Source organism: Misgurnus anguillicaudatus, chromosome 19 (genome assembly GCF_027580225.2).
Source record: "Misgurnus anguillicaudatus chromosome 19, ASM2758022v2, whole genome shotgun sequence".
NCBI classification, from domain to species: Eukaryota; Metazoa; Chordata; class Actinopteri; order Cypriniformes; family Cobitidae; genus Misgurnus; species Misgurnus anguillicaudatus.
Window position 1 is genome coordinate 46,944,747 of NC_073355.2, and position 72,089 is coordinate 47,016,835.

Below are 72,089 nucleotides of genomic sequence, written 5' to 3' on the forward strand. Positions count from 1 at the left end.
TTTATAAAAACTAACCAGGACACATTCTGGTGAGATTCCCCCTAAAATGCTGTCTATGTAGGCACCTCACACGGGCTGATATTTCCACATGTTTGATTGACATCTAAAGTTGTTATATAGGATGACAGAATAGTTTTTGCACCCGGTATGATGCAGTTTGTTGTTAATCTCCCGTGGTTCAGGTAAATAAACCCATTTAATTGAATGAGTCTTTCACGTATCCATTAAACCAGCAGTAGTAGAAGCTACTGAATGACGTCAAAGATTGAAGTCAAAGCACGCAGAGAGAAAGACGCCACCGTTCCAATTATCTGTGAGGTGTGAGGCAGTGAAGGGGTCGTTCTTGAACCCTCACACGTCTCAGATAACAGAGGTGTGATGTTCAACTTTACAAGGTGCAGAACGAGTCTTCAAAACAGATGCAGAAGTGAGATGGTAAATGTTGGTTTTCACAAACACACACGGGGTACCGGGGAAGATCTTTTACACCCCTGTAGGGGGTAATAAAGCGAGTTAAAGCATCACACTTCTGTAAACTTAATCTACACCACTTTAATTACTATTTGGCGCCTCTCTCGCTCTCTCATTTTCTCTGCATTTCTCCGTCCCCGGCCAATTCTCCACTCAGCTCTTGCTGACAGTCAAGAAAACGAGATTTGCTCAGTTGGGGTTCCTGTTTGACTGATCGGCATGGAGCAAATTAACAACAAGCAACACACACACACACTTCCCCCATCTCTGTTTGTATTACCTTTTCTTCAGAAGTACTGGAGCCAAAAGACATTCCTGATAATTAACCAGCAGTTTAACCAGCAACAACATAGGCCCTGTTTATTCCTTGCATTAAGATGCTTTTTGGTCGATTGGATCACATTTGGATGAGGAGGCACATTCACTTTTAAACCTGGAATTGTAATCTCTCTTGCGACTGTTTTTGTCCCTATTACTTTGAGGGGATCGTCCTTGAAACACGAGCGAGAGAAATTATGGGTTTAAATTGACGCAAACTAATATTATGCTTGTGTTGTTCAGGCTTTCCACGGGTCCTTGAAGTCCTTGAAAGTTTGTGAATCTTGGAGAAAAAAAATGTAAAGACCCTGGGAAGTTTTTGAAAATATACATACATAGAATACAGGTCATTGAAAGTGCTTGAATCTATTTTATGCAAGAAGTTTTCTGAAAAAAAAAGTGTAAGATAATATCATACAAATTCTAGACTTTTTAAGCACACGTGCTAAACTGTTCGCTTTAAATGCTTATATCTTCTGTATGCGAATGTTGATTCATACCAAAATGCTTTTTTGCATATTTGTTTTTGACACATGAAAACGTCTCGGGTTACATATGTAACTGTTGTTTCCTGAGAAGGGAACGAGACGCTGCGTCTCTCTTGTCATACTTCCTGCGTCCCTGTAACGGCGTCTTTGGCAATATTTCAGATAGCGATATACTTCCTGGCTCCCGCGTCACAGTCTTTGTCGTTAAGCCTCGTCATTGGTTGAATTTAATATACAGATTCAGATGCCCTGGAGGCGTCCCCAAAATGTCACCGCAGTGACGCAGCGCGAGTTCCCTCGAAAGGGAACTGTAACAATGTATCTTAAAAGGAAACACGATGTAACCTCGCTCTCACTTGAATTGTGTCCCCACATTTAGTCCTTGAATTTAGGGTATTGGACCTGGAAAGTCCTTTGAAAGGTCCTTGAATCTGCTTAAGTTTTATCATGAAAGCCTAAAGATGGCAGACATCAGGACCGATGTAAAAACATTGTGCTTAGTACATTACATTACATCAATAGGCGGAGAGTAGGCAGTGTTTTGTGGGTGCTCGACCATATGAGTGTCGACACCACAAAGCAATCCAACTGCGTTTTCAACTCCCTCTAAATGTAGTCAAAAATAGACAAACTGAAAACATTTTAAATCCCGTTTACATCTGTATAGCGTCATCCACTTGTGATCCGATTGACCAAAACTCATATTAACGCAAACTTTCAGAGTTCGATTATCAGTGTAAAACAATATATTTACCTATACAGCAACATTTTTTTAATATTTGCTTTATACACTTTGTAGAAAGTAAAGCTTAATTAAATATATTTTTGAATTTAAAAACATATATTTAGTTTTAATCTCCACATTAACATATATTTCAAAAAATATTATATATTTGCAGTTGAAAATATATTTAATTTTTTCCATACCTGTTATGTTTACAGGTTTGTAAGATACTACGTTTTTCTTCCAATGTGACGTAAATATAAATGCTTTAAAATATATTTATAAAATACACAAAAAATAAATAGGTGAATAATACATTTTTGTATTTCAAAATATATTTCAGTACATATATTTTTTGCCCTTTTTTGTATATTTGAAAATATACACTTTAAAATCTGTTACTTAAATCTAACTCAATAAAATTAATGCAACAGAATTTTTGTAAGTTTATTGAACTAACTGATATTTTTGAGTAAGGACAACTTAATGATATGGATTTCAATGAATGCAAAAATATTAAGTAGCATTTTAATAAAAAGCAAATTAATTAAGTACAACTAATGTAAAAAATCAGCATATTACACAGACTTAATTAAAATAGGTAATATTTAAATGAAAAATACTAGTTAATGTCTTCTGATTTATTAATTCATTTTATTATTATTATTATATTATTTATGGTTTGTTGTTGTTTTTTATTCCGTGCGATGAGGGCGGGTAACGTTTATTCAATAAACGCACCCACTCAGTTTCATTTGGGCAGCTTTAAAGCGCATCATACTTCATTACACTGAAAAAAATGATTCATTGAATTTAATCAATTTTTTTAACGTAAGTGGTTGCAATCAATTTATTTAAGCTACATTTAAAAAAAGTTTTATATTTTATTTTACGTTAATAATTGTAACCACTTACCTTAAAAAAATTGATTAAATTCAATGAATCATTTTTTTCAGTGTATGCAGTTCATGCACAAGCACCAGTTTTCTGAACGATGGGAACTACAAAACCAGGGCCGGCGTCATGGGGGGGCATTCGCGGGCAGTGCCCGCCCAAACAGGTTGTTGTGCCCCCCCTACAAAGTTATTTATTAATTTAATATATATCAAGAATAATTAAAATAAATTAAACATTGAATGTTTCATGACTTGTAATGTAATCAAATGAGGAAAATATAGTTGATATATGTTTTCTTTTATTAAAACAGACCAGTTTCTCTTATTGGATGTATTGCCGCATCTCACCCGTCTTACGTCTTTAGCATATTTGTGACTTGATACTAGCAACATGTTTTTTCGCGGCATTTTATGGATTGTGTAAAATATGGATATTAGAACATTTAGAACGAACCAGCACCGCCTGCTCCATCTGACTTCATGCAAACACAGACTGGCTCAAACTCAGAGATTAGAGGTCGAGGTGGAATTTACAAATCTACAGGACACTGTTTTAAGGAAGTTTAATGTTCGTACACGCCATCTTCAGCTATTTTAAAGGTAAGTTAACGTTGTTTTAAATTACGTAAGCTTAAATGTGAAGTGTGGCTATAGACCATTAACAGCATTACGACGTGATTATGGTAAAGCGGCTTTTTTAAAGCTAGGGCGCGGTGTGCGCTGCGCTATGAAACCCATTCATTTCAATGGCTTGCGGCGCACGAGGACGGTTTGTTGTTGCGTCGAGCAAAGCGCGAGCAAAGCGCGAGCACAGCGGAGCTCAGCTTGCGCTCGCGCCGCAGTCAAAGTTATGCCGCGGCGCATAGTTTGTGGTCTTTTGCACTTTACACGGGAAATGAGCTGACAGTGTGTACCAGTTGTATGTGTGCTTGCTGTGTTTAATGTCTTGTTTTTGCAAGTTATTGTTGCTATTGCGTGCCCCTCCGTTGGAAGCCAAGTGCCCCCCTGTTAGTTATGGTCTGGCGCCGGCTCTGTACAAAACTCAAAACAAGAAACAGAAACTCTTCCACATCTCATACACTGAAAAAAATGATTCATTGAATTTAATAAATTTTTTTAAGGTACGTGGTTGCAATCAATTTATTTAAGCTACATTTAAACAAAAGTTTTATATTTCATTTTATGTTACTAATCTTTTTTGTTTAAATGTAGCTTAAATAAATTGATTGCAACCACTTACCTTAAAAAAATTGATTAAATTCAATGAATCATTTTTTTCAGTGTAGATAAATGAACATTAAACACTAACAAGTCTATCTTTTAAGTTAAAAACACACAAAATAGAGTTTAAATTCAAATTTTACTCTTCAAATGCAGTCCCATGCAAAGCATGCTGGGAACTACAAGTCCACTGCCTAGTTAGTTATGTTTAATAATAAAATCACGTAGTTTTAACACAAAATTATGAAGTTAATTTCCTTCTTACAAATTTAAGTGGATTATACATGATAAAATGAAGTTGAATTTACTCAATGATGTGTTCATTTAGAATTACTTATGTTATTTTAACTCGTATTTTGATAAAAAAAATACGAATTCAAAAATTTTCACACAGTTTACTCATTTTATTTTTGTTAAATCTACTAAGGCACAGAAACACTTTTAACAGCCATATGGGTCCATTTGAATCTTATGTATACATTTATGCATTTAGCAGACACTTTTATCCAAAGCGTCTTACATGCATTTTATCAGTCTGGGCACACACTATCAAATTCTGGATTATTTTTAAGTCAGCGTTGGGTCCAAAAGGGACGAACCCAACATGATGAATTGTAATTTAACCTATGCTGCACTGTAAACCCGAACAGTACAATGAACTCATTTAAAATGAGTGAACTGAACTCAAAACTCTGAAAAAGTTTATTGAGCTTAAAATTTTTATGTGTTTTCAACAAGTTCGCCATTTTAAGTTCCACAAACTCAAATAAAATGTGTCAAAGAACTCAAAAAATGTATTTATTACTTCCAAACGGAGTCATTTCAATACCACAGCCTCATTGTAACAACACTGCAAATAATTACAAACTTTTGGTGATTGTGATGAGTTCAATTTGCCAGGTTAGCTAAGAAAGAGTCTGGCACTGCAAATTTACTTAAGTTTAAAGTTAAATCAACACGATTGGTTGAGGAGGTTCCAGTTCCCAGCATGCTTTGCATGAGCCTGCAATACGAGAGCATTTTTTGAAATTAAGTGCTATTTTGTGTGTTTTTTAGTAAAGAGAAAGACTCAATAGTGTTAAACATTTATTTATGTTGGAGATTTAGAAGAGTTTGCTATTTTTTAGTTTTGTGGTTACCATTGTTCAGAAGTGTAGTGCCTGTGCTTAGGCTGTAGGTTGGATACATGTTGGTTTATCATATAAACTATGACTGTGTGAAAGTCTGCACTGAGTTCAGTCTCAACACACTTTCACTGGTTTTACATTTTCATGAGTCACATGATCTGTTTCTGTGACTTGTGAACAAAATTTAATGGTAAAAAAAGATGTTTTAAGTACGGTATACAAAAAATATATATGGTAAACAGTCCTTAAAATAAACAGTTTTATGTATATTGTACTTGAAGAATTAATAAAATGAAGCGTAACTTTTAAATTTGGGTTAACTGAAATTTTTTAAGTTATCTTTACTTAAAATTTTTGATGTTGGTTTACTTAAAAAAATTAATGTAATCAGTTTCAACAAAATTTTTGAGTACTCTGAACTTGTCGGGTTTTACAGTGTGGGTTGTTTGAACCCAAAATGCTGAGTTTTTTAATTCAAATCTTAACATTTTCTGGGTTAATTTAACCCAACAGTTGAGTTTGAAAATAACCCAGCAACATGTGTTCAAACCGTTTACCAGTGATCTAGATAAATATCTTACACTTCAATGTTATCTTTTCCCCAAAAAAATGGGTTACTTTCAACCCAACATTGAGTCAAAAAGGGACAAACCCCACCATAGGGGTTAAGTGAACCCAGAAAATGTTTTTTGACCCAACAATGGATAAAAAAATCCCAGCATTTAGGTTGAATCAACCCGGCAAAGGTTACAACCAAACAGATTGGGTTCATCCACTTTTGGCCCAACTCTGGGTTGAATAATAACCCAGCTCTTTAGAGTACACTTAGGATACTTTTTATCTTAACTTTCATTGTATGGAGAAAAATAAACAGTACGACATAAGGGTGAGTAGATGTGATGAGATTTGAGTTTCTTTAAGATGTGTATCAGGAGCGCCGCTGTCATTTCCTCTCACTCCAGGACTCGTTAGCACTTCATGAATGAATGTAAACGTCATTGGAAACATCCTTTCAGTCTGGAGATGTAGCGCTATTGTGCAGCACATAATCCTGCAGGTATGACACACATACAGACAGACAGAAAGGCAGACATACAGGCAGACAGACAGGCCACAAAGGCAACACAAAGCTCTTCGCCTGCAGAGAGACACTGAGGTCTACCTGCTGCTGCTCGGGAGGGGAGACCGAAAGAAAGAGAGCGAGAGAGACAAAACTGGAGCCAGATTAATGAGCTGTGAAATTCAGCTATACAGAGACACTTTCATTTAATGACAGCCCAAAATAACAGCACATTTATATACTGCCATAAAACAATAACAACAACAACTGTATTCGAGAACAGCGCGATAACACGAAGGGTTAAAGATAACAGCAGGCATCTCTATTTCAAATCGAATTAATTTTAAAGTGAATGGGCCTTATTTTCATGACAAAACATTTGTGTCATTTACAGATAATCTGCTTACAAAGAGATTGTAACAAGTGCAAAGAAGTAAACATGCAACGTTACTTCGTAATTAAACAATCAACAAAGTTTAATCAACAATAAAAAATAAAAATGCATGGTAAATAAGGAAAAATAAAAATGCAAAGTTAAGTGATTTTTTTTATAATTAACTGAGTTAGCAGCAATAATTAAACAAGAATGTAAATAGAATAAATTTAAATATTTTTATTTAAAATAACTTAAAAATATAAAATGTTTACATTTTATAGAAATGTTAACTAATATTTTAAATTAATATTCATATTTTTAAGGCAACCAACAAATCTTTTATTACTGTCTAACATTCTAATGCTGAAAATATTACAGTTTAGAGACTTTAGGTTTTTTTAATGTAAGTCTGCTTTATTGGAATTAAACAAAAAATTAAACATTTGCTGCTATGCTGTGTAGTTATCACTGTAAAAAAAATGTAGCATGAAGTTTAACTTAATTGTGCAAGTCAATTTAACTAATTTTTTTTTACATTTTGATCTGTGATAAGTTGACATAATTTAGAAAAACAAGTTAAAATTGTTTAAATAATTTAAGTTAATGTAACATAGAGATATATGTTGATGTGATGTCATTTTTAAAGTAAGATGTATATAGTGTATAATTAAATAAAGTACAAGTGTAAGATATTGAATTATATAAAGTAATATACAGTAAGTTGTACAAGTAGCTGCATATACATTTAAACAACTGCTCTTTATTTTCATTATGTAAGGTTCATTTTATGAAATTAATGCAGAGTCTCTGTGCATGTTAGATTCATGTTCATTGTATTATTGTACAATGAACTGTAAACACAAATTAGTAAGCAGAATTTAAATAATTAAGACAAATGCTTGTTCATGAAATAAAAAAAAAACAATTTCTTTTAGAGGTTAAATATTTTGATTACACTGTAAAAGGTGAATAGTTCAGAGTTCTCAAAAAATTTGAGTTGGTTTACTTAAAAGTAAATAATATTTATAAATAACAATTAATGCAAACTTAACTCTTTCCCCGCCGAGATAACTCGTCAATTAAGAGAAAACGCTTCCCTGCCAATGACGAGAATTTCCGGCTTTCCGCAATACCGTTATTATCCACCAGGTTTTTTTTTAAAGCAGAGGGTCTGTTCTTTCATTTGATATATTGTTTGTTTATATATTGAAAATCATGAAAAATGCTGGCGCTGGCTGGCAACTTTTTTTCAAATAGCTGGCGGCGAAAGAGTTAAAGTACACTAATATTTAAGTATACTTAAAACTTCTGTTATAGTGTTTACCAATTATTTTTTGTTCACAAGTCACAGAAACACGCAATGTGACTCATGTATATGTAAGCACTTCAAAAAATGACTGACTTTCTTAGTATTTTTGTCTTGTTTTCAGTAAAAATATAAAAAAAAAATTAACTTAAGATGTATTTTCTCAGTGAGCAAAATGACCTAGAAAAATAAGTTTTTAGACAAAATATAAAATTTGTGCTTAAAACGAGCAAAAAAAAAATAAATAAAATCTGCAAATGGAATAAGAAAAATTATCTTGAATTAAGTGTTTGTGAAAAAAGTAAACTTATTTCAAAGAAAAAATGTCTTATTCCATTGTTTTAAGTACTAATTTACTTTTTTTATATTTATTATTTTTTTTAAATAAAAAAGATTTTTTTGTGTAAAAACTAGACTTATTTTCTTAGGTCATTTTTTTGCTCATCAATTTGCTTAATTTAAGAATGAGATATTTTTACTGAAAACAAGACAAAAATACTATAGAGAGTCTCTTTTTTTTTTGCAGTGAGTGTGAAGAAACTGAGCTCAGTGCTGGCATTGACTTTCACTCAGTTATTGTTTATATGATAAAGCAACACATATCTGACCCACAGCCTTAGCACAGGCCCTTCACTTCTGAACAATGATAACCACAAAAAAAGCAAATTCTTTTAAATCTCCAACATAAATAAATGTTTAATACTATTGAGTATTTTTCTTTACTGAAAACCACATCAAATATCACTTAATTTAATGTTCTGGTAATGCAGGCTGATGCAAAGCATGCTGGGTACTGGAAATCCTCCTCAACCAATCATGTTGATATAACTGAAACTTTAAACTTTTTTAGCTGAACTGGCACATTCAATACCATTGTTGAATGAACTTTATCACTGGTTTAAGAACAGTTCACTCATTTTAAATTAGGACATTGCACTGTTTACAGTGTGTCTATGCTAATCTCATTTTCTTCCTATAGTTTTCCTTCCTTTTAAATTTCCTTGTAAGCTGGAAAGGCATGTCTGGTTATGATGTTTAACTTGTTATTTTATCAAATTAATGTCTTGTAGTGTTAACACAATTACAATCTTGAGGACAATAACGTTTGCTTCAATGTCATGTATTATATCTGTAATTCTATTTAATTTCATAAAGCGCTATACTGTAAATACATTTGATTTGAATATTAATAAAATATCAAGTTAGGGCAAATACTGCAGTCTCTTTCTCTCTTGTGTTTGATGATACTGTGTCGTTGCTTGTGTCAGGTTGCTAGATGGTTTTTTATCGTCTGAAGTCAAAAGAGCCCATCAGTAATAATGTAACAGACCACTATACAGTCGTTGAATTAAATATGTATGTATGTTTACTGTACAGAGTCCAGCTATAGACATCATGTAGAAATCAATCATCACGCACATACACACACTGTCACAGGTATTAAGTGGAGCACTTGAGTCTGCTCACAGTATGACATCATCATCCAGCGCAACGAATCAATGTGTTTCTGCTTCAGATCACCTCAGGTGTCAGCGTTTGTGTGTGTGCGTGTGTGTGCTGGTGTGAAAAGTGAGAGTGTGTGTGTCAGACACATCGACTCCACTGCTGTGATGGATGGTCTGTGTTTAAGACAGATGACAGTGTGTGTGTGTGTGTGTGTCCATGTGTTTGATGCTGTGTGTGTTGATCCAAAGCTCTTCTTCTGTCTCTGTAACACAGGCCAAACTAACGTTTGTTTACTCTGCCACATAAAACAGTGTGCGTGTGTGTGTGTGTGTGTGTGTGTGTTGTGTAAAGGTATGTGTGGATCACATTTCTAAACATCCCTTTGAAATGTCCAAGATCATTAAAGCCGTAGAGATGTTCAGTAACACACATTCAGCTCTGGTGGTGGCATTTCAATTAAATAAAACACACAAGAGTTGCTCCAAACCCTAAATATCTGCCCTGCATATACAGATATCATCTAAAGCAGCGTCTTATCTGAATTAAACCTCATAAGAGACTGATGTGACGCTGTAGATAGACAGCATCTCTATGCCCATTACAGAATGACCTCAAGATAACTGATCACTATTTGGGTGATTCTCACGAAACCATTGAAACAGCACGGCACTAATGAGTTTAGCTTTAAAATGTGTAATATAGTAACATGAAAAAGCATCAGAATTAACACAATACTGTGTTCTACCTTGCACAATGTGTGATTTCAACATAAGAATTTATAATTGTACATTTTATCTCATTTTCTGCTGAAATTCTCATTACCGCAATGTGTCCGGCTGTGTTTGAACATGTGTTATGTTGTAATTTAATCAAATTAACACAAAAATATTAAGAAAAAAAATAAATGGATGTTTTGCTAGACTACTTTAGATGATAGAAAAAATATTTACTGAATATTCATGTATAATAACAATGAAGAAAAATTAGGAAAATGATGTGTCCATGCCTGATGTTCTCATCCTCCGCAACACTTTTTGAGAACAGTTTAAGCACACATACAGAATTTTAATAAAGTTTGATTTTGAGTGACCAAGCACATGGACCAGTTACTTCAAGATGGCTACCGGGTAAGATCATTTTTTTACAGTTAATTTGAAATATTGTCTTGTCAGAATGCTTACACGACATTTTGATTATCATTACCGCAACAGATGCTTATTAAATGTTAATTTAATTAATAGAAGCATAATACTTTGATTTTAAATGCATGTGCAGAATCTCCAAATGATGTTCTTTCAGGTTTGTCATGTCATTTTGAAAATATTTCAGTGTTGATGTTTTCTGACTGTTGCGGTAATGAGATTTTTTTAGGACTAATTTTTAAAATTACGTTACAAAAAGTGTTAAATGATAAGTAAAAGTTTTTAAATTAATGTTCCCATTTACTCCAGACTTTGTTTTTCAATGTCTGGTGGGGAAAAAAGTAAATTTAAGCAATTTTTACATTTTCATGCTTGACATTTTTAAAACCAAGTTTTCGTGAGAATCACCCATTTAACATCAAACAAAACAAGTCTTTTTATAACAGATGCCAAGCATCCTCACAAAGCCAGTAATACCAGCAATTTGTGACCTTGTGTGGACATTTTGTCTGTCCTTTTGTTGTTCCCCATGAGAAAAACAGCTCATAAATGATGTTTACTTGAAAATGTGTTATGTTTAGGGGTTGGGTTTAGGGATATACAGTTTATATAAAAGTCATTACATCCATGCAAAGTCCCCATAAAACATGAAAACACAAGGTTTGTGTTTGTGTGTCACATTCTGCTCATGCATACCAGTGAAGTGTGAATGTTGTTGTGTCTCTGTGGTGTTTACATGAGCGGATTCGGCTTGAATTCCGGCTCCATCGCCGTAAATTTCCCAGTTCAGTGCTAGAAACGCTGTCTGTTCACATGTGATGGTGTTTGTGAAATCTTGCTGTGACGATGCATTGAAATGCTCAGGTTTTGAAAATAAACAAATGACAATTTGCTAAGACAAATAAAGAAAACTTTTCCATTTGAAGAAATAGTTAAAGATGTTTAGCTGAGCATCTGACCTGCACACTGCAAGAAATGACTTTCTTTGTCTTTTTGTGTTTTTGTCTTGTTTTCAGTAAAAATATCAAAAAAATTCTTAAGTTAAGATGCATTTTCTTGATGAACAAAATGACCTAGGAAAATAAGTCAAAAAATATAAACTTTAAGTAAATGAGTGCTTAAAACAAGCAAAAAAAATCTGCCAGTGGAATAAGAAAAGTTTTCTTGAATTAATTTGACTTTTTTCATAAACACTTAAATCAAGAATTTTTTTCTTATTCCATTGGCAGATTTTTTTGCTTGTTTTAAGCACTAATTTACTTAAAGTTTATATTTTTGGTGTAAAAACTAGACTTATTTTCCTAGGTCGTTTTGCTCATCAAGAAAATACATCTTGATTTAAGCATTTTTTGATATTTTTACTGAAAACAAGACAAAAATATTAAGTAAGAAAGTTATTTTTGCAGTGCAAATGAAAATATAAAATGAAAAGGGACTTTGGACATCAAATATTCACATGGTCTTTATTTATTTATTTATTTATTATATACAATTATCAATAAAAAGCAATAGCCGCAAGTTAAAGAAATTTACAAATGTGTCTGTTTATAGAAAACAAGTCAAAAGAAGAGAAGCCAGAACTGTCTTGAAATAAAAAAAATAAAAATGGTGTAAAGAAATGATTGGAGATGATCCCACGGACTCCTGAATTTGTCTTGTTTGTGGTTGAGGTCATAAGTTAATTTCTTCAAAGGAAGAAATGCTGACAGCTGAGAAATCCACATGGAAATAGTTGGGACCTGAGATGTAGACCATTTTAAAGGGGACATTTCACAAGACTTTTTTTAAGATGTCAAATACATCTTTGGTGTCCCCAGAGTACATACGTGAAGTTTTAGCTCAAAGTACCACACAGATAATTTATTATAACATGTTAAAATGAACACTTTGTAGGTATGAGCAAAAAAATGTGTATGCTGTTTTTGCATGTGTGTCCTTTAAAATGCAAATGAGCTGATCTTTGCACTAAATGGCAGTGCTGTGGTTGGATAGTGCAGATTAAGGGGCGGTATTATCCCCTTCTGACATCACAAGGGGAGCCAGATTTCAATGGGCAATTTTTTTTTACCAAAACTAAGTTACTGGGTTGATCTTTTACACATTTTCTAGAACTGGGGAACCAATTATTGCACTTAAACATGTAAAAAGTCAGTTTTTGATGATATTTCCTCTTTAATAATATACATTTCTTAGGCAGGAATATAAGGGTTGTAAACAGATGTTTGAAGTCTGAGTCAAGCAGGTCTTTAGGAATGTCATTCAGCAAATAAATAAATAAAATAAAATAAAACATTATCTCCTGGATTGCAGAATGAACCAAAATGGTTGGATGTGAACACAGGACCAAAATACAAGTTTTGCATTTAAAACAGAGATCTGAACAACCTGGGAACATTTTATGCAGACGAACAAGTGTAAAATAAATTCTGTGAAAGATTTTTACATTTTGTTCATGTAAATCGAGGTGCATTTTAGAACAGGTCCTGGTTAAATCTTCAGAGTAAAACAAAACTCCTAGGTCCCGTCCCCACAGTGGTTTCAAAGAATCGTAAACTGAGGAATCAGATTAAGCTAGTAAGCTATCAAATTTGGAAATAAGCCCTTCGAAAGAATTAACTGACAATATGGTTTCTTTCAATTCTGATCATTTGTTTCACTTTAAGAGACTCACCGAATTTGAAGATATTTAAAAAAGTCTTGGGAGGGAAGATCAAACTCTCTTCTAATTTGTTCAAATGATCTCAAAGTTTCAGTGATAAACATTTCTGAGAAATCAGACCATTACTGCTCTTTCAGTAAAATATTTATTTATGGACTTTCAAATGTATGCATTTTATCTAAAAATGCACATTTAATTTTTATGTTTTCAGCCCTAAAAGAAACTTGATGGTGTACTACCATATATATATAAAATGCACAAACAACTTTTTACCTGACTGATGGAAACTGAAATATCTCTCTCTCTCTTTCTCTCTCTCTCTCTTTCTCTCTCTCTCTCTCTCAGTTTCTCACTGGCGTCTGTAGGTCAGATGTTAGATTTAGGTTAAGAAGGGCAACTCAGGTTAACACATCCACTGAAGACTGACACACACACACACACACACACACACTTTAAACAGTGTGTGTGTGTAACGCCTCTCGTGTGTCATGTAAACCAAGTCTGAAGGATTTGAGAAACACAAACTCTCATTCAACATCAGCATGATCTTTACTTTGGATCTCCAATGATTTATCAAAGCAAGAGCGCCATCTACTGGCAGTAAGTTTTAACACAACCCCATGATTTAAACCCACCAAGTGTTTGCTGTGATGATGTCAGTAATAATAATGTTCATCAGACTGAAGGTTTGTCATCTGAAACTCCTGTCTGTAAGTATGAGACTTCATCAGGTTACAATCATGTGCTTTATAAAGAGATGAGCTGAGATTTTAATGACTGTTTATCTGATTCATGATGTGATTGAATGATTTACACCTGTAGAGTTTCATTAAAGTGAGTGACCTGCAAAAATGACCTTTTTACTTATTATTTTTGTCTTGTTTTATATAAAAATTCTTAAATTAAGATGTGAGTTTTGATAAGCAAAATGACCTAAGAAAATAAATCTAGTTTTAGACAAAAAAATATACAATTTAAGTGAATGTGTTTAAAACAAGCATAATATCTGCCAATGGGGTGAGAAAATATTTAAATGTTTTCTTGAATTAAGTGTAACAAAAAGTAAACAAAGTATGTCACATTTTTTCTCACCCCAGTAATTTTTTGCAATGTGACTTCACCTTTACACCACAGCATGTTGCTTTAAACACTTAAAAATTAAATTAGTTGATATTAAATAAATAGGTTATATTATATGCAGAAAGAGTTGAAAAGATAATTAAATTGATTATGATTTCCATTCATTCCTTTGACTTCATTGTTTGTTTTACTCAGATTCCCTAAACCTTCAAACAACAACATTTGGATGGTTTTGGGCGTTTTTCATATTGTGATGAGCAGTAATATGTCCCTCCAATTTCGCTGTCATGATATTTTCCTATAGGACACACATTTTATTTCCAAATTGTAATAACATGAAGATGATATCATGGTGGTATCATATATTATTATTTAAAGTATTAATATAAATATCAGTACATTCTGGTATTAGAAAAAATAAGTATGATATAAAATCAATAAAATGACCTTACTTAAGTCAAACAAATGTCAGAAATTTTTTAAGGGCAGTACCCAACTCCTTAAGTGGCGCTGTCCCGCTCACGGGACACATAAGTATACGTCAATATTTTCCATATAAATTTTATGTATATCACAACAAACTATATATTGTTGGAAAGGTCTTAGCCGCTAGAACACATATATCAACAGTGTTTTATAAAATAAATTATGTAGGGAGAGTCATTGATTTAATTTTAAAGAGAGTGCGCCTCAAAACATTACCCCATAAAAGTAGCGGTATTTAGCCATTTCTTTCTTTTGAGGACACAGGTGCATTCAGAAATCAATTACATTTCACAAAATGGGACCATTATTCATAAGCATATCAACATTAAATATATTTTTGTGAATAGGGTCTGAGGTAATTTCAGTATCTGGGAAAATCTTATCAGAGCTTAATTATTTCTGTGTTTTTGTAGCTTTGATTGTGTTTACAGTGCGCAATATAAAATGTGTTCATGTTTCAATTTGCATGTTGTAACTCATCAAAATTGAAGTAATTTTTTTATCTTTTTAACACTAAATCTATTAACACAGATATTTTACTTTTCAAAATGAGTATTGGTCAATCAAGTAACTAGTTTATTTTTAACAAGGATGGAGGCATTTTGGTATCAGGATTGAAAGTAGAGGATTGTGATTTTAATTTAGCAAATGCATGAAATATAGCTGCATTAAATATCTGCTAATAGCATGAAGGCACTGAGCAAATTCTAGTGATTTACCAATTTTATTTTAAATAAACCAATAACATTAAAGAGATAATATAGGTTACAGGACTGAACATTAACACCAGTCATAACATCATAAAATATACAGAAAAGAAAAAAGAAATTTAACTTTTGGTCTCCCTTCAGAAGATCCAGATGATGTCACTTCCTCTTGAAAATGTCACTTGTGGAATATTCATTGATATTCATGGGGGGGGGGTGATGGGTAACATGACTGACTAAAATGTGCATTTTATTTTGAATAGTATGACTTTTTCAATGGTAAAAATACGTATAGCAAAGATGAATGGGTCCACACAAAAATGCAAAAAATAAAGATATCTGAGGAATTGTATGCTTTATATTTAAAGGTAAAGTACAGAGATAGAGAGCAGGGACGGATAAAAATGATTTATTAGGGTTCTATGTAAGGGATAATGTAGAGGCAGCCGGTAGTTATCGGGAAATAAGCCCCGACAGTGTGATCAGGACCCGACGCGAGGGTCTTGTATCACACTGAAGGGGCTTATTTTCCCGATAACTACCGGCTGCCTCTACATTATCCCGCTTATTACACGGCTACTTGCCACATAAGAAAAAAAACGGACATGAATATGAAACATTTTATTGGCATATTTGTTTTAAATTAGCATTTTTATCCTTCCGCGAAACTTTGCACAGATGCATAAAATGATCGTAATACCTTATTAAGATCCGCTGCTTCATACTTGTCTGTCTCCATTTTTTTCTCTTTTAGCCAGTCTTTGAGAAGTTTTAATCCCCATTCTGTATTTTTTTGTGTGTTGGCTTCGTAGCTGTCATGCTCTATTTTGTCAAGTTCAGTCTCAGTAAGCTCTCTGTGTTTTGTCGTTGTTCGTTCTTCTATCCACTGTTTAAATGTTTTGTTTTTTCCGTACATGTTAAAATTAATCCTTAATTGTGGTTGTCCAGTGTTTGTCACAAGATGGCACCAAACAGTAATCTTTATTGGTCTTTATTGGCGCGGAGCGATTTTAATCGTACAAGTAGTACCGGCTATGCGTTATTACTTTGGAGCGGTTATTATTTGAAAAGAACGAACCTGCAAATGTCTCAACTGACCAATCAGAATCAAGCATTCCAGAGAGCCGTGTAATAAGTGGTTTTAATTAATGTTTTAATTATATAGTTTAAATTTGGTGTTGGATTCATATGTTTTCATCATGTATGATATTACACTAATCTGTGACGCTAAACATAATGTAAAAGTCTTTACTATTCTCTTTGCTGTCTAGGAGCAATGAATGAAATATTAAAGAGATGATGTGATTTTTTTGGGGGGTTTTCTGAACACACACACAGCCGTTGTCCTAACCGTGACCCTGTGTTAACAGACAAACAGATACAACTGTCAGATACCCTGCGTCTGCTCAGAAGATACACATGACAATGTCTGCAGAGAGAGAGAGAGAGAGAGAGAGAGAGAGAGAGAGACTATAAAGAGAGAGAGAAATATGATTGAATATGGCCGGTTTTACACACCTGTGCTATGTAAATACAAAAAGGGTTTGGTGTTATTGTCATCACTAAATAGTTTTGTTAACTGGGAAGTCATTTATTTTTAAGGTGTGGATGGCTTGTTTTGATAATTGATAGGTTTCTTTTTTCTGCCCTTCACAACTATTGTATAGGGCCAATAGTCGATGTGTCTTCTTTCAGTATAAACCTTTTATTGCCTGAGAAACTTTTGCTTGTCGTGATTCCAGCTTTACTTGGCAGTTACCCGGACAGGGCTTATCCTAGTCCCAGACTAAAATGCATGTTTGAGCTTCCTTCATTTAAAAACACTTTGCATTAAAATATATCAGTGCCATTGTTATGTCTCAAGATGCACACATGTAATGTTTCTTCTTAACGTAATGCAACTTCTTAAATGTCCTTATATAACCAAGGCTAGACCTGGATTAATCTAAACCCTGTCCGGGAAACTGCGCCTACATTTTGTAAATGTGATTTAAGGCTGTCAGTACTGCTGTATTATACTGCACTTGATGCTTTAAGCATTGAACTCATTCAAACTTTCCCTTTCTCTTTGCGTTGGCTCACTCTCGTGTGTGGAGAGACTGCATATATCTTATGGGAGTTGCAAGCCTCAGTGACTTGGACCTTATGTTCGTCCTTATTGACTGTAAATTTCACACACGCGATATATAGAAAGGACACCTTAATGTCTGAAGGAGACCTGAAAAATGGCCAAACAAGGTCAAAAGATTGTAGTTTCAACCTAAATAGAGAAATGAAAGTATATTATTAGTCTTTAGACAGTTGATAAACTTGATAAACTCGTGTGTCTGGATCTGTGTGTGTTGCCTCCTGTAACGCCTGTGATAAACTTTAAATCTGTCTTTTGGGAGTGTGCACAATAGTGCACAATGTGGTATTAAGGCACTTATGAAAATTAACCATGGTTTTACTACAGTTAAAACAAAAAAAACCATGGTAAGTGTAGTAAAACCATGTTTTGCTAATAGTAATCAATACATAAAACAGGTTTACTACACTTTTACCACAAAAAAACATGGTTAATTTTCATAAGGGGAGATGATCTGTCAAATGTGTTTATGATCTTGGCGATGTATGCTTTATACTTCTGCTATACATTTTTACAATTTTTTTTTACTTGCTGTAAAATGTAAAAATATGCAGCTAATAGAGGTGAAGTACTAACTTTCATTCAGATAAACGTAGGCAGTGAGGTTAATTCATTAATATTATTCAGATTTTTTTTAAAAGCCAAATACCACCAAATAACAAAATAACAAAAAAATTAAAATTGCATTGCATTGATTACATTGAAAAAGCAATATTTTGTTATGTCATTGCATATATATATTTATACAACAGTTCTTTCTGGTTCTCGAATCTGATTGGCTAAGACCTATGCGATATTGTGCTAATATCGGCACTGTAACCGCTTCACCTTTCGTATCATTCCGCCACCTAGTGAATGGAGGTCCTAAGCAGGCTCATCTCTGAATGGAAAAACACAGACGCGCTGTTTGAATCACTCTCCGTGTGTGTGTGTCTCATTAGTTTACTAGCTCATAAATCAGTCTGTGAATCCCCAATCAGAAGTATTATTCCATCAAAGATCAGCGCTCTTGGATGTTACGTTAAAGTTAATGGGAGAAATGTCTTGTCACATCGTGTGGATGATTAACACTTGGAAAGAGGAATATAAACACTCGTTTTTTCTGGAGCTATATCTTTTATCAGAACGCGAAAACACCGTGAAACTGCAGGTAAGCACAGCAGCTTTTAAATGTGGACATTGATCATTTACTTTATCGTGACGTGACTATTAAAACATGTTATGAGATATCGCCACTGGTATATTTATAAGCAGCATGCAAAAACATATCTCTGACACTTATAAAAAACCGTTTTGTATAGTACTGACAAGAACAAAGTGTAATAATAATAATCGAGTGCTCGTATCACGTTAAGAATAAATGAGAAAGCAATAGTAACGTTATACAAATAGTTTTATTAACTTTTACCTCGCGCCAAAACAATAACAACACAAAAGACACTAAATATGAATTAAAAAACAAGTAATAGTTTGATCATGACACCAAATACTGCTGATTTGATCTCATTTTGACGATCATAAACAAACAAGGCCAACATGAGAGCCAGGGAATCCCTGTCAGAGATGTAGCCCAGAGAGGGCGGTGGTCAGCGGGGCGAGTGAACACTGATGTCCGCTCATGCTTTGGTTCTCATTCGTACCGAATCTCACTAAGCAAACGTTCAAACAGGCGCTATCTTTACTAATCGACTGCAGATTTAAATATAATACAGATACATTCTCGACTGAACTAATCTTAAAACTACACTTTGTGACCAAGAAACGGTAATATAAAGTAGCGGCTTTTCCGTCCATTGAGTTGTCATGAGCTTCAAAGCAGCCGAAAGTTTTACCTGTCATTCTGGCCGCCCTCAAATCCGTGGCGGAAGAAGTAGTTCTCAAACAAAGAGGCTTTTAAAATAACTCCGTTGTTGTTTTCTAGTTTTCGTTTTTCAAACGTGTGCCGTCGAACTGTTGTATAAAAGCAATATCGCTCTCGGAGTCGTGTGATATAGCTCTATATCATCACGGCTGTGATTAGGCCAGAGGCACGAGGCCTACGGCCTCGTGCCTCTGGCCTAATCACAGCCGTGATGATATAGAGCTATATCACACTCCTACTCGAGCGATATTGCTTAAATATATATATATATATATATATATATATATATATATATATATATATATTGCATTTTTAGCAAGTTTCACATAGAATTTTAAGCAACTTATGCAATTGCTTAAATTTGCAAGTAAAACTTACTTAAAAAAGGATGCAAAAATTAATTAAGTAAATCCAGCGTATAATTTTTTTTGCAGTGTACCTGATTTATACATATATATTTTTCTTAAAATTATACATGCATGTGTGTGTATTTATACATAATTAAACACAAAACACACACACATATATGAAATACAACTTTATTCTAGGGCTGCAACTAACGACTATTTTAATAGTCGACTAGTCACCGACTATTGAAACGATTAGTCGACTAATCGAATAATAATTATTTTTTTCTAAAATTTAGCATGAGATTGCTTTAATTCTGTGGAAAATGATAGTAAACAAGAAAGAAGGGGGTAGTTCAATGAACGTTTTTTACATTTAATGAAAAGAAGTTTTACATTTTTAATAATTGCAGCTACTATGATTTTACCAAAACGAAGTTATGTATTTCAGCTATTTTAATATATATTTATTAGGGCTGTCAATAAATTATTTTTATCTGTTCTAAATTTACCTAAATGTAACACTTTTCAAGTTTTTAATGCTCTAATCAGCATGGATTTGGTCAATATATATGCTATATGAAAATGTATGTCTACAACAGCCTGTTTACGTTTTCAAAAATTAGTCATTTATATTTTAACATTCTCTATTAAAAAACTTCAAAACCATTGGAACAATTGTTGGAATCTGATAAAGCATGACATAACTACACCTGTTTACGCAGAGCAAAAAAAACATCAATATATGTTACATATATGTTTTTCTTTTATTGTTTAATTTTGACATTGAGACAGACCGCTTTAAGATCCTGTAGGCTAATGCAAGGGTTTAAAATAATGACACAACAGATACTTTTCCTTAACAGTTAACCAAACATTCACTTCAGATATAACAGATTATAGGTCATAGCTGCGTGAATTCTTGTCAAAACAGATATTTTTAAAACTGTAATTTTGTGTAAGATGTCTGTATATATCTGGGTCGCGCACTCGCATGTTTGTGTGCATGCGCTTCAGGCGTCTACGTCAGACATCGCTTTTGAGCCTTGTCACTCTTAATAACTCTTTTAACATCAATCAGGTCCCGAACTTTATCTCTCACAATAATTATTTTAACATCAAGCAAGTCCTGCAGTCTATTTTCTATCATTTCTGAATGCTTTAAAAACGAAACTAAAAAGTGAAAGAAGACGCATCTTTGCTTTATATGGATTTGGGACGGTACACCTCTCAGGAAACGTGCAGATAAAGATAATTTTAGATGTTTAATGACCATTTAGAGCATTGGATTCGCTAGACGAGAGCTTAATGTTATTTTTATGAAAAGCTCCGAACATCTAGACAGCGCCGGTTACTTGCTGCTTCTCAATTCATCCAGCTGTGGGTCAAACAGAAATTGCGTGTTGCGTTAATCGCGCGTTAATAAAATTAGTGCCGTTAAAATGAATTTGTGTTAACGCGTTTATTTTGACAGCCCTAATATTTATGTGTGTAGCGCCCCCTGCCCTACTTAGTTGTGTCAAGACTAAGATCTTTAGGGTGGAGCGACGGGTTCTTTAACTGGGGTCTCTCGACTATATGACTCTCACTACTCTGATACCTTAGCTCTTAAAAACACAATAAACAGAAACCTTTTAGAAAAAAAAAACCCAATGTCAAGTATTTATTTTTTGTAATATGGAATAGATTTAGATATGAATTATAGACTATATATATTTAATATTAAGTTGGAAATATGTATAACAATATATAGGTATGAATAACAATATATAGGTATGAATAACAATATATAGGTATGAATCACAATAATCAATATATATAATATAATAACCAAATGAGCACTTATTCAATTCAATTACACTCACTTACTGAGAAAACTCAATATAAACAGTTCAAATGTATCACACTGTAATACACAGTAATACCCAGCAATGAATAATTTCTCAAATGAAATATCTACACACTTACACTTTTAAGAATCGTTGTAACTGTGCAACTGTAAACTCTAAACAACAATTAAAGTACACAAAGTTTAAATGTGAACACAAAATATTCGTGGGCCCACTCACACACGTAAACAATCACACACACAACCCCACCCGATGCAGGCCTGTGTTGTTGCTTGTGTGCGTTGTGGCCTTTGAAACGTTAAAATGGCCTCTTCACTCAAATGAGCCAAAACAAATTTAATAACAGCAGGTACCTGTGCTCCAGTGATCACTCAAACCACAACCGGAGACATCGCACGATCCTCAGTGAATCTCGGTCCTTTCCTCGCGACCCAAGGCAAACTGAACAGTCTCGGTGATGCGAGTTGTCCACGGAGTTCGTTTCACTCACGCGATCACTTGTTTACACGACAGTAACTGATCTCTCTAAGTGTCCCAAGCACAGTAATAGATAGAACAACACACTGCAATACACTGAAAGCAGTATAATATTCACTGCAGTCCATAACACCGCGAACAGGAGAGTCTGTATTTAAATGCTAAACGGCTCATCAACTGCTGATAAGACGAGTAAAGTGGTTTATTAACCCATCTGCTGGGTTAACATGAAGGCATAAACAAACAAAACACTTTCACATAAAACAAAACCCATATAACACGCGTTTAGCGGTTATCGCAACTCTTTCCTCTCTAGCGCGAGCGTATCTGCCACCGCTCTCTCTCGAACGCAGTTCGTCTCTCCTCTCTCATTTTGATTGACTCAATTAACCACCAATCACATTACACTCTCATATGCATGGGTGGGTTTAAAATAATAAGCATCCAATCACAAAAAATACCATCAAACTAGACAGTAACCCGCACATGTTTTCCAAGTGCATTTAAACCAAACTTTAGCATTTACACAGGGTTTCTTAAAGGGATACACACACATTTTCAGCTCACTTTAAAATGTGAATCTTTGTAAACAAAACACAGTTTAATGAATAGTTTTCTTAAACCTTATTATAAAACAAGCATGATATATATGAATTAGGACAGTTATTTAAAATGAACTTCTAAATAAGAGTAACTATAGCTTTTAAATAAACACATTACTAGTATTATAAACATGACTAGTAAGAGGGTTACACACTCCCCCTTCTAAATCCTCATGCCCTCATGAGGCTGAATTTTTCTACATCTGAACTACTGTTCTGACAGCAGGGCAAGGGTTTGAAAGGACACACTGGGGACACTGGGCCAGGGGATGGCACCATACAGTGTTGCAAACTTTCTTCTTTACCTTAACGGCATCTTCAATGTGTATGACCATTCCTCGATGAATAACTATTAATGGTTTATCTGAGGGTCGGCCTAATTCATCATAGGTCAGTTTAATCAAAGGCTTTACTTCTCTTTGAGATTTACGGCACACTAAAGGTTCTGCCTCATGGTGTGAGACATTCACAAGACTATTGTCTCCCCCTTCTAAGTCATGACCCTCTGCAATTTGCACAAACTGATCAGGAAGTATTTCTGGGTCATTTTCTGGCAGACAATCTCTCATCACGTACTCCTGGTTTTGAAACTGATCATTGTCCTGACGGACAGTTTCTTTTTCCACTGTAAGCTGAGAAGATGGCTGCCTACTTTGTATGCTGACTGGTTCTGGGCGGTAGTACCAAAGATCATCATCATCACTCTCTGAAGTATCCACTTTCTCACATTCAGTAAGAGAAACACTTTCCTTTTCCAGTCTGTTTTGTCTCTTTTTAACTGTTTGTGCTCTGGTTACAGGTGGCTGCATGTTTTTGTTCGAGTCATCCGACCTAAACAATCTTACATTGTCTCCGATGGGTAACAGGTGATCTCTGTGAATAGTCCTTTCACCTCCCATTCCACTCTCAGGCCGTAGTCTGTAAACAGGTAAGTCCTTGAATTTTTTAGTGACAACATAGGGTAAGAAATTCCATCTGTCGTGGAGTTTGTGCTTTCCTGTGAAGGCAAGGTTTTTGATGAGCACTCTATCTCCTACGGTAAGTATTTGGTGTTTCACTTTTTGGTCATAGAGTCGTTTGTTTCGTAGGTGACTTTTCAGTGCAGTACCAGATGCTAACTGATATGCTGTCTGGAGTTCAGACTTCATTTTCTCAACGTATTGCTGGTGCTTAATTTCTCTCTCACCATCTGCAGGTATACCAAAACACACGTCGATGGGCAACCGAGCCTCTCGTCCGAAGAGCAGGTAATAAGGGGAGTAACCAGTCGCCTCGTTCTTCGTACAGTTGTATGCATGTACAAGCAAACTGATGTGTTGACTCCACTTACTCTTTTTATTTGGATCCAGTGTTCCAAGCATGGAGAGAAGGGTTCTGTTAAAGCGTTCTGGTTGTGGGTCACCTTGCGGATGGTAAGGTGTTGTCCGTGATTTGCGGATTCCTAACATTCCTAGGAGCTCTCGTATCAGTCGGCTTTCGAAGTCCCTTCCCTGATCTGAATGAATACGGGAGGGTAAACCATAGTGAACGAAGAACTTCTCCACAAGGACTTTAGCCACCGTCACTGCTCGCTGGTCTCTGGTTGGGAAGGCTTGAGCATAGCGGGTGAAGTGATCAGTTATCACAAGCACGTTGGAAATGCCCTTGGAGTCAGGTTCTAGGGACAAGAAGTCAATGCACACTAGGTCTAGCGGACCATTGCTGGTAATATGGTTCAATGGGGCAGACTTAGTAGGGAGGGTCTTCCTGGTAATGCAGCGACCACAGTTTTTGATGTAGTGTTCTATGTCAATGGTCATGCGCGGCCAATAGAAGCGATCTCTTAGTAGCTCAGTGGTCCGCTCCACTCCAAGATGGCCTGACTCATCGTGTAAAGACTGTATGACTACCAGGCGGTACTTTTCAGGTAGCACAAGCTGTAGTTTTTCTTTCCCACACTGGCGTTTACTGACTCTGTACGGTAGATTGTTCTTAATGACCAGTTTTGGACACTGACGCTGTAGAAGTGCAAGGTTTGGGTCTGAACCTTTTACAGAGGTAGGTGCTCTGCCCTGCTCAATGTCTTGTTTAACTACACTGATGATGGGATCTTGTTCTTGTGCCTTCTTCAGGTCTGCATTGGACAACTGCTCCATCTGTCCCATTTCCAGCTGAGCAGGATAGGAGTATGCAGGTGGGATGCTACTTGGTGGAACACCTAGCTGGTCTACAAGCCTGGTGGATTCATCATCCCAAGGAAGACTGGCTAACTGACAGATAGCTTTGACGCCAGATTGTGGAATCTCAGTCCAAGACGTAGGAACATCGTCACTGGAAGGGTAACGGGATAGCACATCAGCATCAATGTTATGTTTACCTGGTTTGTACTGGAGACTGAAATTATAAGTTGCTAAAGCTGCTAGCCAGCGGTGACCAGTTGCATTCAGCTTTGCACTCGACAGCACGTAGGTAAGAGGATTATTGTCAGTCCGGACAACAAACTGGGCACCATACAAGTAATCATGATATTTATCTACGACCGCCCACTTCAATGCCAGGAACTCTAGTTGGTGGATTGGGTAACGCTCTTCTGAGGAACTCAGCTTTCTGCTCGCAAAAGCCACGGGACGAAGACCTTCAGGATGTTCTTGATTTAAGACAGTACCCAGACCACTCAGACTAGCATCAACATGGAGGACATAAGGCAGGGTTGGATCAGCAAAGGCAAGTACCGGTGCATGCGTTAGACAATGTATGATTTTCTTGAAGGCATCTGTGCACTCTTTATCCCATCGCTCACCAAACAGTTCTCTCTCATTGTAGTATTTCTTTCCTTCCAGCTTGCCTCGTCCTTTTGCAGGTGGATAGCCTTTCGTGAGCTCCGTTAAAGGTCTTACAATGGAGGAGTAACTCTTTATGAAGCGACGATAGAACCCACAGAAGCCCAGGAATGACCGCAAGGATTTCAAGTCGGTAGGTGTCTTCCAGTGAGTTACAGCGGATACTTTCTCTGGGTCCGGGGCTACACCTGCTGCTGAGACAATGTGCCCCACGTACTTCACCTGTGGCTGGCAAAACTGGCATTTGTCTATAGATACTTTTAGACCAAATTCCTCTAGTCGGTCAAGAACTTTCATCAGTCGCTCCTCGTGCTCCTCGAGTGTGCGGCCAAATATAATGAGGTCATCAAGGTAGACAATCACTTGCAGGAGATGCATATCACCAACCACTCGCTCCATAAGCCTCTGAAATGTGGCTGGGGCCCCAGTAATGCCTTGTGGCATGCGTTCAAACTGGTAGAATCCCAGCGGGCAAATGAAGGCAGTCTTTTCTTTGTCTTCTTCAGACATGGCTATCTGATAGTAGCCGCTACGTAGATCCAAGACGGAGAACCACTTGCTGCCAGACAAACAGTCTAAAGCATCATCGATCCGGGGTGTGGTGTATTGGTCAGGGATAGTGCGGCTGTTCAAGGTCCTGTAATCAATGCACATTCTTATAGCTCCACTCTTTTTTCGAGCTATCACTATGGGAGAGGCATAAGGGCTTCTTGACTCTTTGATAATGCCAGCGGCTAGGAGATCTTTAAGATGGCGTCGTACATCATCAATATCGGCTGGTGCGATACGGCGAGATCGTTCTCTGAAAGGCCGGGAATCACTTAATCTGATCTGATGATTAACATCTTTTGCTAGACCTACATCCCATTCTTCGAGTGAGAACACATTACTTCGCTCAGCCAACTTCAGCCGTAATCTCTCTTCCCATGCTGCAGGTATGGTCGATCCACCAAAGTTAAACAAATCTGGATCAATAGGCTTTGAATTTTGGACTCCAGGAGCCACAGTAACTGTGTCAGTAGGGAATACATGTGCAATTATAGTGCCAGCAGGAATGGACAGATCTTTGCTTGTTTCATTGTGGACTAATACTCTGAAATTATTCACATCTACAGCAGAGGATGGTAATACCACTGGGGGAATGAACAGTCCAGCGGGAAGTGGATCAGCTGATGGAGCTTCAATTATGAAGATATCATCTTTTAATGGCTTTCTGGACTCCACTTTGCATGTAGCATAAAGCTCACCCCGGGACGGGACAGTAAAAGTTCCTGGGCCGACCCATTTCACTTTTCCTTCTGGCAGATCAGGATCAGAGGTTTTAAAGCTCTGGAGTGTATGGCAGGCTGGATGGGTCTGAATTCGTAGGGTGTGGGCAGTATTTGTTTCACTTGTGGGCTTGTTAAGAGCTGTTAGTCTCTGGAAGAAACTGGCGTTTGTTCCGATTATTACTGGAAACTGTGGAGGACCTTTGGGGTCTGGGCAGACTAAAGCAAGGATGGATACTGACTCTTCTACACCAGTGAGAGACACAGGAAATGAAACATCTACAACAATGTAGCCTTTATAGGGATAACTGGACGAGCCAAGTCCCCAAATGGACAATCCAGTAAGAGGATGGATGGGCACATCTGGTAGGTTTTGGGAATACCATGTGTCAAACACAAGAGTGACCTGAGAACCACTGTCCAAAAGAGCTTCACATGACTGTCCACAAATCTTCACATTAACCGTCGAAGTGGGTCCCACTAAACCCTTTGGTAGACCATTTGGCTCATAGGTGTGGATGTGGCTATTTTTTGAAAAACAGGCACGATCTCCAGAACGGTTATTGTAGTTTGAATCATTTCTCACTTCTCTAGCCTTCCTTAGAGAGCGGACTAGCTTATTGATCACTTGAGTGGAGTTTTCAGGTGATTGACATTTTGTAGCAATGTGTCCGTCCTCTCCACACCGATAGCAAAAGTAATCATCCTTGTTCCTGACAGGCTTTTGTCTAGGAGGATCTGGGAAAGGCTGTGGCAAGGACTGGGCATGACTCGTTGGCTGACTGTGGCCAACACTCATAACAGCTAGCTGTTGTTGTAACTGCTGGACTTGTTTTTTCAAGGCTTGGACTTCTGAATCATTCTTTGTCTCGTGCTTGTCTGTGGTATTTGTGTGTCTTAGTTTTGTCTTGGGCTCTACCATCATGGATGAAGCAGGTAAAGTGTTTGGACATTCACCTTTCAGCTGAGCCCTGAGTTCTTGAAGTTCTACTTTGAGCTCCCGTACAACTGCTGGACTAATTTTTTCTTCTCCCTGCAGGTGTATGGGCTTTGCAGTGGCAGTGATCTTACGTCGAGTGGCTTCGCTCTCCTCAGCCTCACGGATTTCGTTCAGTAAGTTCAGGAAAGTAGGTGGTCGCTCTTTTCTCTCCCTTAACCGCAACTGCAGGAGCATCATGTCTGATTCAACGGCTCCTCGGATCAGCTGTTCTACTCTTGCTCTGTCAACATTGGCTGGAGACAAACCTCCTCTTTGAACAACTTTGGTCAGAGATTTCTCCATCCGTCTCAAGAAATCAGATAATGACTCTCCAGGAGACTGCCGTATTAGTCGAAAAGCAAAATACAAGTCTTCTCCAGACTCGGAGGATCCAAACGTGCTTTCCAGCGCTTCCAGGTACTGCAGGGCACTGGCATCAGGGCTAGACAGACGAACAGCTTTTATGATATCAAGTGCTGGTCCCTTTAAACTTTCTACAACTCTCCGACGTTTTTCTTTCTCAGAGCAGTCACAGTCTGTTATCATTATTCTGGCCTGCTCGATCCAATGTTCCATGGTTTCCTCTCCTGCGGGGGTGGGAACAGTACCAGAGAAGGTACGTAAACGACGATAAGCATTGCTGTCACTTTGTGGTTTCACTGTTTTTTCTAGGATCTCACCCACAGCACGAATAATTGACTCAGGGGAACTGGTATTGGAACCAAGAGAAGGAAACAGAGCTTGTAAATCAGTTATAGACTTTCCCTCATCCATGAGAAACTTTGACAGCTTATCTGTGAATCCTACAGGGGCAACAGGTGGTGAGTCACTTTCAGTGGAAACAACTATCTCCCAGGCCTCCTCACCATCTCCAAGCATAAGTTTAGTAGGACAACGTGTGGCGTCTATGACTTCTCGACACTCACACAAAACGAATAGAGTAGTTGAGGTGGGTCCATGTCTGTTATCTCGAACACGCACTCTTCCAAAGGCTTTTACACTTTGTGCCGCTTCCTCAATTTGTGCCACTTCAGTAGTTGCTGGTACTCCAGTCAGCAGCAGTGCATGACTCGGGTCAATCCCTACCTCACTACACCAGCTGGCAAGTTCAGTTTGAAGGAGAGGGTTATTTCTGAAAGACATGCTTCAAGAGGTTACAAGTAAGTGCAAGAAAGGGTTAAATTTTCTTTTCCAATATCAACTTGAGGGTATTAACACAGATTTATGTCAGTCTTCTTTTAGGGTACCAGAGGAAAGAAGAGATTCCCCGTACTGGCCACCATTTTGTGTAGCGCCCCCTGCCCTACTTAGTTGTGTCAAGACTAAGATCTTTAGGGCGGAGCGACGGGTTCTTTAACTGGGGTCTCTCGACTATATGACTCTCACTACTCTGATACCTTAGCTCTTAAAAACACAATAAACAGAAACCTTTTAGAAAAAAAAAACCCAATGTCAAGTATTTATTTTTTGTAATATGGAATAGATTTAGATATGAATTATAGACTATATATATTTAATATTAAGTTGGAAATATGTATAACAATATATAGGTATGAATAACAATATATAGGTATGAATAACAATATATAGGTATGAATCACAATAATCAATATATATAATATAATAACCAAATGAGCACTTATTCAATTCAATTACACTCACTTACTGAGAAAACTCAATATAAACAGTTCAAATGTATCACACTGTAATACACAGTAATACCCAGCAATGAATAATTTCTCAAATGAAATATCTACACACTTACACTTTTAAGAATCGTTGTAACTGTGCAACTGTAAACTCTAAACAACAATTAAAGTACACAAAGTTTAAATGTGAACACAAAATATTCGTGGGCCCACTCACACACGTAAACAATCACACACACAACCCCACCCGATGCAGGCCTGTGTTGTTGCTTGTGTGCGTTGTGGCCTTTGAAACGTTAAAATGGCCTCTTCACTCAAATGAGCCAAAACAAATTTAATAACAGCAGGTACCTGTGCTCCAGTGATCACTCAAACCACAACCGGAGACATCACACGATCCTCAGTGAATCTCGGTCCTTTCCTCGCGACCCAAGGCAAACTGAACAGTCTCGGTGATGCGAGTTGTCCACGGAGTTCGTTTCACTCACGCAATCACTTGTTTACACGACTGTAACTGATCTCTCGAAGTGTCCCACGCAAAGTAATAGATAGCACAACACACTGCAATACACTGAATGCAGTATATTAGTCACTGCAGTCTATAACAACGCGAACAGGAGAGTCTGTATTTAAATGCTAAACGGCTCATCAACTGCTGATAAGACGAGTAAAGTGGTTTATTAACCCATCTGCTGGGTTAACATGAAGGCATAAACAAACAAAACACTTTCACATAAAACAAAACCCATATAACACGCGTTTAGCGGTTATCGCAACTCTTTCCTCTCTAGCGCGAGCGTATCTGCTACCGCTCTCTCTCTCGAACGCAGTTCGTCTCCTCTCTCTCATTTTGATTGACTCAATTAACCACCAATCACATTACACTCTCATATGCATGGGTGGGTTTAAAATAATAAGCATCCAATCACAAAAAATACCATCAAACTAGACAGTAACCCGCACATGTTTTCCAAGTGCATTTAAACCAAACTTTAGCGTTTACACAGGGTTTCTTAAAGGGATACACACACATTTTCAGCTCACTTTAAAATGTGAATCTTTGTAAACAAAACACAGTTTAATGAATAGTTTTCTTAAACCTTATTATAAAACAAGCATGATATATATGAATTAGGACAGTTATTTAAAATGAACTTCTAAATAAGAGTAACTATAGCTTTTAAATAAACATATTACTAGTATTATAAACATGACTAGTAAGAGGGTTACATGTATTTAAATATATATATATATATATGCTGTATTTTTTAAGTTTTGAAGGTTTAAATCAAAACAAACCAACTGCAGTTGAATTGATATGAATTTGAATGCACAACCAAAAAACGAGATTTCTGAAAAATAAAAAAAACAGAGTTTTGTGGGGTGCACGTCTGCTTCTTTTGCAGAAAGGCGTCCGTGGCTCTCTTCTTCAGACTGCATGCATTTAATTTAAAATTTTGTCAGGCACAGTCGGGCATAACGTTAAATCCTTTATTTATTTATTTTAAAGCGAAAATACGCATATAAAATGTATAATGTACATCCAAAACAAAACGTATTGGCTTCCATGTTATTTAAATCTTACCGAGGCGAGTCAAACTCTGTTTCATTCAACTGTCCGACGTGCTTTCTCTTTAAATGTTCGTGCATGACTGAGGTGCTGCCGTGAAATGCAAAGACTGCTCTGAAAACCATGCAGGTAATCTTTTTATTCGCCGTATCCATGCTAAAATGCTCCCAAACCTCAGATGTTTTGGTACGCGCAGCTGCTACGTTGGACGCTGCCATTTCTGTGTGTTATCGCTGAGCAGAGAAGCTAATGCACATGTGCGACTCTCGGCAGAGATTGTAATGAAGAGAGATGCCTCCCTCGGTCGAAAAAAAAACATGTCTGGCGACAACGTCGACAATGAAATTCATTGTCGACTATTTCTATTATCGATTTTTGTCGACAACGTCGACGAATCGTTGCAGCCCTACTTTATTCTGCAAACGATTAGTTGCGATTCATTTTTTTTCAACCTTAATTAAAAACCGATATTACATTGAAAGGACACGTGTTGCAATCCAAACCCTCCTATATACTTCAGGTCTGTCAGTGTCTTATGTAAAAGTTATGTATCCTACACTTGACCTAGACTGCAAAACAAATGATTTTCAAGAAAATGTTTTCTTAGTATTTTTGTCTTGTTTTCAATAAAAAATATCTTAAAATTCTTAAATCAAGATGCTTTTTCTTGATGAGCAAAATGACCCAAAAAAATAAGTCTAGTTTTTAGACCAAAAACATCAAATCTAGTGATCTTGTGCATAAAACAAGTAAAACAAATTGCCAATGGGGTAAGCTAATTTTTCTAGAATTTTTCTTGAATTTAGTTTTTAAGAAAAATGTTCAAGATTTTTACCCCATTGGCAGATTTTTTTGCTTGTTTTATACACAAAATTACCGAGCCCCAAAGGTGACATTGGAGTAAAAAAAATCTAAAGTTTCACGTATGCGCGATAGTTTCATGAAACTAAACTTTATTTAATTTTTTCTCCATGTCCCCTTAGGGGTCCATACAAAATCACTTAAATTTGATATTTTTGGTCTAAAAACTAGACTTTTTTTCTTGGGTCGTTTTGCTCATCAAGAAAAAGCATCTTAATTTTAAAAAATTTAGATTTTTTTTTACTGAAAACAAGACAAAAATACTAAGAATTTTTTTATGAAAATAATTTTTTCAGTGTAAACCCGGAAAAAATATCTTCATTATGCAAGTGTTTAAGTTTAATGCACGAATTGCATGATTTCTCTCATTCAACAAGAGATTTTGGGTTGAATCAATTTATTTAGCTTATTTAAGTCTCTGGATTTGAAAATTTTACCCGTCATGCATAAATGAACAGCTACTGTTATATAAGTTTTGTTTTGCTGTTTGTTGTATTGTTTTATTTCTACTTCTGCAGTTGTTTTTGTTATTACTGTTGTTTATTGTTTTTGTGGTGACATTAAGAGCTCATCTTTTCACTTCATGAGATTTAATTACTGTCACCCTTATTGAGACTTGTTTGTGTGTGAAGATGAAACCTTACTTGATGTTACTTTTGCTTTGCAAGGTGTCCTCTTTTTTTGTGAGGCAAAGCTTGCAGAGATCTCTTATCATTACAAGTTTTATAAAACTGTTAAAATAAGACATGCAAAATAAAGTTTCTTATATTGTTAACTGACCATTTGTAGAACAAGAAAAGTTTTGTTAATCTAACATGGAACGAGACGCTTTACGTTCAGTGAACAAATTTTTTTAAGGCAGCTAGTTATCTTATGTTTTTAACTTGTCTGTGCTTACAGTGTGCAGACAGTAAGCATGTGTGTGCGTTTTCTTATCTCTGCCCTTATGGACGAGCATCGTCTGTGATTATCTCATTTTGTTCAGGAGTCAGTCGACGCTGATAATGCATTCCTGCTGCGACACGCAGGCGCTCAGACTGCAGAAAATTGCAGAGACGGCCGTTAGACAGTGCAGCGTGAGGTCACAGAAACTCCCTTCGGCCTCCGGGTGAACACAGATCATGACTGTCAACAGTTATTTGTCACCTTGCATTTTACCAACCTACTTGTAATTAAAAACCCATCCCATTTTGTATGTATACGAGATTTTTTTATTATCTGAGCCCTTAGGATTTGTCAAATAACTAAGCTAACAGATGCATCTTTTTATGTTAACTTTCTGAACCCAGTTTAATGTGCCATAACGTTATAAGTCAGTCATCATTAACATCAAGTACTGTAAACACTAAGCATCCAAACCTCCTGACAAAGTAGCATTGAGTGGATTATATGAAGAGAGCAGGAGGATCTGTTTGGCAGACAGGGTGTGATTTTAAAACCTGTTTGAACGACTTGTTTGGTTCTGTATGACACATTTCACCCTAATAAAGTGAAATGAAGTCAGTGTGAGGTTGGAGAACGGCCGTGTGCCCATTTCAGTTTTAGGCAAGAGCTTCTCTTAGTAATCTGGGAAAATGACAGACCGTCTGCTAAAACTGTATAATTGTGTAGTACTAAGGTAGAGATTAGGAAAAATGCACACTGCAAAACAAAGCACGTGAGCAATTCACGTAGTGAAAACAACAGCTTGCATAAAAAATATTTAAAATAAAGATTCAAGAGCACAATCCGAAAATCAAATATGCATTCTGGCATATAATCATCTAAACATGTCAACTTTGCTGACTAGATATGGCTTTAAAAAACAAAATATCCAAAATTGTAGAATTTGATAAAAGCATGTTTATACATATCGACACACGACTTACTGTAATATTTTGGTATGTCTTATTCTAGTCTTGTGTAACCAGATTTCATACTGAATGTAGGGCAGCATAACGATTAATCGTGACTAATTGTTTGCAGAAGAAAAGTTTTTGTTTAAATTATATGTGTGTGTATTGGGTATATAAATACACACAAATTCATGTAGAAAAAAGTTTATATATCAAGTATTTATATATAAATACAAAAAATGTCCTAAATATTTACATCGTGTGTGTGCATTTGTTTATACACACTGAAAAGTTTTTTAAGAAAAATGTTTGTTAGTATATTTGTCTTGTTTTCAGTAAAAAATATCTAAAAAAATCTTAAATTAGATGCTTTTTCTTGAAAAAAAAATCAAATGTAAGTGATTTTGTGCACAAAACAAGCAAAAAAATTTGCTAATGGGGTAAGCAAAAAAATCCTAAACATTTTTCTTAAACACTAAATTCAAGAAAAATTTGCTTACTCCATTGGCACATTTTTTTTATTGTTTTATGCACAAAATCACTTAAATTTGACATTTTTGGTCTAAAAACTAGACTTATTTTCTTGGGTCATTTTGCTCATCAAGAAAATCTTAATTTAAGAATGTTTAGATATTTTTACTGAAAACAAGACAAAAATAAGCGTCCTTGAGCATGGGAAAGGTGCTATAGAAATTAAACATATTATTATTATTATTAAAAATACAAAGAACATTTTTTCTTGAAAATCATTTTTGCAGTGTAGTTCAACATGATTGAATCAAGTTTTCTTAAAATGGATTTAATTTTAATTAAAGTTAATTTCATTTTAAGAAAACCAAATTTAATCATGGGCAACGAAAGTTTTTTTCAGTGCATAATTATTATACGCAGTACATGCACATTATGGAAACAAAAACTTTTATTCCGCAAACGATTAGTTGCGATTAATCGATATGCAGCCCTAACTGAAGGTCTGGGAACCATGGTCGCTTTGAATGGCCAAGGACCGCTCAAGAGGCCATATTACTGACACATTAAGCAACCAATCTTGTCTCGCTTTCTGTTTATCATGCATCCAGTGAATCAAGTCTCTAAAGTTTATAAAAAGTAATGCAAAAACACGTCAAAACTCTCTCTTAGATTCCAATAAACTCTTAAATGTCTTCAAGACTTTATGCCGTGGACCTTGCATACTTTTAAAAACGCAGTGCTTATTCGATCATTGTCACCGATGTAAATGTAATGGAAACATGATCAGAGGAATCTGCTGAAGTGTTTCCAGATAAAGGATTACTTCACTTTCATAAAAAACAAGTTTTTTGATTATATTTCTCACCCCCATGTAGATGTTTATGTCTTTCTTTTGTTCAGTCAAGTCAATCAACTTTTTGAGGAAAACATTCCAGGATTTTTCTTCATATAGTGGATCTCAACAGTTTACAGTTTCAATGCAGCTTCAAAGACTCTAAACAATCCCAACCGAGGCATAAGGGTCTTATCTAGCAAACCATCTTTGTAAAAATATGTACTTTTTAACCACAACTTCTCATCTTGCAATAGCCGTGTGATGTGCATGACACATGCGAAACTACTGCTCCAGTTTTCACAAGTGTTGAGAAAGAGAAGCGTTCAGACGTTGTTGTATAAGAATGATACTAATTAATGTCTTTGTGTCAGTTTATTGTTTAAAATGGTCCGCAAGTGCGTGTTTCACAGATGTAACACGTGACCTTTCCACGTGATTACGTAATACGTACGGTCACGCTGGTGCATCACATGTGATTTGAAAGACTGCGTCCGAAACCGCATACTGTTCAGTACGTACTGAATGAGATGAAGTACTTACTTACTGACTGTTATAAAAGTAGGTACTGTATAGTATGAATCCTAGTAGTATGAATGCGATTCAGACATACGTCGTCATCACGATCACGTCATGTCATACCAGCGTGAAAATGGCCGCATCACTGCTTTCGCCTTTCTTCTTCGTTGCAGAACTCCGCTCCTGGGGCATCATGGGATAGTGAAGTGTCCATCGTATGCACGCTTCGAAATCTAACCGGAAGTAGTAGGTCATCCGGGTACTTTTCGCATACTGTTTTTGGAATACTACGTATTCGGACATACTACTCGCCTTGCCTACTGCTTTTCGCTTACTATATAGTATGGAAGTAGGCGGTTTCGGACGCAGCAAAAGTGTTTTTTATTTTTTGGAAAATGACCATTTCACTAGATGCCTCGGTACCGTTTAGAGCCCTTTGAAACTGCATCGAAAAGGCAAACCGTAACGGTTTACTAAAGTCCACTATATGGAGAAACATCCTGGAATGTTTTCCTAAAAAAAATGTTTTCAACTGAAAAAAGAAATACATAAACAAGTAATCCTTAAAGTGTGCCCTATGCATCAGACGTTCAGCCAACGAGACTAGTCTGATGTCAACATAAAGTCATATCCAGCATGGATCATGACTAAGATTTCAGAAAAGACAACAAGTTTAGTACAAAAAAATGAACCTTTACTGTGTTTTTCGGCATATGACCTAAAACAAAACAAAAACAGTAAGAAACAATAAATAAACAGAAAATCGTTGTGTAGTATCAAAACGACGGCTACATTCATTAAATTTGTTATCAGGCAAAAAGAGGACAGCACTGAAAACAGGCACCTTAAAAATTATCTGAGATTTGGCTTTATACCATCTTAAATACACTTGTGTAACATACTCAGAATCAACTTTAAGAGAACTAGAAGTAATCCCAGCAGTAAAAACAACAAGAAGATAAACAGTCTCTTGTTAATTGACTTCTTAAGAGACAGTTTGTCTTTTACTAAGCACCAGGTGAGATTATACACCTCATCTCAGAATGATTATGACCCATCGGTCTTCAACTAAGAAAGTTTAGCTTCGGGTAAAAACATGTGAGAGTAAAATCCAGATTGAAGATGAAGCAGCGCTAAACAACTGCTTTGATTCCTTCAAACCTCCTCTAAACATCAGTCTCTTTCTCCTGACTCATCGGATTTTCCCAGAGTAGCAAAATTTCCAGTTGGCGTTCAGTAATTACGGATGCTGAAGAACCCGACGCTGGTGGGCGACTCCTTCACCGTTACCGTCACGAGGTTTGCGGTAACATCCGTGACAAACACGTGCTCGATCAGACTCCGTGTCGGCCTCCAGTCCTGACCCGTCTGCACCGACAAATCTTGTTTAATGCTGGGTAACGAGGAATCTTGGTCCGAATCCGAGCTGCTGCCCTCCTCTCCGGTACTCATCTCGCTCAAGGTCTTGACTTGTTTCCCGATGTCTTTAGATGAAGATCTGTCTTGAATCATCTGGGACTCTCGGATGTCTGTTGGCGGTGTCTGTATCGCAATCTTCTCCTCTCTGCTTTGACTCTTCTTTCCGAATCTCTCTGTGAAATCCCTGGATTCCTCTGATTTGGATCGGTCTCGTTGCGGACTCTTCAGGATCGGCTGGTTGGCTGAGTACTTAGTAGGAGTGTTCGGAGCAGGACTTGTGTTAAATCCCGTACTCTTTCTGGCTGGGTTGGCGGCACTTTTCAGATGGGTACTTTCGCCTGTACCGTTACCCTGTGCGGTTTTGTTGACGCTCTGCAGGTTGAGCGCCTGGAGGCTTGAGGGAGTTTTTAGGGGTGAAAAGGAACTTGGTGATTTCGGGAGAGCTGCTCGCTGAAGAGTCTGATCTGGACCTTCTTGTTTTTTTGGTACATTAGGAGATGTAGGCTCTGCCTGTGGACAAGCTGGTCCGTTGCTACTGATTGTTGAGTTGTTTAGATTTAACGCAGCCACTCCTGGAGACTTGCATGAGGTGGTCTTTGGATCAGTCCCTCCGGTGTTCATATCCGATACTGTGAGTTTAAAATCAGAAGCGACTTTGCCTTGCGTCGGCCGACTTAGCGGCGAAGACACGGATCCGACAGGGCGTCCCACAGAACTCTTGTGGGTAAAGGATCCTCTGTTCTGTGATGTGATTGGTTCCCTGCCAGAGATTCTGTTTAATCCGGTGAAGGTGAAGCTGGCGGGCATGAGTGGTTTCTTAATGCTGCCCCGGATGTCTGAGTCTTTCGGGATGGGCTTGAACATTTTTCGTGGACCTTTGGCTTGTCGCATTGCCTTCAGTTCTGGAGGTAAAGCCTTCCTCCCTCGCTTCTTAGGAGGTTCTGGCTTGGCCACCACGATCTGCGCTTTCTTCTGAGGGACCGGGTGAAGTTCTCGTGGCCGAGGACTGGGCTCAGGGTTCCTGTCGATGTCATCTTCATCATCGTCATCAGAAGAAGAAGAGGAGGAAGATGAGGATGAGGAGGATGAATCCGAGGACGATGCGGAAGAAGATGACGAACTGCTGGATTTTGACACAGCTGGAATGGTTTCCTGTGAGACAAGAATTAAGTACAAAATGAAGTCGTGCTTGAGATTTTTCATTACAGACATTTTTTTAAGACACTCACCAAATTTTTTCTAGGTCGTCCTCGAGGCCTTTTCCCTCTGTTAAGCATCAAGAGTTCTTTCTCCTGCTCCCTAAACAGGAATAAAACATGAACAAATGTGTGACGACATGTCAATCTGCTTAGACTGAATCATTTCTACAAAGTCACAGATGAATTTATGGCAAAATACTACTGATTAAAAAAATCTTGGAAAAACAGTCCGGATTCTCTGCTTTCAAACTCTGGGGGCGGGTCCGCTGTTGGCACTGAAACCATGCCCATCTGGCTCAACTTTCAAATATCGCTACAACCTGAATGGATGCTTGGCATTGTTTAAGGGGTGGGGCCATGCTTTATAATTGGTTTAGAAACAATTCACTAAAATAACTTTACCAGGAACAATCACTTTTTTTAAGTCTGTGACCGTGTAGAGTGCTTGATTTTAGGGAAACACGCATAGGGATGATTTCCCGGACAGGGTTTATCCTAATCCAAGACTAAAATGCATGTTTGAGCTCCCTTCATTTAAAATGATCTTGCACTGACATATCTTAAAATATATCAGTGCCATTGTTTTGTCTCAAGATGCATACCAGCATACCAGGCCTCGTCCTGGATTAATCTAAACCCTGTCTGGGAAACAGCCCCATAGTGATAAACAATGCATATCTTAACTGCAGTTAGTTGCTTAGATAAAAACACAATTTGCCACATGCAAAAAATGTAAACAGCACTTTTTAAACATAAAGCTTATTGTTATGGTTTTAAACATTTTAACAGCTGGGTTAAAAGTATAAGATACAGCACAAAGCAGTAACTCAGTTTTGAAATCCAGTTCCTGTTTTATGAATGAACATTTTCACCTCCCCACTTCCTGTTCTCTCTCCTAACTTCCTGTCACAACTTTCTTTCACTTCAAATTTTGACCAGAAAAATATCACTTTTTCCCCAACAAACATCATTCAAACTCGCTAGCTTTAAGCATTAAACTGTGGCACTCATCCTGCCCCTTATGTACTACAGACAGAGTTAAGTTTACTTTTTAGCAAACAAACTGCAACATACTATAACAATAGTGCTTAAGATGTAGTGAACATGTGTTTTTCATAACTGAAGTCTTAACTGATATCTCATAAACTGTGAAACCAAAACAAGCGCAGCGCTAAAGCAAACCAGTTTCTGTTGGATAAATTTAACCATGTTGGTTTTTCAGGCTGCAGCGAGTCTCGTGATCTTGGACACGTCTGCAGCCTCTCAATGGCCCCATGAATGGAGCCCCATTGACGCCCTCCCAAGCGTTTCACTCCATATTGTTTGCACATGGGATTTGGGAAGGGGGCGTCTCTCTTACGGAGTGACCCGCTCAACCAATGAGAAAAACACTCTTACCTCTTGTTAAAAGCAGCCAATAGTCGCGGGTCAAGAAGGTTTTCCTGAGGTTCCCAGCTGTTATGCCTAAAAACCAGACAGTGTGTTTTTAACATGTTGTTGACATATAACGTCCATGAACCGTTAGTGTTCAACATCAAGACTATTTGGTAACAAGAACAGTTTTTCTTATTACTGACCAATCATCATGCCATCTAAAATATACAACTTCCTAAAGTTATCGACTTAGCATGCTTGTTTGTTTACATTCGTGCATTTTGGAGCTTTGCCATTTTGAATCCCATATAAGATGATTGCATAAAATTTGTTTGTGTTCAACTACAGAAAGAAATTCATATACATCCAAGATGATGAGTAAATAATGAGATTTTTCATATTTTAGGTAAAGTGTGCATCATCAGTCCATTTGTAAATGGATTTTTAAAACACCTTTTGCCTTCACTATTCAAGTACTGAGTTCATTTTTAAAATGTTAAAAGGTTATTTCATTGGTTTATTTAACCAGTTCTTAAATAACTAGGACTTAAAACACATTTTATTAAAATTATCGATTTTTTTCTTAATTAACATGATGTCACAAAAACAGCTAATGTTTACATGTGAATATATAATAATTACAAAATAAAACCTAAAAATAGCTTTATTTCTAAATCATTTATAGCCTCATGACACAAGTCGGAATTTCACATCAACTATCCTTGTACAACAGCTCAATAAAGCATGCAAAGCAGTGAAGTCATTTGTGTGCCTCCCATGAATATAATTTGGATAGCAACTTGCGTTTACTACAGTAAATATACATACAGTATAGGAGCTGTATAGACACGACCATGTTAGCTGTCAGATGCACCGTACAAGTTTACATTACCCTTAATTCATGAGCGACTGGTATTTGGCAGAGAAAGAGATGGGTTTACTTCAAAGCTTCTGAAACTTAAAAAAATGCTTTTTATATGACGGGGTGAAGTAATGTGAGCCACAAAGGAAAGTCGTTTAAGAGGTTCATCGCACATGAAAGACTGCACAGACAAATATCAAGAATGACAATATAGGTCGAGTGTCTCTTCACATTGACACGGTTTTTAAATTTCCTGATATTTTAAGGGTTTTAATGGTCATATATAGAACCAGTTTAAGATATTTATTAACTGGCTGTTAATAAGTTTCTTAAACTGGTTACTGGGGTCATGGAAACCTAAGTGCCTGGAACACAATGTCAAGGGTGTTTTTAGCTTTAAGAGGAATATTTTACTTTCACATTTAATAATTAAAATGGTATCTATTGTATCTAAACTAATTATACAACTAATAAACACACATTAATTACTTTTACCAGTCAGTGGATTTATGTCCTGAGCACTGATAGGCTAATATGTAACTAATAACAATACGAAATAGTAAATAATAAATGGCGTGCGCTGAAGCAGATGAAAGCGCGCGCTGGGGGTGTGGCGCGCGCGACGCTTGATTGACAGCTCGAGTGCCCATAAAGGGGCAAGAGGGGGGCAACAATGCAACAGAGAGGGAGAGAGTGGGGGCACGAGGGGGGGTTGGGGGCAGCTGGAGTATTTTTTTTATATCAAAAGCTTAAAACAAAACAGCGTCGCTTGTATGTGCGGCGCGCGAAACTCTTGTGTTACTACAGAACAAAGTGTTACAAAGAATGTACTGTTAAAACACAACAACTGTTACAATGTTTCTTCCTTTGTGACAACAAACCGCGATAAGAGCCGACGGTAACTGCTCACTGTAGCGATGTTTAACACTTTAATTCGGTTTTAAAAACAACAACAACGTGCATTACTTTATATTTTTGTACTTTTAAACATTCGTCTTTCCAGAGCGAAACAGCAACTTATGTTCATGAAGCATCAGACACAAATATTCAAAACTAGCTTTAAAAAAACAAATATCTACAAGACGAAGGATCTGATTCCACCATAAACATGCAGTTTGATCAAATACAGAGAGCACTGTTGCATTTACGCGTGGACGTGAAAATTAAACGCGCAACACGCTGCTGCCGCTGTTGTTGTTTCATTGTTTCTGTCTGTGTTCTTATCAACACTCGCATCCAGCAATATCCACTAGCAGAATGAATAAACATCTCAGCGTTGACGAATAACAACCAACAGTATTAGATATATCCAGCCTGTTCAGTTCATATACACACAAACACACACAATAAAGCAGTGTGTATCCCAGTTTTCACTTACTTGGACGACCATCCCCTCCACTTCACCAGATACTCCAGTTTGCCCTGTGGAAATAAAGCACGCGAGTTAATAATCACGCGCGGGGGAATTTCACGCACCTACGTGTGTGCAGATGTGTTTGTTACCTTCCTCACGCGTTTGTTGAGGATACATTCAGCATCAAAGACCTGTTCACCCACCGCGCTCAACTCCTCCATGACTGCAGCGATCTCACTCGTGTGCGCGCGCCCGCGCGATACACAGAGAGAGTGCACATACACAACACACAACAGAGGCGAAGCGGTTGTGGCGGACGCGCAACGCACGTAACCCTCGACGGACACCGTCCGTGTGACGTCACATACACGTAAACCTGTAAGATTTTGAATATAAGTATTTCATCCCTCAAGATTTTATGTGAATTTTGTGGGATGGGAAAATAAACTAGTATTTTGCATCTGTTTTATCATTCTATCCACTCAAGACTTTTTGGGAAAGATGTGGAAAATTATATTAGTAGAAAATTGATCCACTGATTTATTGTATTAGTAAGTACCATATACACAAAACAAAATGGACCATTTTGTAAACCAAATCTGTCACATTTTATGAATGATTTAAAATTATACAGTTCTCCTTTGGAAATATACAGTACTCCTTTGGAAAAAGTAAAAAACAAAAAGCTCTAAAAACATGCAATATTTTAAAAGACTACTTAATTTTTGTATTTGTTTTCCCTTTCTTTTTTCCTTCTTAGTGGTAACATATGTGACTAATACCTCTTGTTCGTGTGGCATTGAGCAAAATGTGTTTTAGATGTCGTAATTCAATCAATAAAAATAAATAATAATAATTTTATCCCTCAAATCTGTATAGCCTACAATAATTATAAAATACCAGAATGTTGCTTTTTGAAAATGTAATGCTAAACAAATATGATTTTAATAAAAAATATTATATAATTTTATAAGACTATATCATATGATCAATTGACCAATTAATTTATTTTGTTTTATTTAAATACATAAATGGAAATTAATCAGTTTTTGTTTTTAAATTTTCTGGTCTGTAAATACTCTTATATATTCTTTCTGCAGTACAAACTGTATAAATGTTTTATGTTTAGTTAAATTTTTTTAAAAATAGGATTTTATATATATATATATATATATATATATATATATATATATATATATATATATATATATAGTATATATTATATATACTGTTTATACAGACATTTTTATTTTTATTTTGTGTTCATTGTATTCTTTTGATTCTTTTAATATTCTTTTGATTTGGTCGTTTACGTTTCCAAGTTAATTAAAATAAAATAATAAAAAAAGGATTAATAAATGAGTTAATCAAACTAAATCAATATTTTAATTTAACACACTTTAGTAAAACGTAGTAGCATATAGAAACTTGCGGGACTAACTCAGGGGTGTAGCCGGAATCTTTAAAGTAAGGGGGAAAGGAACATGAATATGTATAGGTCTATATGTAGACACCAGATATAATTTTTTGACATTTTCTTTAATAGTGGGTGCAGGAAACTATAGTAAAGTAAAATAAAGTAAAATATGACATATTATACCCAACAAATTCTTCATACAGTGGACCAGTAAAATTGATAAAAATTTGGGACCAAAATTATTTACACACTTTGACATGACCATGTTTTGCTAAGTGTTTTTTCTTTAATTCAATATGAATATGTTCTGCAGATAAACTTTAAAAATTAGTGAAATGTTAAAGGTGACAAGTAAATGGTCAGTAATAGAAAACAAATAATCAAGTAAGTTATGAGCAATAGCAGAAATATTAATACTGTATTAAAATGTATTACTAATATACTCTATAATACTATAATAATAATAAATACAAAAATTGCAAAGTGAATAATAAAGTTGATCAGATGACTTTCCTTAGGACTTATTCAATTTGCCTGAATTTGTGTAATGTGTAGGCCAAATTCTCTGGATTCTTGTGGATCTAAAAGAGTTTGGTTTGTTTTGGTTTTTGTTTCAGATTTAATCTTGTCACCATTTTTCCTGCATGTAATACAGTAAACAGAAAAAATAACATATATTTTAATAGATGATTCAGTGATTAATACATTACAAAAATAAGCTTATATACAAAAGAAGTTTTGTGTTGGTCATAATCTGATCTGTATCATAATAGTCAATTATTATATTATCCCTTCTATAGTAGTATATATAATGTTATAATATTGTTTTAAAATTATTTATTAATAATATTACCTTAGTTCACACTAATATAGCCCTAATTGTGTGTGTATGTGTGACAAAAATGAACAGTTTCCTCCTAAATTCCTGTTATAACAGGAAATACATGAACACATAAAAGGAAAAAGCTTTTTAAGTGATGTCATGAGCTCTTTGTAAACCATTACAGATTTTATAGATTGGATATATACATTATAAGGTAATTATAATGTTTTTTTTTGTAGTAACCATGTTGTCAATCTTCTTGTCATTTTTTTGTTTTGCATTGGAATATTTTTATTCATAAATCACAATTTCTCAATACATCACCTAGATTTGATGTCTTCCTTGCAGAGATTTGACTTATTGTTACATTTCTTAAACACATTGATAATATTAAGAATAACATGTTTATTATGGCTTATGATGATATTATACTTAAAGAATTATTTTTTTTCTTTATTTATTTCATTGTATGTCAGATAAAGTAAAACTAGTATACGTAGATATTACAGAAGATAGCACTACTTTGCATAGTATCCATATTACATGAAGAAATAGTACAATACTATTCTGTACCATCGCTAATTGCGGTGTGGAGCTTTGGCTAAGCGGGGTGGGGAGGAACTAAGTAGGTATTTAAGAGGTACACGCACGGACCAATTTAAGTGACGTAACAAACATGGACGCGGTAGAGACGCTATGCAAACGCTGCACGGGTAAAAGTTTGTCAGGGCTCCCGATAACCAGAGAAACAAAGGTGTAATTTCTGTGTTTTGTAGACGGATGTCACATAAAGACGGTGCTAATATAAGATGGGGAGAGTAATATATTAGTTTTATATGAGAAATTAAATGTGGGGACTATGCTGGGATTGATTGATATTTGTTGCTCTCTGGGGTGATGAATGATGCAGTCAGATATTTTAATTATTTTAAATGTATTTTCTTTTAAATGTGCCCTATAGGGAAAGCTATTAAAAGGCAAGTTTAACTTGTTAAGAGACAAGTTTTGCTTTGGAGTAGGATCATGTTAGTGTAAATAAGAGTTTGATGTCCTAAAGAAGACGTTGTCTCTGAGTTTGATTTTCTCACAAACACCAGTAGTGTTTCGGTTGTGGTCGCTGTTGTGTTTGGTTTCTACCTGGGTCAGTTCCACTGATGCCCACATGACATGTAGGTCAGAGTTCAACACGCTTGACCATGTTGTTATGGGAACAGGAGTACTGATTTCCAACAATGCAAGAGAAATGTTTTATACCTCACATACAAATCCTTGTTTTTCTTAGCCCATAACTGTGTTTTTGGCATGTTTCCTTATTTAGTTACATAATTCATGTTTTATGCTTTAAATTAATTTAACTTATACAAAAAGGAATATGTTCTAAACTACGGTATCAAAGATTAATATGCAGCCAAACACAGAACAGTACATTCATTACCTAAAAACAACCTGATATGCACACGTGAGGCATCTAAATACAACTCTGATTTAATTTAATGCTGTTCAAATTCAGCATAAAATCAAAGCTAATAAAATCTAGTTTTCTATAAATGTTTGTTTCTAGTTTGTGAAGACTAAATGATAACGCATTTTATTTTTCATAAAATAAGCATTTGGTTTTGGAATATGAAATACTGAATTAAGCTTTTGTTTTTAGCAGATGTGAAACTTGTAAAAAAGACTGAAGATTTTGGATGATTTGAGCACTTAATAACACAAAAAACAAAAAAATGTCCTAAAATGTTATTTACTTATAAAGCATTTTGTTTTGCGAGAATGAGTATTCTGCGTACACACCAAATGCGAAGCATCTATATGGTGTACAATTTAACGATTTGCATAAGTAGTTAACATACAAATTCAAAGTCATGTGCGGGGTGATGTGAATTGGGAGGCACGATTGCCAAGAGAACATTTGAACATGATTGCGCTATTTGCCTCAAATGCATCTTCGTGCGGGTTGAAGATATCAAGCTGTGTGTCTACGCAGCTTTTCATGCACTTACGTTGGCAGGTAGTTGACTAGCCGTCACTGACGGCTAAACAACTAATAGTAATAATATGTGATGTAACTGGTGGATTAATATAGTGATTTTATTAAAGTGAGCACTAAGTACTGCATATAATCTGCTAATCTGTTTGCAATTTTAAAATTTTAGAGACAACCTTATTATGAGCAAACCTTTTGTAACTTCATTTCTGAGCAGTAAATAATTGGTTTGACTCATTTGGTGCAGTTGATTTGTTTAATTCTCTTGTGTGTATCTGCTTCTATCAGTAGAGATTACTTAAGTAAATTAAATGAGGCAATCAGAATGAATCAAAGCTAAGTGATTCTGATCTTTAACAGATGCTCATGAGAAATAACCTCAGAAACATCACTGTTTTCATTTAATGCACTAATTTAACCGTCATATTAGAAACAGATCCATGAGGGATATTCTAGTGCTGTTTACCATATATCATGAATGGTCCACTTGAACTGTGTTTCAAGTTTTGTTGATATGATATTTAATAAATATTTGATTTGTTTTATGATCTAATGGTCAGGTTAGCACTAAAACAAATCACAATACTGTTTATTTTCAGACTGCCCAATGCAAACACATGTTTTGTGTTTTATAAAGGCAGGTGTGGCAGTTTCCTTTACTTGTCAGTATGGGGCTGGTGACAGTCAAGAAAGCTGTGACCCATTTCCTTGTCATGGCATCCAGAGGTGCATGTCAGCTTCCCTTTTGTAGACCCACTTGAAACCATTGAATGAGATGAGCAGGAGTTTAACCCACACAAACACAGGTAGAACACTGCTGTCAACTGAACATGCTGTCTGATTTCATTTATAACTTTCATTTATAATGTTACAATCTGCTGATTCAAGACTTGTTTACCATGTTTACCTCGCTTTAGCTTTAATAGAAAAGAAAGTGATTGGAACCTTTTGACGTCACGTAATGTGATTTTAACAAAATGGCGGCCTCGGAGTGAAAATATTTTCACATATTTGTACTAATTTCTTCTTCAGAAAGCTAATCCCAGTGCTAAAATATTACAGCATAAATGTGTTTATCGTTGGAGTACCCTTTAATATCACCAAGCTCTTATGAAATATTATCACCACAGTTTTGCCAAGAGTTGAGCGATCTAGATAAAATAATTATTTTTGTTTTCAGCATTTTGGCTGATTTTTGATAAATAGTAGTATTTTGTCTTAATGTTTGAAATTTTCAATTTTCAAACCAGCATATATATATATATATATATATATATATATATATATAATGTTAAATGCAAACACACAAAATGTTTTCTTTTGGCGGTGGGAGAATAGTAAGTTAAGCAGATGCATTTTTAAAATTACAGCAACTTTAGGAAAAGTTAAGAAAACAAAGTGATCTCAAGAGCACACCACCTAGAGCACTTTCCATGCATTAATCTGCTATTTTACATTGGATTTTAATCACACATGTTCTGATCAGAATGTAATATAATTAATGATACATCTCGTGTATGTTTAGAGGACGTTAATTCAGGATATGGTGTGAGTAGTGAAAAAGAGTTTTGGCCTGAACACTCGTACAAGTACATCCTTTTAAAATTTGGTAAGCGGCCACCATCTTCATCTGAGCTGCCATCGTTTTCTGCTGATAAACCAGAATCTCACGCTTTTGCCTTATGCTTTCCTAGATGTGTTTGAAAAGTTAATCTCCCTGACCACTGTGGCACAGATGCTGCTCTTCATCGCAAGCAGCAAAAGAAAGGAGGTGGGTGTTTGAATCGTGCCATCTGGCATGATGAAGCCTGTGATGAAATCATTTTTGGTTTAGTCTCATTAGAAGGGTCTTCTCAGTACTTCTGTTCATATTGTGTATTATGGTTAAAGTATTTGCTTGCCCATACAGAAATGTGTGGACCAATTTTTTTACACCAATTAATGCTCCTGATTGGCTGATTTCAGATCACACAGCAGTTAGAAGGGATCGGTCTGCATGTCATCGCAACATTCCTTGTTGAGTTTCACTCGCTTGCCTTGTATTCATAATCTAAATCGATCGGAATTAAGTCACAACCTCGAAATTCGAATTAAAAAATAGGATCGTCGATGCTGCCACACCCCCATGTCACGTCCGGTCGGCTTGCCAAGCGGGGAAAAATAAACCTCTTAGAGGTGCCTTTAAATGCATCGGTCCAGCGGAACGCGATTTATATTTTAAACATGAGGGATATATTGCTACAACTCATTGAAATGCATATCATAAACAGGATTAGTACCTAGTGATCTGCCTTCGGACCGAGCCCAGCTCTCTGCACGTGCGCGAGAGACCCCGCAAAGATGCAGCAGGTTATATTTTAAACAAATGGGATAGTTTGCCTCAGCTCGCATGAAACGCATAAAACTAAACAAATACGTAAGGATTACTACTTTAGTTTATGTTTAGACTTTGGACAGATGCGAGAGCGCGTGCACGTGAGACAGAGAGAAGCGCAGCTGCTTATGACACACTGGTTTTATTTCAGATGTTAGGAGTCCAAGATGCGCGCATAAGTCCATGTGCGTGCAAGAAGGAATCCTCTCTTTACAAGCTCTCTCGCGTGAAGTGAAGCTCACAAACCCACATGCCAGGAAAAGCATGCAATGTGCATGTTAATGTGAAACTATAATAATAATAATAATAAATAATAATGGCATATAATTTTTTCTTTAAAAAAAAAAAGAATCGAATTGTGACCTTAGAATCGAAAATGTAATCGAATCGAGGATTTGGAGAACTGTGACACCCCTAATAGTAAAACAATAGTAAACCATTCAAATTATCCAAATTATTTCAAAACAAATAACAAAAGCTCTTACACAACTGACTAAACCCTTAGTTGTTGAGTTAAATACATGCATGTTTTCAAAGTCACTGAGTAATCGTTTTGCAAATAACAAGAGTTTAGTAAGTTGTGTGAGAACTTTTAAGTATTTTTGGGTAAGTAACATACCATAACATTGACAGTAATGGTATGTGACAATGAAATGCATGTAAATGTATTTCCTTATTTATTAGTTTAATCATTTTTGCAGGGTAGTTTGAGGAGGTCCTGTCTCCAACCCACAGTCTGATGTGTCAGCAGATCTCTCCAGATGTTTCAACTTCTCCCTCTGGTCTATGAGGTCTTCCAACAAGATGGATTTTGACTATTTCACAGGTAACTCACAATCAGATTTTAACTTGATTAAACATCCTTATAGACACTGCCTGAATTTCAATGGCAAGCAAAACAATTGTTTAATTGGTCATTTATCTAATGCTTGTGTCATGTGGTTTGTTTTCAGATGAGATTTTCCACAATCTACATCACACTGCTGTCTAACACTAAATACTTTGAGATGATCTTCAGCATCTGAAACAGGTACAGTTGACCTCCCTTTGAAGAAGTTGAAGAATCAGTAACTATATGATATGACATGTTTTCACTTCATATTTTGACAGGTGATCCAGGTGAGGACCCAGAATGCATTGCAGCCAAGCTGTTAGAGGTCATTGTTCTGCAGTGCAAAGGTTGTGGTATCAAGTGCCTCAAAGACATCAACTGCGTTTCGGGTACAGGTGCTGTTCCTCTGATGCATGCTCAGAAACATCTCTTATCCCCTCCTGATGGTAACATGCAGTTTATGTATGGTGTTGCAGGCTCCACGATCGTAAGATGTGCGTGTTGGGACCATGTGCCATCATGGACCTTGAACCGTGTCCACAAGCTGTCAATAAAGAAAGCAGGTCGTCTCGTCCCTGTTGCCATCCTCTTGTTTAATGGCCTGATGAGAGCCTACGCCTGCAAGGCTGAGCATGAGTATGAAGATCTGTATGAAAAAGAAAATGGTATTGTTTTTTAAAACATTTTTTCCTGCCTATGAATAATTTTGGACTAACTAGATTTCAATTCTAACAGTCTCGCTGTATTCTTATTTGATTGCCAGTCCATGCAGCCGAGTTGGGTAGTTATGAGGATGATATTGATGAGGGTCAGGAATATCTTGATATGCTGCCTAAAGAAACAGGAGAGGGTGGTGATAAAGACTGGGAGGAAGATGATGTAGTTGAGACTGCACTTAAGGGCTACTGAATCTTAGGAGGTGATGAAGATGATGAATATCAGATCTTCAAACCCATATTTTACAGAGTATGAATTTTGCTTTTGTTAATGTGTGAATAATGATATACAGAGATGTTTAGCTGACTCTAATCAGGACTTCTCTCCTCAGATCTCCAGGCTCGTGCCTCAGTTTGTCCCACAAGGAACAAAGAAAACATCTTCAGGATATTGCAACACTTACAGATCAACGAGTTTGATTAGGGTTGGAGCTAAACTCTGCAGTACTCCGGACCTCCAGGGTAAGTTTTGAGGGGCCCAGTTCTACAGGATCGGCTATGCCTGGCTCTTTCTCAAAGATTTTTTCTACTTAGGACTTTTTAGGAGTTTTTCAACCTCTAGGCAGTCAGCTGACATTAGCTTAAATTAGCTTATCTTCTATATGTTTGTGTTACATTATTACTATGCTCACTAGTATGGTTTAATATTAGACACTGTGTTTTGCTACTCTTGTGGTCCTCTGATATTTCTGTGTTTTTTTTTCTTCAGATTTTTATTAATGTAAAACTGTTCTGGAACAATTAAACAATTTTGAAAAGCACTATATAAATAAATTTGAAATATAATTGTTTTTCTTTTTTTCTTTTATAGGGCAGAGCTGCCAGTTCTCAACCTGCAGCGCAGAAGTGCACGATCTTCTTCATCCGAGTTGGACAAATGTCTTTAAGGACAACACTTTACAATGTGTATTTGTGCTTCCGAAACAGGTTTTTGTTTCCTGTCGACATTTAGAAATGTTAAACGCCCTCTCATTTATAAGTCACTTTGGATAAGTGTCTGCTAAATGAAGAAATGTAAATGGAAGCCAGTCATTTTTTCTTAAACTGAAATGATTCAAGTCACGTCTGTCATATCTTGCACTATTTTCCTGAATTCTCTTATAATTGAGAAGCTCAGTTTATTATGCATTCCCTTATTTGTTTGTTATATTGTGGCATATTATGTCGTCCTTTGCGGCAAGTAATCCTAAAATATATAGTTAGCTTAGGGCCCTGACAGGTGTAGATTAGCAGGTTAACTTTGAACGTGTTATGCTTTACTGTAACATGTTCAAAGAAGTAGAGCTTAAAAAGCTTTCTTGTTACGTCTTTAAAAGCCTCATTGTGATAATGACTTTGTGTTGACCTGCCATCACTGTTGACTTGATATAAGTTCAGATAGGTTTGAAATATCTAATATGTGTTAAGATACTGTAAATGTCATTGATGAAACTTCATGTAAAATTTCTAAAGAAAAACAGGGGTCAACCTGTGTGTTGGTAAAGTGTCCTTTGTTGGATACAAAGACTTTTTTGTATCCAGCAGTGAATGTTTCCTTTGCAGCTGATTTGATTTTTCACATAATTAAATAACTAGAATTAATATTTAATTTACAAAATATTAACCTGGTAGTGATTTTCTTTTGTAGTTATTGTGTTTTTGGTTCCTGCGTATTTCCTGTTGGCCACATTTTTATCCAACTGCAGAGGAACCGTGTAGTTTATATGCAGAACAGAAGGGGGCAGCATAGGCCCCATATACAGTTGGCTTCAAAATTATTCATACCAGGACCAAATTTTTAATTCTAGAGAATATCTCTTTGACACAAAGGCATCTTCTGGTTAAAAATTACACAAGAAAGTGGGCAAAGCCTGTAAGACATTGTGTCAGCGATATTAATGAAATATTGTAGATTTTTCATTTTATTTACATTTTTAAAATGTCCAAAAATGTTCTTACCTTGCCATTGCTTGACTACTTTTGCTCTATGCATGGATGGGTAACTTTTACTGCATGCCCAGGTCAAGCTTTTCTGCACACTGTGTCTGATGCTTCCACACTCTTTTAGAAAATCAAAATATGTGCCTGCATGTCTATATAGTAGATGTAATGCATTTTTGTCCTATGTCTGAGAGAGTATCCTTAAGTAAGCACTTTAAATGACTTAAACTTGTAAAATGTTCTCTGAGTAATATTAAGAATAAGATTGATAAATGTTACACACAATGTATTTAAAGGCTCATTTTTTTCTTTTTAATCTTACACACATTTAGGGTTAGATTATATTGCCCTGATGATGATTACTGTAAATTGATGTAATTGTACATCATATTTTTATAGACCTCGCAAACAAAAAAGCTGAGAACGTACGTGAATTATCCCAGGTTGCAAACATACATCTTGGACACAACTTTTTTAGTGTTGCTCATCTGGAAGACATCTCTGAGTTTATGTTGAAGATGTTTACAAGTCGTTTTTGATTTAAAGCTGTTGTACATTCTAAGACGTCTATCAGATGTTTTTGCACATCAGTATGCATTTATGATTTTGGGATTTTAGTAGATTTCTTACAGGTGTAAAGTTGGGATTAGAGCTGTGAGAAGTTGTTGCTTTCCCTTAGAAGTTAAATTTTTCTATATTGATTAATACATTACACTATTTTAAGGATCTCTGATAAATGTTTTACATTTACATCACAGCTATTTATAATAAATATGTTCCAATGTTGCAGGCAGCTTAGCACTATTCTCCATATCTTCAATCCTATTTTGCTGAAAGGTGACGATGAGTGGAAAGTGCATGTCCTCCCTCCACTTTGCTTTGCAATTTGTTGATTCTTGAAATGTGACTTCAGAGTGGTTTTTTAATTTGTTAATAAATGGTATTTATGATCATACTTTTTTTTTAACTTGTTTTGGGTTTGCTTTTGAAGCTTAGGTTCAGGGGCATCAGTTTGTGTTGAAAAGTGGTGGGGACAAAAGATCAGATGAAAAAACTACAGCAGGATGGGAAAAATATTGAATAGCGGCGCATCAAAAATTGAATCTTCAATGTCACAAACCCAACTCAACATTGTGGCTGTTTGTCATGTTCACAGAGAGAGAATAGATAACTTGGACAAGAAGAAATTGTGTCAAGAATTTTTTCAAGTTACTGATTGGCGCATGCATGTTTTTGGGTCATTTTAGAATCAGTAATAGTTTATTTTAAGTTACTTTATTTGGACAATATACATTCTTTTAAACTGCATTGCATGTTTTATTTTGTGCAAATACATCTTTAACATTTCTTGGTTCGCTTGATTTTTCAGAACATTTGAACCAAATGCTTTCAAAAAGTGGTGGGGATTTTATTCAAGAATTGCACAGTTTACAGGAACTTTCATCTTCATTATAAAAATAACATATTGTGCATTTTCCAACATTGCAGCTGTTTTAACATAAACAAAAGACTTACATCATCACATTTTGCCAGGGGAAGTACGGATTTGAAAAAAGATCAAATTGTTTACACACATTCACAGTTTTATTGCCTTTTGATTAAGAGAATACTTAATCGTGTTGACATATTGCTTCACCTCATGTGGTAACATGTCCCCAGCGTCTCCAGTGTAAATAACACCTATGCGCAGGTTGCATTGTCTCGCGAGAGTTTGTTCTCCTCTGCACGCGGATGTGTTATGTATCGGTTCATTTAACAGAAGTAGCCAATATGTCGGGTTTGGTTTAAATATACAGCGTTACGCGTTTTACTGTTTTATTGAAATGGCATCTAAAATGTTAAGACCTCCAACCGAAACACAAGGTATTATATATTTTAATACACCTATTTAATACAACAAACATTTATCAGTTTCCAACGTATAGGTTTAGGTTTTACTTTCGTTTTTCACGTAAGGCCTAATGTCAATGTTTACAGTAGCAGACCTTACTTCGATGAAACAGAGAAAACGAATCACAGACAGATTTAAATCTATTTTAGTTTATATAAGCCTTAAATTTTGCGTAACGAATAGCTTATACTGAAAATGAAAAACTTAATTCATGTTCATTTGTCATACAGTATCACGATTATTTGTGACTAGCATATGTGAACGTGTTGAATGTTTAACCATTGTAATGTATAAAATAGATAAAGATGAGGAGAGTCCATCTGGAAGACACAGTCCTGAATGGCATCGACCAAACAGTAAGTCACTGTGACCTGAAAATATATTGGTATGAGAAATATTTACAATTATGTTTGCAAAGCATTTACTTAACCAAAACTAGCACAATGTGTTTTATCTTGTTCAGCTAATTTAGTAGCTAATTTAAGTTTTTTTTTACTTTTATCCAAAGTGACAAATGAGAAAAATGACAAGCAATGTGTTTTACATTTACAATAAATGTAGTGCACAGTGATAAATATAGTACACAATGCAGACTAATAGTAAGAGTAAGGGAATATTTACCTTAGGGCTCTTATTTCTATGATTTACTTTAGCATCATAACATTTCTTGCGTGATGTTTTTCTCTGTGTTCTTCAGTGTCCATGAGAAGAATGGTGCTGGTAGGAAGGACTGGAGCTGGGAAAAGCTCTTCAGGGAACACAATCCTTGGCCGGAGAGTCTTCAGAGCAGCCAAAAGTGCCTCATCTATTACTAAAGAGTGCTGGAAGGAGACCGGAGAGGTGGCTGGCCATCAGCTGTCCCTGGTGGACTGTCCTGGTCTCTTTGACACTTCACAGTGTGAGATAGAGCTTGTAAGAGAGATCAGTAAGTGTGTGAACATGACGGCACCTGGACCTCACGCTATCATCCTGGTCATTCGGCTTGGTCCATTCACGGAGGAGGAGAGAATGTCAGTGGAAAAGATCAGGACAATATTTGGAGAGGAAGCAGATAAACATACAATCATCCTCTTCACTCACGGTGATGAACTGACAGAAAGCATTGAACAGACACTGAGCGAAGCGCGACATGATTTAAAAAAGATCATAGATTTATGTGGAGGACGATATCATGTGTTTGACAATACAGACATTGAAGATCGCAATCAGGTAGTGGAGTTTCTGGATAAAGTTGATGAAATGTTGTTAAAGAATGATAATAAATATTACACCAGTGACTTGTTTCATGGTGTGGAAGAGAAGCTTCGGGATAAAGAGGAAGAGGTAAAGAATAAATACAGTCAGATGATCCTAAACTTAACAGAGGAGTTTAATAAAAAAAAGACAGAACTGCAGGAGGAAATTAAGAAACTTCAGAAATCTGGGCAGGGAAAAGATTTGAGAATTAAGGAGTTGGAGTTGTTGGTGAAAAAGAAGGGCAGATGTTTGGCAGAGCAAAAACGTTTTTATAAGCAGAAATGCAATGCTGCCAGACAAGAAGTAGAAGAGACAGAAATTAATGAAAACATCCCAAAGGATATCAGCACTAACCTACGAAAGCTTCGTATCTGACATTTTTAAACTGTACACTTTATTATATTATAACTAGGCTGTATATATTTTTATTATTAATCTATACATTTTAGGAGGCATTAATAATTACATGTAATTATTACATAACTATGTACATTGTATGTTTGCAAGGTTGCTATGATGTGGTTTGAACAATTATTATTGAATTATTGATCAGATAATTTGTATCAATGTTTTTGTTTATGTATCAATATTATTGATACATCTTGAACAATATTCTGTCATATGTTTGTCGGTTTGTCCTCTAGTTTCCTATTAAACACTTTCCTACAATCTAAACTGGCCTTTACTAACTTTTAACCTCACATCAATATAGCCCAGATTAGTTGATTCTAAAAAAACATAGGTAATTGCTGCCCTAAAAACGTTTAAACAAATCTACTTAAAATTGCTGAACATGCCATTACATTTTTTTTGTTCAGTGAATGTAAAATGTCTTGTTCCAGCAATATATCCTTGTTTGTTTAACTAAACATTTCCTGTTCTACAAATGGTCGGTTAACAATGTGAGAATCTTATTTTAACATATTTTTATAAAAATTGTAATGTTAAGAAAACTTTGCAATCTTTGCCCTTTGCATTATGCTTATGAGGTAAAATTTGAAGGAAATCTTGAAGTTTATTTTATGGGAGAGGGTCTGACGCCAAGTGGCCGTTCCTTGTATTGTGTGTGTGTTGTGCTTATATTGTTTGCAGGTGGCTGTTGATTGCGGCGTGATTGGAGGCTCCATATAAAAGCTGATTGTTCCTGTTGGTGGGCGGCGCTGGATTTGATGGCAGCTTTTAGCTCTTCACAGCATTTTCTGGCAAAGGCTTGATTGTTTTAAAGGGACCATTTAAAATGTCCGCCAAAAAAAAAAAAAATTCATACTCCACACTCCAAACAGACGGGGGCAGTATACCTCCAGAAAGTGAGTTGGTCTATTTTAATTTAGCAGCTGCACATTTAGCAGCATATATCAAGTTTGATTTACATTAGCAACTAAGTTATCATTAGTCACAAAAAAAAAACATTCGGCCTCATTAAAATTGCAATGTTTTCCGCTACGTTTCGTGCGTCCATTTGGTGTTCATTATCATCGAAGACATTTCAAGCTTCTTATAATGTTACATTTTAGCATCAGCTTGGTAGATAACGGGTGAAAACCGGATCGGATCCGTGGGTAGATCTAACTATTAAACGCTAACAGGTAAGGATGCGCGATAATTTGCATGCGATCATTGCGCTTCTCGTCAGTGAAGCCGGTTTCTTGATTAAAAGTGAATCGCCATCAGCTGCTTTCAGATGGAGCCACATTTACTGCACAAAGCCGTAGTTCATGTACAAGCTGAGCATAGTTTATTGCAATGCCTATTATAAGTGAACTTCTAGCAAAATACTAACAGCATCTTACTTACCAATCGAAAAGAAATGTTGTCATTTCGGAGTCGAACCTCATCTCTTAATGTCCATTAGTTGTCTCCAGCGATGAAAAGCAGTGCCAGTATTTACTCTGGTTCGGTTCCTTTATTTATCATATTTTATTTGTGATTCCGAGCACGTTGTTCCCTGCAGCAAATGGTTGTGGTAGTGGTAAATGTCTCTTGCTTTAGCCATTCTTCCACCCTCTTCCCTGAGCTGAAATACGTCCGAAAACCCTATTGCAAGGCAGGAAGGTATCAAGGCATGTCCGAATCCATTGCTGTCCGAATTGCATTTCTCTGAGCTGCCTTCATGCCTCTTAAGTCAACAAGTCAGCTGCTTAGTTTTCGGACGCAGCGGTAGTAGTAGAGGGCTGTACTCCCACACATGCGACTTATTCGTGTATTACAGTTTGGCTGGCGGTTATGTGCGTGGCCCGCATACCGCCTCCATGGTCCAAACTGGTATTACAACACCAGTCGGGCTGTAGCTAGTAATTTAGCATGCTAATTCAGATTGATATTTCTGCTGAACTATACCTTGTCATTTTTTTAATGACATCTTTGCCCTTATTTCTTCTCATTCTTTTGATGCGTGTAGCTAATTTTTAAAAATCTTTAACCTCAATTATTCCAAATGGCACCTTTAAGCATGTTGATAAAATAAAGTTGAGACATTTGGCAAGCTGTATGTACTCGTCTTCTCCTTATTTGTTGTGATCCTTTGTGTTTGCAACAGGCTAACTATTGCGAGATAAGTACATTTACTAGACAAATTATGTGAATGCTTTGTTAAAGAGAAAAGTCTTAAGTTTAGACTTAAAGTGATCGACTGTGTATGATTCTCGGACATCAGTTGGCAAATTATTTCAGAGCTTAGGGGCTAAGTAGGAAAATAATCTACCACCTTTAGACACTTTTGATATTCTAGGGATAATTAAGAGAACAGAATTTTGCGACCGTAGTGTACGTGATGGATTGTATTCTGAAATTAATTCTCTAAGATACTAAGGTGCTAGGCCATTTAAGGCTTTGTAGTTGATTAGTAGTATTTTAAATTGTATGCGATATTCGACTGGTAGCCAGTGTAAAGATGCCAGAATTGGACTAATGTGGTCATACTTTTTAGATCAAGTAAGCACTCTTGCAGCGGCGTTTTGAACTAGCTGTAGCTTGTTTTCCTGATTTGCATGGCATCCCCCGAGTTACAATAGTCTATTCTAGAGGTCATAAAAGCGTGGATAAGCTTCTCTGCATCTGATGTAGACAGCATATGGCGTATTTTTGAGATATTTCTAAGATGGAAGAATGCTGTGCGGCAGACATCGGAGATATGACTATCGAAGGATAGATTGCTGTCGAACAGCACACCTAAGTTCTTAACCGTGGAAGATGCAACCATCTATGGGCAACTTGTAATCTGACATATTTTGTTTGGAGCGATTTGGTTCAATAATAAGTATCTTCGTCTTATAAAAGTTTAGCATAAGGAAGTTATGTGCCATCCAGTCTCTAATATCGCTAATGCAGTCTGTTAGTTTCCAGAACTGGTGTGTTTCACTAGGATGGGAGAAGATGTAAAGCAGGGTATCATCCCCATAGCAGTTAAAATTTATGTTATGTTTCATGATGATGTCTCCTAGAGGTAACATATATAACGATAACAGGATAGGACCTAAAACTGATCCTGGCGGTACACCGTATTTAACCGGGGAGTGATATGACTCTTTCTAATTTACATAAGCAAAATTATAGCGATTGGTTAGATACGATCTAAACCAGGCTAAAAGTTCCCACTGACAATATGATTTAAATGTATTTATATACAAAACGGGGTCCTACAGTTATTAAAAATTCTACAATCAATAAACAGATATAATCAATAGTCCCTTTCACACATACAGACTTTACTGGTAAGTTACTGGTAAATTGCAGTTAACATTTCATGTGTGAACAGAACCTTTTCGGTAAAGCAGAGCTCCCAATTTACCAGTAAGACATGTTGTAACATTACCAGTAATTTACGGTAAGCACTGTGTGTGAACGAAAAATATAGCATTACCGGCATTTAGAACGGACGACGTCAGACCGCGCTGACAGATCGGGCCAATCAGAAAGTCTTTTATACAGGTGACGCGGTTTCCCCCAGACTGTTTACGGACGTTTCCACACACATGTTGCTTAAAAGTCGAGCACACCTGAAGTTAACATCCACATTTCTTCACCAAAGTTTACCATCTAATTGCCAACTTGCCGACATCCTTAGCACACCATCTGTGAAGCCTAATGTGCAAACGCGCAGGTTCCGTTTGACGCCGCCTAACGCAATGTTGTTTGGTCACGAGCAACTTCGCGACCGTTTGCCACAGATGTGAAAACAACAAAATACGGACCGTGGATATTAAGTCATAACCCGCCGTTTACAAATACGACACGGACGGAGCTCGCCGGCCGCGCGCCACAGGTAACTTCCGCTTTCTCTCCGAGTTTACCGGTATTTTGATACTGATGTGTGAATGTCTTACTGGTAAAAAGACGGAATGTCACTGCATGTGTGAACAGCACATTTTTGTATTTACTGGTAAATTCATTCTGGTAAATTCATGGTAATTTAACAGAATTACTGTGTGAAAGAGGCTAATATGTTTACTTGAAAATCGATCATTTTGATACAAAGGCAGTATTGAAAACATTGATACTTTAGGATCAATCCGCCCATCCCTTTAGTTTAGTGTAAAATGATGGAGATTGGCTCAAGCAGCTGTGATACGCTGGTGGCCGCGGGTGCAGCATTCACAGTGTTGCCAGATCCCATTGTGAAAATCCTCTTAATATTTTAGCAATTAATGTGACACTTTGGGTAAATTTATAAAATCAGAATGTGCAGGTTACTGTTAGCTGATTAGGTAACTGTCTCTGATTAATTTCTTAAAAACAAGGTCTGAAAACATTGGCCATATTGGCATCTAACAAAGTCATGCTGAAAACATTCATAAGGGCACTAAACAAAGTTTATATAGTCTAATATTGCTTATTAAACTGATTAATATAATGCTATTATAAGCATTGCTGCATGAAAATAAATAATTATCCACCCTAAGTCAACAGTAAAGTATTAACAAATGGTCATGTCATCTTATGTGATCTAATAAATATAATAAAACAATGTCCACCATAGACAAAGTGTGTATCCAAAGGGTACATTTTGTAAAATCACTACAAATATACTAATGAAGAATTCTACCCGAGTGGTACTTCTTTGCACCTCAAAGAGTATACAATTTAATTTAATACTTAAATAGATTTCTAGTTTATTGAAATAGATGGTATTTCAAAACAGCACAGTTAAGTACACTTAGAAGTTCTTAAGTTTATCTTAAGAAGTACTAAAGACTAATGTTTGGTACATTAACTACAAAATTAGTGCACAAAATAGTACATTTACTAAGTAAAGTTAAAAAGTATCTTAGTGCACTTTTTTCTCCTGGGATAGCATTTGTTAAAGGAACAGTATGTAAGAAATTTATATCAATTAATTATAAAATGATTATGATATGTCACTAGACATTAAGAGATAATTTTCATTTCAAATACTTATATCACTGACAACAGTGGTCCGGCCAGGATATTGTCATTTAAAAAGTGGAGTTGCAGCCCTCAACTGATGTTTATGTTGTCATGTTGTGTATTGGCCACCATGTATTGTCATGTTGTGTGATTGCAATACCAGTTTAAGCCACAAATTTTGTGATTGCAGTAAAAGTTTTGGCCACAATCCTACATACTGTTCCTTTAACTCTTAGCACCCCTGGACCTCACTAATTTTCAAACCCTGGCTACAGCCATGCCTACAAATGGCGTCCCCTTTCGCAAAGGCCTTTCAATGGTGCTGTTTGTCAAATACTGTTTGAAAGATCCCCCATGTCAGAGGTAGGGTTGGGTACCGAAAGCCTATATGGGCAGTACCTACCGGACCGAATCAGAACACAGATTTCGGTGCCTCATCTCGGTGCCTCTTAATGCATGAACGGTTGACTGAAGTATTTTGCTCTCTGTAGCGCAAAAAGCATAATCACACAAGCACAGCACAATCGCTAGTTAAATTATACTGCACTCATATGGTGTAAATAATTTCCTCTGTTCGATAGCAGGACTGAAAAAGGTTCTTCTCTATGTAAGGTGAAGTTTTAAATTAGCTTTCCTTTATGGGGTGTCGGTTAGAACACACTGAATTCCATTAGTTTCATGCAATAGGGTTTAATTTGTCATTCTTTAGTATTTCACAACACAGCAGTGCACAGAGTTACAGGTCACAAGTGTGTATAGGAGTTTAATGTGTGTTCATGTGTGGTCTACAAAGGAAAGAAATAAAGATATATATTAACAAATGTTTCTTAAGTATTATAGCACAGACATTACTTCACAACAGTTGTAAATCTCTCAATAAAACCTCTAAATGAGAATAATTTACAGAAATGAACATACAGGCATTATAATTATTGCTCAATACTACCACCTGTTGGTCAGAAACGGCAAAACACTGAAACCGAAACTTATTTCTGAGGTAAATTAAACGAACTGAATATAAACCAGAAATATTGCTTAGATAAAGATCAAATGACAAGCATTCACATTATTAATGTGATAATCACACATATATACATACAAATCAAACGATGCTTACCAGAGATATGCAATAATGACAAGTAATACTGAACATAATTGGCACATTTACATATTGTCAAAAGCCCGCGACAAACGGCTTAAATAACAACAAATACTTATATCTTAGATGCAGAATAACATTGAATGAATACTCTACAAACTCCTGAACTAACATTGATTATCTACTGAAAAGACAGATAACTTACTTTTGCGTATTCACGCACACTTTGCACACATACAGTCCCGCTCGCATCTGCTGCTGAATAAATCTCCCTGACGACCACTAATGGAAAAGTGCGCATGCGCACAGGCAGTCTTTCTAACATCCTCACTTACAAAATTCACGTGAATGTGAAAGTCGGAAAGATTTGATAATACAGAGGATTCAAGTTTGATTTCTTCGCTTAACTTAGGTGAGTTTGTTCATATTTTACATTATTGTAGTTTTATATTGATAAAAAAACGGAAACCAATCATTTGTTTTGAAAAATCTAAGGATCTTAGATTTATAGGGCGGATCAAATGTTTACCGTCTATTCGTTTTTGTTAAACGTTAAGCGAGTCATTTTACATTTTTATTGTTGTTCTGTTTTAATAAAAAAATAATAATGAACAAATAAGCATTCGTAGTAATGAAAATTATGTCAATTACATCTTTCATTTATTTGTGTTTTAACGCAGATACCATCATCCGTCGAATTCGTTTTATTAATAAACAAGCAATATAAGCAAGTTTGTCATTGGAGCTACTATTTTATTGGAGTTGAGTTTTTCGTTAAGAGTAATAATGAACAAACATTTTAAAAATTTATTTTATTAATAAATGGAAATATTAAATAATCCAATGTTAAAGATTAAATAGCCAACTTTTAAACTACTTTGCCAAATATATTTTCATTTAAAATATGCGCTGTGTTTAATAAGTGTAAAATGTGAAAAAAATCCTCATCTGCACATCCCTAATAATACAAATCGAACAAATTTTGTAAGAATATATGTCCAGGTTATTTTTATATTCTGACTTAAAAGAACAATTTGGAAAATGAGATCCTCAGAGGAGCGCGTGAATGCCGCAATTGATCTGACGGCAGCTTATTTTATATTTTATATGGTTTATAAAAAAAGGGAATATCCCGCACACTATTAACTTGCAAAAAGCATAATTTTGCAAGTTAATAGTGTGCGGGATATTCCCCTTTTTTTTTTATAAATGTTTGGTGGACTTCAATGTCTCTTCATCCAACGCACCTAACCGGAACTAACAGGTGTGCGACATTGTTCTTCTATTAAATATTTTATATGGTAACATTCCTTTAGAGAATTTGCTAAAACGTATTACCTCACTAATGTTTTTATTAGTACTTCGGCTGATATATTGGCCTGAGATGGGCCGCGGCAGTCACGAGTGTCAAGTTCATCGGAGACAAGCAGAAAGCGTCAAAACGTGAATGGTTTTACAAGCCGATAAGAAAATATTTTGGGTGAATTCCAAATGCCGTTTTGCGCCATTGAAGGGCACTTCACGAAGAGGATTTCGCATGAACAGTCGATCCAAATAAAGAGAAAAAGACGCTGTATTTTATTGCTTTATTTGCCAAGTGTGTTTAATTAGCCACACTATGAGACACAATTGCGCAACTTTCTCTAGAGTTCAAGAGATCTGATCTTCGAAGGGAATAGGACATAGGGAGGATCACTTTCGATTAGAACTCGCCCTTTATCTTTTTGTGAGCTGCAGCCGCGTAGGCTTTAACCAATCATTGAACAGATTATTAACAACCAATCATAGAACATTTTTCTGAGCTCAAAGTGGAGTGTTGAGAAGATTTTATTTAATTCACATATCAAAAATTTCATAAAAAAGAAATCAAGAATGCAGGTCTTAAAAGATGATGGTGCTTTAGGCAAATCATTAATAAACAAATTACCATATGACAAACAGAGAAGAATTTTCATAGTGTTTTATGCTGTACTTTCATCTACCATCTTTCTGTGACTCTTTTTTCAAAGTACCGCTTTAGGCACCGTTTAGGCACCGGAACCGTTTTAAAAGTATCGATTTGGCACCGGTATCGAAAAAAACCCAAACAATACCCATCCCTAGTCAGAGGAGAACTAGTTCTTCTGGTTGAGTCTGCCAAGGTTTTTTCTCCACTTTTGGTCACTTACCATTGTTGCCTTTGGCTTGTTCACTGGAAGACTAAAGACATATACTAGCTTAATATTAATATGGTTCCATACTAAATAATAGTGTAGACACCCAGTTTGTAATGTAAAATTAATTTAATGCTTTAGTGTTCAGCATCTTCCTTTCACATTTTTTACTTAAAGGGACACTTCACCGATTTGCATTAAGCTTTGTATCGTTAGAACCCCAGTCATGTTTTTAAATGGTCGTGCATCATTTCCTCAGTTTCCCCTAAGACGTGAGAAATACAGATTTCAGTGTTGCACTTCCTTCTTTCAATGATGTAAAATCATCATTTTGCATCATTGAAAGAAGGAAATGCTTTATCTTTGTCGAGGGTGAAAGACTACAGACACTCATTCCTCATTTTTCCAAGGTGGGGGCTATGGGTGGTACCCACTCATGCTAAAGACCTATTACAGATCAGTGGGTGGAACTTACGAAAATATACGAACACAGATGAAAAAAAATGATCAGCCACCATCTTTATGCTAAGCTAAGCTAAACAGAAGTTGTGGAGCGAGTCAGACTTCATGTTAGAATAACAGTAAAAGTTAATCAATATGATATAGAAGAGGGTGATTTCGCAAGCGTGATGTTCTTATCCGCTGTTCATGGCACCTGTATGAGCCACAATAAAGCAAAGAACTGAAGCAGATGGAGGAACAGAAGCCCGAGGAGTAGGCTGGAGCCTGGGCGTCGCCTGCATAGAGGAGCCCGGGGAAGACGCCGCAACCGTCGGCCTCTGCTGCGTTGAGAAGCCTGGACTGGCTAGAGCTTGAACGTTTGATGGGTGAATAGTTCCGGGCACTTTGCGCGTGTTTATTTCAAAGACATGTTTCGGCTTACGAGCGAGCCAGCGTGTCTGTGGAGATATTGTGCGGTGGACGTGTAAATGGTTTGTGTATTTCTCAAAAAGAAAATTGTTAAAACTAAATAAAGATTTAATATGCATACCCTTTTTTAAGTACTTGAAAAGACATTTGTACTGCAGATCTGACACCTCACGTTACTGTTTGAATAAGACTTTGCTACACATCAGACCAGAGTGTTAATGTGTGTAACACAACAGAACATCACGTTTAAAAGTAAGTCATAAATGGTGTCTGGCAGACACAGTGGCGGCTATTTTCTTTGTTTTACTAACGTGGCATTTATGTACACAAAAGCATATCTGTTCCGATTAATGGGAGTGGCTTGCAGAGCTGTGCATTGTGGTGCATAGTGGGAGTTGTAGTTTTTCATACAAATGTGCTCTAAAGTCACGTTCTGTCTTTTATCGGCCAAATAGGCACAAAATTCTAAATGTATGTTACATTTCGACTACAAATATGACCCACTTTCAATAAAGATTAATGTTCCTATCGATGAAATGCCCCTTAATGACGTACACGTCACTGACAACTAGAAGAGATTGGCTTAAACCATGCAGCACCATATGAAATATAACACTCTTCATTAAAGTTTATTGTTTGATGATATTGGCACGTTTTTTTCTCAAGTAAAAAGTAAAAAATAATACCATTCAAATGTAACCAAGTTAAAATGTAACTTCTGTGAAGCTTCTTTAGCATCAAATGCACATTTTATTTAGAAATAATAATATCCGCTTTAACACGTATGCTATCGTATTTCATAATTCTTAGGAACCATACATGACGTTCTTATTGAATTAGTTAAATAAACATTCAGTAAGTAAACAGTGAAAATATTTTCTTTTTTTTTTGGTTGTCAAATTACAGTAGGCTACGTCATGGAAAGTTTTGCAGACAACAAGGAAATGAAAGTAATTTTGGTTTGAAGTCTCGTCGTTGCGACGTGAAAATAATCTGTCGAAGAGGATACTGTGAGTATTTTATGCATGTTTTAGTTGTTTTGTTGACAACCTGCTTAAGAAAATACACTACTTGTCAACATTGACAGGCTTTAAGTGGGCTTATTTGTTATTATATTCCATAATTGTACGTTTAAAGCGAAAATATATTGAAGGTAGGCAATATTGAAATTTCGATAAAAACGTCAAAACGAAATGATTCTTGCTGAAATGCTTTCATTCTTCAAAGAAAAACAACTCTGTGATTATAAACATGATGTTTGTGTGCTTTTACCATCGAATATATTTTTTTACGTCGAGGTAGCTACGCAGATAAAAAAAGGTTCCGTATGCGCAACATTTTTACCGTATTGGTTCACAGCTGAAACATTGTAGCCAAGAAACCTTTCTGTGTTTTTTGCAAACACTCAATGATGTAGTATCTCTAGTGTTACCCCATTGCTTTGTTTCATTACAATACAAATTATAAACTTCGTATCATATAACACTTCATATAACACTCACTATCTAATAGAAACAGTGATGTTTTGTAAATATACATAAAACCCCATATACCTAAATTTTTTATTAAACATGTTACAGATTTTATTATTCATAGAATTATGTAATATTTTCTAATGATCATTTTATCTGCAGACGTCTGTTACATTCAGCATTCTTGTGATTATATTCTCATTTAATTCTAATTCTTAACATTCTCAAGCAAAATTTGATTCATGAGTATAATAGGTTTAATAAATCAAGAAAAAATCAAAATGTTTGATTAAGTGGTTCACATTTTCTTCTTGGTCTTTTTTTTAAAGATGGTCAGAGACTGATTACACAATGCAGGGTGTGTCTTCATCTCCGCATTTTAACTTGGTCCTCCTTGGACAGGTTGGAGCTGGAAAAAGTGCTACAGGAAACACCATATTAGGACAGAAAACATTTGCATCAAGGAAAAGTTTAAAGGGAGTAACACAAGAGATTCAGAGAGGGGAAGTTAAAATCGATGGGCTTTGTGTTCATGTTTATGACACACCAGGGTTTTTCAGTCCTGGGGTAAAGAATAAAGATATTGAGAGGAAATGCCAGAAAGTTCTACACTTGGATGTTTCAGTACCTACTGTGTTTTTATTGGTAGTCGGCACTGATAGGTATGGAGAACAAGAGAAGAAAACCACAGAAATAATTGTAAAGTTTTTGGGTCACAAGCATTTCCAGAACACCTGGATTCTCTTCACCAAAGGAGATGAGCTAGAGAGTAATGAACTTACCATTGAAGATTACATGGAAGATTCAGAAGATCTTAAAGATGTTGTGCAAAAATTTCAGAGCCGGTATCAAGTTTTCAACAACAAAATGGCTAAAAATGATCCAAAAAATAAAAAACAAGTTGATGAACTGATGAGAAAAATTAAGAGTACTGTTTTGAGTATTTGTAAGTATGCTTTGCTATCCATCTCTGTATACTCAATGGATCACTTAAATAGTTTCTGATTAGATGTGTTACAAGTAACTTTGTATCTTTTAGCTGCAAACTCCTTGAACCAGTACCAGGGGGTAAGTTGGCCTAAAAACACACAACTCAGACATCAAAATAACATGCAAACATTAAAAGAAAAATAAACATTATAGAGCATAATAGAAAAATAGTAAACTCTGCAAGCTGTGATACTAGAATGGAGCTGCATTCTATAAACTTTCCTTCACAAGAATGCAGTTGATCACATCAGTCAGGGGTCTGTAGGGTCCGCACATGACTTGTTTGTTATTGCATGAGCTCTTTAATTTCTCTGAAGAAAATATTTTATAAATCATCTGCTTTCTCTGTTTTATAGACAGAAGACCTTCCTAACACAGACCAGGCCTCCCCTTCAGCAAATTCAGCAGGTGGGGACATTTATAATAATTTTAAATGTGCTAGAATCATGTTTTTCCTAAATATTTATATTTAAGCTAACAAATTGAGGGGCATCAATAAAAAAATCCCCAATTCTGAAAGTTTTTTTTTTCTGCAGCAGCTACACAGACCACATCTTGTAATGAGAACAACAATCTCCCTCCTCGTAAAATATTACTTCTGGGGAAGACTGGTGTTGGGAAAAGTGCAACCGGAAACACCATACTGGGAAGTAATGTTTTTAAGTCACTCAATGATTTAAATGCTGTAACTGAAAAAAGTGAAATACACCACTCAGAAGTCAATGGGAGGGAAGTATCTGTTATTGACACACCTGGATTCTTTGACTCAAAAATTCCTCAGGATAAATTAGCTAATGAGTTTGAAAGGTGTTTGAAGCAAGCTGAAGGAGGAGTTCATGCTCTCCTTCTAGTTTTTCCATATGGCCGTTTCACAGAGCAGGAGGCAGAAATGCTGACGCGACTTGCGAAGGTTTTTGGGAAAGATGTAACAAATCACATTACTATTGTCTTCACTGGTGGGGATAAATGTAACTACAAGAATTTTGATTCAAGCATGAAGGAGAACAAAGTACTCAGGGAAGTAATAAACAAATGTGGAGGCAGATATCACCTCATTAACAATACATGTATGAACGACAGAGATCAGGTTACTAAATTACTGCAGATGATTGACACAATGATGGAGAAGAAGGGAGGTCAATTATACACTAATGAAATGTTTGAACTTGCAAATAGAGATCTAAATGAACATGAGAGTGACCGATTCTTAATGCTGTGTTTGGTGGCAGTAGTATTAATGGTAGGACTTATCATGGTTAACTACATGATATTATTAAAATATGTGCATTGTAAGCTTTTGGGGATTGAAAACTTGGACCTACCGAAAGATCATATTTTACAACTCGCTCACACTTAAAATATCTTGTGATCACTCTGTGTTCCAAGCTATAATGATTCTTTCCCGACCCGATGGATACCATTAAATAAATCAATCTCGTTTCCAGAATCTCACATTTACTGTATATTTCTAGAAAGAGAGAGAGAGAGAGAGAGATTGGGTATAACAAATATAAAATTTAGGGTATACAAAATTTTATCAGTTTACCGTCATTCGTCTTGTAAAAATAAACTTGTTCTCTCAGCAAAAATGTCACAGAGAAAAATAAAATTAAATATGACGTCACGTCTGTCACTCAAATTGTTTGCAAAATATTAATAAAGGAAAGCAGTTTGCTTATGCAAAAGGAATTCACCTTTAAGGGGCCAGTCACACCAAAAGCGCTTTAAACGCTTGCAAACGCAAGGCGCGACGCACTGCCTTTTTTAAAAAAAGAGCAGTGCGACGCGGCTTTTCATATTGCTAAGCAACCACCGAGTCAGCTGTCTTGTCAATCAAATATTGAAGCGTGAGCGCTCTTTGCTGTTAACTGTCATATTAGCAGAAATTTTAAAAAGAGGGCGCTTGCTCTGACCTTGTTTGAGGGTGAGAGATGCATAAACACGCAGGAGAGAGTGAGCGAGTGGAGTCCGGTTCTTCAAAGCAACTGTAAACTTCCCTCGCCACAACGTAAGGCCCGCCTCTCCCCTCATTCAATTGGACAATGCAAAGACGCGAATGACGTCGGGCGCTTCTCCGCTCTCAGCGCTCCTTCAAAAACGCGTGCGCGGCAGGCGGCAAAAAACCGCAAGGCGCTCGGCGCGCATAAACAGCGCGCAAACGCGCCCTGCTTATAGAATATCATATCATGTCCAGATGACAACCGTCTCTACTCGAAAAACCGACCTTGATATATCTCTCTCTTTTAAGGTGCTTTCGTGGCAACACTGGGATATGACCTCTTTCTCTCAGGGCAGAATTTTTTTTTTACAGTCAACATTGATCTAACAGAGAAAATTTAATTTAATATGACATATCAGTAAACATTCTTTACAAAATATTAATAAATGAAAACTATATAGGCATACTTGCTATACTAGCCTACTGACACATTAAGTACTGTAGGTTTTATTTACCGAACTACTTCCGTGCAAGAAAACAATGATGTTGGTCTGTACAGGTGATCAGGGCTGCGTTCAGCCTCAACAAAACGTTGCACAACGTTTATTAAAGAACAACGATGATGTGTTGAACACCCTGTTGTGATGACGCAAGAATTGCAACTATGGCAGCTGAGAGGCCATGCTTTGTGTTCTTTTAAAATGTTTCCAAAGCCCGATGAAATTCATATACATGTGTGTTTAATACTGTAAAATACTCTTGATATTACAGTCACTGCCCTTGCTGTCCAGAATGAAAGATAACATTCCAACTTGATTCCATTGTGCGAGCTGTCTCTTTACTACCACGTGGTTTATTATGTTGGCTTGAGAAAGCCAACATACTGTTGTTGCACTTAAACTTATTATTCTTCTTCTTTTTCTTCTGAGACTAAAATTTCTAACTCTAACTCCTCCTAGAGCTTTTGAGCTACAGCCACCAAACTTTGCACAGACCTTCAGTCTGATCTGAGGAGGTGTGCTATATCTTTTCTAACTGATGGGACCTTCCGAATTCCTAAACGGGGCGCTCAAACACCCCAAAATTTCCATTGACTTAACATTGAGACAAACTTTGACGGGTCATAGCTGCGAGTGAGAAACTTGTAGAAACTTGTGGCTTACCACATTTAAGGAGGCTGACAGGCTCTGTAAGAACATACATCACAATGGGGTGTAAGCTGTACCCCTGGGGTGTAAGAGCCCCACAAAATTTCCCATTGACTTATAATGGGGCAGGAAACATGCCCATAAAAGGGAATAAAAGCGTCCCAGATGGAATATCTTCACTTTAGAGTGTCGTAGAGACATGGGGGTGGGCTCATTTTACTCAAGCATCCAATCAGTCTCTTAGGATTCTTATTGAGGTATTAAGCCACGCCCCTAGCAACCAAATATGAACACCCTAGCAACATAATAAACGAAGCCTTATATCTCTGGATCTGAACATCATAGAGACATGGGGGCTGGGTCTAAAATGCCCCGTCTGCCCCAAGCACCCAATTCTGCCCCAACTGCCCTAAATGCCCACACTGCCCTAAATGCCCTAACTGCCCTTAATACCCCATCTGCCCTAAATGCCCCATCTGCCCTAAATGCCCCAAATGCCCCATTCTGCCCCAACTGCCCCATTCTGCTCCAAATGCCCTTACTACCCTAAATGCCCCAACTGCCCCATTCTGCTCCATCTGCCCCAAATGCCTCAAAATGCCCCGTCTGCCCCAAACACCCAATTCTGCCTGAAATGCCCCAATTAAACTAAATGCCCCAACTGCCCTAAATGCCCCAACTGCCCTAAATGCCCCAACTGCCCTAAATGCCCTAAATGCCCCAACTGCCCTAAATGCCCCATCTGCCCCAAATGCCCAATTCTGACCCAAATGCCCTAACTCGCCTAAATGCCCCATCTGCCCCATTCTGCCCCAACTGCCCAATTCTGCTCCAAATGCCCCATCTGCCCCAAAATGCCCCATCTGCCCCAAACACCCAATTCTGCCCCAACTGCCCTAAATGCCCCAACTGCCCTAAATGCCCCAACTGCCCTAAATGCCCCAACTGCCCTAAATGCCCCATCTGCCCCAACTGCCCAATTCTGCCCCAAATGCCCTAACTACCCTAAATGCCCCATCTGCCCCATTCTGCCCCAACTGCCCAAATCTGCCCCATTCTGCCCTAACTGCCCAATTCTGTCCCAAATGCACCATCTGCCCCAAAATGCCCTATCTGCCCCAAACACCCAATTCTGCCCCAACTGCCCTAAATGCCCCAACTGCCCTAAATGCCCCAACTGCCCTAAATGCCCCAACTGCCTCATCTGCCCCATTCTGCCCCAACTGCCCTAAATGCCCCAACTGCTCTTAATGCCCCAACTGCCCTAAATGCCCCAACTAACCCATCTGCCCCAACTAACTTAACTACCCCAACTGCAGCTCCATCTATTACTCTCAGACTAGGCTTTCTCAAGCCAACATAAAGTTTGTTCACAAACTTTAACCTCATCTAGTTTACATGTTGCTGATGATTGGATTGCAGTTCTGACACACCCACCAAACAAGAGAAAACGTATCTTAAACCCTGTTGCACTTCGATTTCCTCTGTTTCCAGGAAACATGCCGTTTAACTTGGAAACCGTAGCAAAAAGTTGCACACCGTTTTGGACGTGCCCCAGGTAGAGTTAGTAAAGTGCAGATACGCTGCTCTGCAAAAGGATTTCAGGAGTGGGCCATTACCAGAATTTCAACCGCTATAAAACAGAATATGAAAATGGCATCTACTGCAGTAAGTTGGTGACTTTGTTTTGCTTCCGACGCACATGTAAACCTTTATTTACACATAAAGGTGCACATTTCTTTATATCTATATATTTTTCATGTCTAATAATACTACACGCATTCATATACACTGTAAAAAGTAAATGTTGGATGAAAAAAATTACCGAAATTGGTAATGCCTAAAAATGTGAAGTTTTTTCAAATTTTCTAATTTCAAGTATAAAAACAGCTTTCACTTTTTACATTGTGTGGATCATCTTAAAGTTACAGAAGTTGTGTCTTTATCTGTTTTTTTTAATCTGTGATAATAAATATGTTGATATCTCACCACACACATCTACTAACATCAGATAAATGTACTTCTTAATTTGTCTGTATATTTTATTTTAGCTTGATGTTTTACACAAGTATAGC

General features: G+C 36.5%; 4 protein-coding genes and 1 long non-coding RNA gene across 5 annotated transcripts; 3 read left to right on the plus strand and 2 right to left on the minus strand.

The window, feature by feature from the left end:
- Window positions 1–22,688: 22,688 nt before the first annotated feature.
- Window positions 22,689–30,303, minus strand: LOC141351210 (uncharacterized). Its single transcript, XM_073857789.1, has 2 exons — window positions 29,839–30,303; window positions 22,689–29,242 (listed from the first exon to the last, which is right to left on the minus strand). The coding sequence occupies exon 2, from the start codon at window positions 28,979–28,981 to the stop codon at window positions 22,970–22,972; it is 6,012 nt and encodes a 2,003-aa protein (XP_073713890.1). The 5' UTR covers window positions 28,982–29,242; window positions 29,839–30,303; the 3' UTR covers window positions 22,689–22,969.
- A 5,944-nt stretch (window positions 30,304–36,247) lies between these two features.
- Window positions 36,248–42,148, minus strand: LOC129436754 (chromobox protein homolog 2). Its single transcript, XM_055194998.2, has 5 exons — window positions 41,933–42,148; window positions 41,808–41,851; window positions 39,592–39,657; window positions 38,224–38,293; window positions 36,248–38,146 (listed from the first exon to the last, which is right to left on the minus strand). The coding sequence occupies exons 1-5, from the start codon at window positions 42,002–42,004 to the stop codon at window positions 36,809–36,811; spliced, it is 1,590 nt and encodes a 529-aa protein (XP_055050973.2). The 5' UTR covers window positions 42,005–42,148; the 3' UTR covers window positions 36,248–36,808.
- A 2,546-nt stretch (window positions 42,149–44,694) lies between these two features.
- Window positions 44,695–49,210, plus strand: LOC141351211 (uncharacterized). Its single transcript, XR_012359448.1, has 3 exons — window positions 44,695–44,777; window positions 46,648–46,816; window positions 49,086–49,210. It is a non-coding gene; the product is annotated as an uncharacterized lncRNA (long non-coding RNA).
- A 4,779-nt stretch (window positions 49,211–53,989) lies between these two features.
- Window positions 53,990–55,463, plus strand: LOC129436773 (GTPase IMAP family member 7). The gene is made up of 2 exons (XM_073857790.1): window positions 53,990–54,099; window positions 54,441–55,463. The coding sequence occupies exons 1-2, from the start codon at window positions 54,030–54,032 to the stop codon at window positions 55,352–55,354; spliced, it is 984 nt and encodes a 327-aa protein (XP_073713891.1). The 5' UTR covers window positions 53,990–54,029; the 3' UTR covers window positions 55,355–55,463.
- A 10,818-nt stretch (window positions 55,464–66,281) lies between these two features.
- Window positions 66,282–68,319, plus strand: LOC141350868 (GTPase IMAP family member 8-like). The gene is made up of 5 exons (XM_073856708.1): window positions 66,282–66,883; window positions 66,977–67,005; window positions 67,284–67,335; window positions 67,464–68,167; window positions 68,314–68,319. Exons 1-5 carry the CDS (start codon window positions 66,289–66,291, stop codon window positions 68,317–68,319), a joined length of 1,386 nt encoding a protein of 461 aa, XP_073712809.1. The 5' UTR covers window positions 66,282–66,288.
- Window positions 68,320–72,089: the final 3,770 nt, after the last annotated feature.

What these genes read in the sequence shown, in the direction of transcription:
- LOC141351210 (XM_073857789.1), bottom strand. Translation starts at nt 28,981, where the DNA reads ATGTCTTTCAGAAATAACCCTCTCCTTCAAACTGAACTTGCCAGCTGG.
- LOC141350868 (XM_073856708.1), top strand. Translation starts at nt 66,289, where the DNA reads ATGCAGGGTGTGTCTTCATCTCCGCATTTTAACTTGGTCCTCCTTGGA. An exon ending in GAGTACTGTTTTGAGTATTT is followed by an intron (nt 66,884 to 66,976) that starts GTAAGTATGCTT and finishes TGTATCTTTTAG; the next exon opens with CTGCAAACTCCTTGAACCAG. An exon ending in CCCTTCAGCAAATTCAGCAG is followed by an intron (nt 67,336 to 67,463) that starts GTGGGGACATTT and finishes TTTTTTCTGCAG; the next exon opens with CAGCTACACAGACCACATCT.
- LOC129436754 (XM_055194998.2), bottom strand. Translation starts at nt 42,004, where the DNA reads ATGGAGGAGTTGAGCGCGGTGGGTGAACAGGTCTTTGATGCTGAATGT. An exon ending in TTGGCTGCTTTTAACAAGAG is followed by an intron (nt 38,294 to 39,591) that starts GTAAGAGTGTTT and finishes ATTCCTGTTTAG; the next exon opens with GGAGCAGGAGAAAGAACTCT. An exon ending in GACGACCTAGAAAAAATTTG is followed by an intron (nt 38,147 to 38,223) that starts GTGAGTGTCTTA and finishes CTTGTCTCACAG; the next exon opens with GAAACCATTCCAGCTGTGTC.
- LOC129436773 (XM_073857790.1), top strand. Translation starts at nt 54,030, where the DNA reads ATGTATAAAATAGATAAAGATGAGGAGAGTCCATCTGGAAGACACAGT. An exon ending in TGAATGGCATCGACCAAACA is followed by an intron (nt 54,100 to 54,440) that starts GTAAGTCACTGT and finishes TGTGTTCTTCAG; the next exon opens with TGTCCATGAGAAGAATGGTG.